Consider the following 72,089-nt stretch of genomic DNA (forward strand, 5'->3'; position numbering starts at 1 on the left):
TAATATTGTTGGGTTTTAATATTCCTCTTAACCCAAGCTGTCACACATTTTTTCTTATGAATAAAGGGTACAGGCTAAACAGCGCTAAGGTTAAACATATGAACATTTTTAATTGCTTGCTTATACTCAACTTAGAGAAGTTTGGGCACATTGAAACTTAAAAAGGTATCCAACTTTATATGAGGGTTGGGAGAATATATTAAACCAACAACCCTGATTTTCATTACCAGTAGAAATAAAGATAGTTAGTAACACCATTAGCTAAGAATTTAACCTGAAAACTCACCATTTCCAGGGCAAATAAAAAGGAAGGCTGAGGATGTGGGAAAATTTTCTGAATCTAAAACAGGGATATAAAATATATTTACAATGAAGACCATTGGGCACTGCACCATGACAAACTGTACTGCAGGAAATAGGGTACTGGTTTATATTATAATGCATTTCATTCCAGCAATATACTGAAAAATTCCACGGCTGCTTAGTGCTCCAACAGGGAACATTTATTATAATGGTATTCTACCTCCCACAAAATGCAATTCTTTTCCTACGGGTGCACTGACCTTTACTAGCCTATCCTACTATCTGAGAAGTGCCCTTTTAATCCATAGGATCTAGATTTTGTTCGTAAACTCTCTGGGCCTGATTCCCCTTTGACTTCCGAGGAGTCTTCTCTTTTGCTGGTGTAAATGACAACAGAATCAGGCTATATGTAATATATCTCTCTTAAACATCTATCTTTCAGTCTCTCCTCTATGGTATTGTTAGATCACTTAACCATCAAAAACAGTCATAAATAGTCACATCAAAATGTCCAGATGAATTTTCTTGTTCTTTGTGCAGCTTCTAGCACAGTGGTCCATGCCTGGGGCTCCTATATGCTATGATAAAAGTAACAACAACACTTGGGGGTTCTCGTCTTCTCCCCCAAGTGTTGTACCTTTCACATGGTGTTTTTATTAGTGGTTTTGTTATTGTATCTACTTATGAAAGTGGTGAATCTGACCTAAATTGTCTGAAATTATCTCTTTTTCAGAGTCACATATGCAAACTAAATTAGTTCAGCAGAAAGCAAGGCAATCCGAGTTATTTGTAAATGCTTGAATCAACCGAACTAAAACATACTGATCTATTTAATAAGAAAAGATTAAATTTATATGTTAATGCTTTCAAACTGCCACTGGATTAAAACATGATTTATTGTACCTCTTAACAATACATTAATGAAGGCATGTGCATACATGAACAAAGCTGAAGGTGTGTTCACTGAGGACTAGATTCTCACAGGCCTTACTCAGCTGCACAGGAAAGTAAGAGGGGAAAAAGTTGCCCCCTTACTCCTCTGCTCAGTCCTGTCCAAATTGTGACATTGTGGGGAGGAGAGCAGGAGCCACTCATCTGATATTCCTCAAACATGAGCAAGGAGAGAGAAAAAACAGGGGTGTGAAATGGGAGCTGCCCCAGATGGGAGCACAGAGAAGTGGACAAGTGCATAGGGGAAGCGGGAGAAGAAACTAATGAACTAAAAGACTGATGTAATTTACTCTTCTCCTAGGACAGTAGAAAAGCAGGAAGGAACTGTGAATGAGTCACAGTTTATTTTCTAGGCTGCTCCTGGGGTGGCGCAGCTACTCCCTGCCACTTACTCTGAATTCCAGTTTAATACATTCTATGATATGGCCTTCTGCTTAATTTTATTACTCCTAAATTGGAATCTTGAGGATGACTCTCTCTAGTAGACACCGCATCTAATAAAACATTTTTATAGCACAGTCCAATGGAGAGATCCTTTCTGTGCATATGCTATGGTGACCATCATACACTGATGGGAACTCTGGTTTGGATCATTAGTAAAGCGTGCTCCAGAATGAATCTCCCCAGTCCCATTCCCACTCCCCCATGACCTTCCTAAACTATTGTGCCCTGAACTGGCAGAATGGCTACAAGACTCGTCGTGTGGCAGCCTTTTCCCCTATATGTGACTTCTAGTAGGGGAAGGCCAGGATATTGCCATAATGGATTCGCTCACTTGGTTTAGATTATTACGCTTGACAATCATTTATAAATCCTTCAAATTACTGCTTTAATTTGTGATATTTCAGGTGGCATGATTAATCTCCTTCTGAAAAAAATGAAAACTGCTGTAGCTCTGTTTCCTTCATTCTTTGTTAACACAAGCCTGGCTGTCATAATGGCTTAGCAGTATTGTCATTCAGGAAATCTTGCATTTTGTCTTTCAGTCCCTTTTCTGGCAGGAAATGGGTGTATTATGGAAGTTTATAAAGCACTTTGGGAACATCTGAGTTGATATGTATTTTGAATTTGTAATGCTGTACACCATTTGTATGTACTTTTTGCAGAAAGTATGTGACCTTATTGGATAGATCTTCTGTTCTCCTCCTCTCTTCCCTGTGCAACCTCAATTGCTGGTTTATCCGCTATTACTGGTTGTACAAATTCCACTTGCATTTCTGCAGTGGCTAGCATCTTCTCATCAGACTGTTCCTAAATAAATATCAGCTTTCCTTCAGCTCCCAGTTTAAATAATACCCCTAAATATTCTTGATTCACTGTCCTTGAAAAGCAAATCGCTTGCCTTTGGGTTGTCCTCACAGTCTAAGGAAAAAAATACTGTTCACAAAGATCTTCTCCATTTTGAAAGTGGTATCTTTGGTTCAGGTGCAAAGGTGACTTAACTTTGATATCATTCACTAGTATGCTACATCATATGTGATATTTTTAATTCCCATTTATATTTATCACTGAGATAAATAAATTTGAAATATTTATTGGATTAAGAACAATTGTAAAGAAAAGCTCCCTTCCCTGAATGCTTCTGTCTAGTTCATTTGGACCAAGATGGTACTCTTTGTGGAATATTGTATGTCTGAACAGACCACAAGTGTCTCAGGGAAGCACCTGAACAGATAATAGCAATTCAAAGAAATCTATAAATGCATGTAAATTTAGAACTGATTCAGCCTACAAATATTACCTCTAATTTCCCCGGGAGCCCCCCTGGAGTTTTTTAAAAATGGATAATCTGGTTTTAAAAGCCATTATGGATAGTTCAATAGGTAAGCACATTTGGACTGGATTCACCTTTTGAGGTGCAAAGAGGTATCAGTTGCAATCTCCTGAATCCACAAGGCAGCTGCACCAAGGCCGACTCACCCGAATGTGGAGAACAGGTTGCAGTACTGCCAACGTTCCATAGGGGTCCAACCAGGGTGCTGCATTTTTAATTTATGTCTGAACCACCATCTGATGCTACCTAGAGTATGCACTAAATCATTATCACTTATGCTTACCCCTCTCCATAGCATGCCAGGTAGCTTTCACTACTGTCCCACTGCAAGGCAGATTTAGTTTCCTTCAGTGGAATGAATCATGTCCATTTGTGTGTAACAAAGTTATTTTTAAAATGGCTATTTCCCATTCTGTATGTGAACAGAATTCATGGCAAAGATAGAGCAAAGGGAGAATAGCTGCACAAGCATCCCATAATATTCATGATTCCAGAAAATGCTGAAGAGATAATGCAAAAGTCTTAATTAAGAAAAAATGACATGAAAAAACTATACATATGTTGAGATAATTTACCACGATGCCATTATGGATAAAATCTTATCTGTGCCATGCAGGTTTCAGATGTGGATACTCCTCTGTACTGGTGACTTTGATATCCCAAACTTTCTTCAAGGCCTTGTAAAGCTGAACATGTACAGAGTAGACCCTAGAATGATGTGGAGCAACTGTATAGCCCATATCAGTCGGAATACCATGCTCCTGAAAATATACAGCAAACTAACATTAAATTAGCTGAACTCTTTCAGGCTCCCTTGTTTGTTTCCACTATCAGCCAGTTCTGGGAAAATCATTGCTCAACGGTTACAGTTCTTGACAGTACCAAGGGCTCCAGGAATCCCTCAGAGCCTTAAGATCCACATCACATCCCTCTGTACAACTCCAGTCTTGTTCACTCTTTCTAAATCATCTTCAGAATGTCCATTTTCTTTCCTATGGGTCTGTATAAAACTTTAATCTGTGCCACACTCAGGCTGCATAGTTCCCAAGTGCTGTTTTGCAAAGGTCAAATAATGATTAGAAACTAATAAAACCATTAGCCCGTCCTTCATAACCTCTTCCTTCCTTCTTCTCCCCTACCTTGTCACCCTTCCAAGCCTCCCTTCAGTGTCTCTTTTTTTCCCTTGTTTTTCTGTTAATCTCTCCCCTCACAACAAAAAACAAACAAACAAACAAAACCAAAAAACCATGGCACTAACATGCTGTTTGGCATCCATCACATTGTTCACATTGCTTGTTTGTTATGCTCCTTTCTCCATCTTTTGCCTGCCTCTTTTGTAAGCTCTTCAGGGTCTACTTTTGTGTTTGTACAGTGCCTAGTACAATAGGGCTCCAGTCTTGTTTGGTCCTTAGGCACTATTGTAATAAATATAATTAATAATAATAATGGACATCGTCACATCAAAAAGTACAATTTGAATCCTGACTTTTTCTCAGGATCCACCGCACTGGAATCCTAAGGAGAGAGAAGAAACTGTAAATTTCAGATTAACTTCAATTAATTTACTGATATGGGCCAGATGCTCAGGCAGTGTAAATTGGGGTTAAATGGCTTTAATGGGGATGCAATTACTTAAAACAGCTGAGAATCTTTAAGCAAAGACTGAAAGCTTTGAGAAACAGTGGTGAGAATAGTTCCCCGACCCCAATGCAGAGTGTGAAAGGGACTGGGTATAGTGGGGCTCCAATCTGCAGCTGGCGGACACATACACCCAATAATTGGTTTAAAGCACTTCTTGCACCCCCAAGGTAGTTCTACGATGGAACACTTAGAATCCCAGCAATTAATTATTACGTATACAGCACCATAGGTGTGCATGGCACTTATGTGCTAGACAAGATAACACAAGCAAAACTCAATTTTCTTCAAGTCCCTTTTTAAATCATAACTTATGATTACTTGTAAACTACTGAATAATAGTGCCAAAACCCAAATCTCTGAAACCACCTAGAAAACTACCTTAATTGCCACTTTTGTGGAAGAACAGCATTTTGCTCTGATTCATCTTCAAAACTTAGAAATATTTTACTAGAATAATAAGGCCATTAGTAATAGAAGGTCTGAGTGAGCAACAGGGTATATTATTATGTCTATCAAACAGGAATGCCAATCATTCATTAGCTAAAGTTCTACAGTTAGCATATTTACAACCCCAACTCTTTTGTCAGTTTAGCAACTTCAGTTCCTAATATATGCATAACATTGTTTTCATCAGTAATATTACAGACACTTGAAGCTTCTATCTGAATAATTTATTTCAACATCTTGGGCCTGATTCTGCTTTTAGTTATCCCACTTTAAAGTCAGTGGAGTTATTACTGATTTTAACTGGTGTTAGAGCAGAATCAATCCCATCTTGTTCAGGTAGGGAGCTTCTGACAACAGAAGGAGTTGCCACTGTGAAGCTGAACATATAGACTATGAATTCTTTATTCCTTTGACGTCTTTACTAATAACATAAATATATTAGCATTCACAATAAAACGTGGATATTGCCTTCATATTATTGCATTTAGATAAAGAAAATAGGTCAATTTGTCCCCTTTACCTCTTCTGTTTAAACTCTCTTCTACCACACAAAATAGCATGTGAAAAAATCCTATTGCTGCTATTATTCCATTTTACCAGAAGCATTTCCTGTGTCCATGACCAAGAATACAACAATCCAGTCTATGATTTTTCTGTAAGCACTACAAGTGAAAAATATTACACAACCAGGCCTCCATTAGATTAATATAACTAGACAGATTCTTCACTTGAAATAATTTAATATTTTTCATTAACTTTTTCTCATGTGACAGTCACATATAAATTGTAGACTGAGTTTGTGTGCTTTCCAAAATATACACTACTAAAAACACTTTTTTTGTACTTTAACCAAAACAGGAATTAAAGGAGAGAAATGATACAATCAGGAACTTAGATGATTAAATAACCTGAACTGTTGGCACAAAACTTCACCAGTAATTATTTCCTCCTTCACTGTGTGTCCAGATAAGGGTGATCTAATAGTGGTATCCCTCAGGGTCCGTACTGCGACCAGTACTGTACAACATATTCATAAATGATCTAGAAAAAGGGGTAAATAGTGAGGTGCAAAAACTGCAGATGAGACAAAACTACTCAAGATAGTTATATCTAAAGCACACTGTGAAGAGTTACAAAGGGATCTCACAAAACTGAGTATCTGGGCAACAAAATGGCAGTAATGCACATTGGAAAACATAATCCCAACTGGTGGAATCTCCATTTTTAGAGGTTTTTAAACTGCGGCTTGACAAAACCCTCGCTGGGATTATTTAACTGAGGTTAGTCCTGCTATGAACAGGGGGTTGGACTAGATGACCTCCTGATGTCCCTTCCAACTCTATGATTCTATGAGTAGAAATAAAAGTGTTTTGCATCTTGAATAATGACATCACTGTGGCTTGCTTCAGAAGCTAGCACTGAGGTCAACGTTAATTAATATATTTATTAATAAGCTGAAGGATAAGCTTTGTAGTGAGGTGATGAAATGTGCTGGTGACTTTACTTTATTCAGGTTAGCGAAACTTTCAGGATTATGAGGAATCTTAAAAGGATTTAATAAAAAGCGCTGTCTGTATTAAAACTGCTGTAATTTTGTCCAGTGACAATAAGAACATATTAATTCATATTGGAAAAATAATTTGAACTTTTCACGCACATTACCTGAAACTTCTAGGTTACAGCTCTAGGAGTCGCTGCTGAAAACTTAGTGAGGTCATCTGCTCAATGTTAGGGAAGCAGGCTAATAGTGTGTTTCTGTGGGATAATAAAGGGTGAGACAGTATAAATTATTTTCTGCCTGCTTACCTTTGAAACAACATTCAATTTTGGTCATCACACCTGAAAGAACATTTTATTTTTCCATGTCTTACCTTTTTCTATTTCACCTATATCTGTATTGGGATATGGGCAAACAGTAGCCGAAATGGAAAAGATCCAGAGGTGGAAAAATAAAATGATTAAAGGCATGGGATAGGGGAGACATATAAAGGAGAAATGAAAAATGCTCCTATTAGTTATCATACTGCAAAAAGAGAGATGGGATATGAAAAAAGTATATAAAAAAAATAAATGACATAGGGAAAGCCAACTGAGCTCCCCTACGCAGCCTGTTCCAAAGCAATAACAAATGGGCAAATAAAAACATAAGAATGGCCATACTGGTTCAGACCAATGGTCCATCTAGCCCAGTATTTGTCTTCTGACAGTAGCCAATAGGAGGTACTTCAGAGGGAATGAACAAAGCAGGTAATCATCAAGTGATCCATCCTGTTGCTCATTCCCAGCTTCTGGCAAACAGCAATCCCTGCCCATCTGGCTAAAAGCCATTGATGGATCTACCCTCTATGAACTTACCTAGTTCTTTACTGAACCCTGTTATAATTTTGGCCTTCACAACATCCTCTGGCAAGGAGTTCCATAGGTTGATTGTGGGTTGTGTGAAGAAATATTTCCTTTTGTTCATTTTAAACCTGCTACCTATTAATTTTGTTTGGTGATCCCTAGTTCTTGTGTTGTGAAAAGGAGTAAAGAACACTTCCTCATTTACTTTCTCCACAGCAGTCATGATTTTATAGACCTCTATCATATCGTCCCTTACCTGTCTCTTTTCCAAACTGAAAAGTCACAATCTTATTAATCTCTCTTCACATGGAAGCTTTTCCATATCCCTAATCATTTTAGTTGCCCTTTACTATACCTTTTCCAATTACGATATATCTTTTTTTGAGGTGGGGCGAACAGATCTGCACACAGTATTCAAGATGTGGATGTACCATGGATTTATAAAGATTCAATGCGATATATTCTATTATATTGTATCAGATCCCTTTCCTAATGATTCGTAACATTCTGTTAGCTATTTTGACTGCCACTGTGCATTCAGCATCTGTTTTCAGAGAACGATCTGGAATGACTTCAAGATCTCTTTTTTCAGTGGTAACAGCTGATTTAGATCATAGAATCATACAGTTGGAAGGGACCTCAGGAGGTCATCTAGTCCAACCCCCTTCTCAGAGCAGGACTAACCTCAGCTAAATAATCCCAGTGAGGGTTTTGTCAAGCCGCAGTTTAAAAACCTCTAAAGATGGAGATTCCACCACCTCCCTAGGTAACCCATTCCAGTGCTTCACCACCCTCCTAGTGAAAAACTTTTTCCTAATGTCCAACCTAGACTTCCCCAACTGCAACTTGAGACCGTTGCTCCTTGCTCTGTCATCTGCCACCACTGAGAACAGCCTAGCTCCATCCTCCCTGGAACCCCCTTTCAGGTAGTTAAAGGCTGCTATCAAATCCCCCCTCATTCTTCTCTTCTGTAGACTAAACAAGCCTAGTTCTTTCCGCCTCTCCCCACAAGTCTTGTGCTCCCGCACCCTAATCATTTTTGTTGCCCTCCGCTGGACTCTCTCCAACTTGTCTACATCCTTTTTGTAGTGGGGGGCCCAAAACTGGACACAACACTCCAAATGCGGCCTCACCAATGCCGAATAGAGGGGAATAATCACTTCCCGCGACCTGCTGGCAATGTTCCCACTAATGGAGCCCAATATGTTATTAGCCTTCTTGGCAACCAGGGCACACTGCTGACCCATATCCATCTTCTTATCCACTGTTACCCCTAGGTCCTTTTCTGCAGAACTGCTGCCTAGCTCGTCGGTCCCCAGTCTGTAGCTGTGCATGGGATTCTTCTGTCCTAAGTGCAGGACTCTGCACTTGTCTTGTTGAACCTCATAAGATTTCTTTTGGCCCAATCCTCCAGTTTGTTTAGGTCCTTCTGTATCTATCCCTACCTTCCAGGGTATCTACCACTCCCCCTAGCTTAGTGTCACCTGCAAACCTGCTGAGGGTGCAATATACCCCATCCTCCAGATCATTAATAAAGATGTTGAACAAAACCGGCCCCAGGACCGACCCCTGGGGCACTCCACTTGTGACTGGCTGCCAGCTAGACATGGAGCCATTGATCACTACTCGTTGAGCCCATGCTCTTGCCAGCTCTCGATCCATTTTATAGTCAATTCATCCAACCTATATTTCTTTAACTTGATGATAAGAATACTGAGAGAGACCATATCAAAAGCTTTGCTAAAGTCAAGGTATATCATGTCCACCACTTTCCCCACATCCAAAGAGCCAGTCACCTCTTCATAGAAAGTAATCAGGTTGGTCAGGCATGACTTTCCCTTTGTGAATCCATGTTGACTGTTCCTGATCACCTTCCTCTCTTTCAAGTGCCTTAAAATGGATTCCTTGAGGACCTGCTCCATGATTTTTCCAGGGTTGAGGTGAGGTTGACCAGTCTGCCCTGGATCCTCTTTCCTCCCTTTCTTGAAGATGGGCACTATATTTGTTTTTTTTCAGTCATCAGGGACTTCCCCCAATTGCCACGAGCTTTCAAAGATAATAGCCAATGGCTCTGAAATCACATCAGCCAACTCCCTCAGCACCCTCGGGTGCATTGCATCCGGCCCCATGGACTTGTGTATGTCCAATCTTTCTAAATAGTCTCAGACCTGTTCCTTCAGCACTGCGGGATGTTCACCTCCTCCCCATTCTGTGCCGCCCAGTGCAGCAGTCTGGGAGCTGACCTTGTCTGAGAAGACAGAGGCAAAAAAGGCATTGAATACCTCAGCTTTCTCCACATCCTCTGTCACTAGGTTGCCTCCCTCATTCTGTAAGGGGCCCACACTTTCCCTAATCTTCCTCTTGTTGGTAACATATCTGTAGAAACCCTTCTTGTTCCCCTCCACTCCCTTGCTAGCTGCAACTCCAATTGTGCTTTGGCCTTCCTGATTTCATTCCTGCACATTCGAGCAGTATTTTTATAATCCTCCCTAGTCATCTGACCAAGCTGTCACTTCTTGTAAGCTTCTTTTTTGTGTTTAAGTTCACCAAAGACTTCTTTGTTAAGCCAAGCTGGACGTCTACCATATTTGCTATTCTTTCTGCACATCGGGTTCGTTTCTTCCTGAGCCCTCAATAAGGTTTCTTTAAAATACAGCCAGTTCTCTTGGATTCCTTTCCCCCTCATATTAGCCTCCCAAGGGATCCTGCCCATCAGCTCCCTGAGGGAGTCAAAGTCAGCTTTTTTGAAGTCCATGGTCTGTATCCTGCTGTTCTTCTTTCTTCCTTTTGTCAGGATCCTGAACTCGACCATCTCATGGTCACTGCTGCCTAGGTTGCCACCCACTTATACTTCCCCTACTAAATCTTCCCTGTTTGTGAGCAGCAGATCAAGAGAAGCATGGCCCCTAGTTGGTTGCTCCAGACTTGCACCAGGAAGTTGTCTGCAACACTCTCCAAAAACTTCCTGGATTTTTTGTGCTCTGCTGTATTGCTCTTCCAGCAGATGTCCGGGTGATTGAAGTCTCCCATGAGAATCAGGTCCTGTGAACTGGAAACTTTCCCTAGTTGACTGAAGAAAGCCTCATCTACCTCGTCCTCCTAGTCTGGTGGTCTATAACAGACACCCACCATGACATCACCCTTATTGTTCTTGCTTCTAAGCTTAACTCAGAGACACTCAACTGGCTTATCTCCAGTTTCATACTGGAGCTCAGAGCAATCATATTGCTCTCTTACATATAGTGCAACTCCTCCTCCCTTTCGCCCCTGCCTCTCCTTCCTAAACTGTTTATACCCATCCATGATAGTGCTCCAGTTGTGTGAGTTACTCCACCAAGTCTCAGTTATTCCAATCATGTCATAGTTTCTTGAATGTGCCAGGACTTCCAGTTCCTCCTGCTTGTTTCCCGGGCTTCTTGCATTTGTGTATAGGCACTTGAGATAGCTAACCGATTGCCCTACTTTCTCAGTATGGATTAGGAGGCCTCCCCTGTTGCACCCTCCTCCTTCTGCTTTCTTGTGGTGTCCCACTTCCCCACTTACGTTTGGGCTTAGGTCTCCATCCTCCATCGAACCTAGTTTAAAGCCCTCCTCACTAGGTTAGCCAGCCTGTCTGCGAAGATACTCTTCCCTCTCTTCATTAGGTGAATCCCGTCTCTTCCCAGTAATCCTTCTTCCTGTAACAACATCCCATGATCGAAGAATCCAAAGCCCTCTCTCCGACACCACCTGCGTAACCATGCATTTACTTCCACAATGCGACGGCCCCTACCTGGGCTGTTTCCTTCAACAGGGAGGATGGATGAGAACACCACTTACGCTTCAAAGTCCTTTATCCTCCTTCCCAGAGCCACATAGTCTGCAATGATCCGCTCAAGATCGTTCTTGGCAGTGTCGTTGGTGCCCACGTGGAGAAGTGGGAAGGGGTAGCGGTCTGAGGACTTGATGAGTCTTGGCAGTCTCTCCGTCATATCCTGAATCCTAGCTCCAGGCAAGCAGCACACTTCTCTAGTTTCCTGGTCCGGACGGCAGATGGATGACTCCGTCCCCCTTAGGAGGGAGTCCCCAACCACCACCACCCTTCTCTTCCTCTTGGGAGTGGTGGTCGTGGAACCCCCATCCCTAGGACAATGCATCCCTTGCCTTCTGATCGACAGGGTCTCCTTCTGATCCATTCCCTCAGATGAGTCTTCCATATTGTTCTCTGCTGTAGTACCTGTGCAGAGAGCCTGAAAACGATTCCTTACCTCTATCTGCATGGTGAGCATATAGGTTCTCGTTCTTCGGGAGGTCACATGCTGCCAATTTTCTTCCCCGTTCTTCAGTTTCCCCTGCCCTGCCTTCTCTGAATCTTGGATTCCTGCCTCCCTACTAGATTTTAATACATGGTAGGACTTTGTTTTCATTTCATGGTTATACAATGTACTCTAGTGGTTAGAACAGAAACACGGTAGTCAGAACTCCTGCTCTCGCTTTCTGTACAACCCTGGGTAAATCATTGTGGGCAAGACTATGCTATTTGCCTTAGACCAGGTTGGGAATAGTATGGAAGTGCCTTGCCCCAGGGGAAGCAGAGAATGACTCTGTTTACCTCAGAAACATGATGCATGGTCCATGGCTCATCCCAGAGCTCAGTTATCTTAGATAGTTTCTATAATTAGTGTGAAGCCACAATCTTCATCTACCAGAGAGTGAATTCTGTAAATTTCATTGTTTTGGTGAGTGTGTTTCAACATATTTTTCTTGTGTAATATTTGTTACATGATGCTTTATTATCATTAGCCAACTTATATATATGCTAGACCCTGACTGCTTTGTACTGCTCTTGATGTACAAAGCAGATGTAGAGTCATTTTAACCAGCTCCTTGTGGATTCCCTTGCTGTGGGTGACATGAACAATAGAGAACATCCTCTCTAAATGTCATACAGTGTTCAGAGTTGTTGTTGTTTGATGTATGTGATTTTTGTTTGTTTTTGTTTGATTGGTTTTGGGAGCTTTTGTATGTCTGCTAAGGTGTTGGAATTCAGTTTCAGAACTGATTATTATATCATAACTTTCTCTTAAAGTTCTTACATGAAGCAATCAATGAAAAGTTAGTATGAACTCCTCAGAAAAAAAAAGCACAACTTGAAGACCATATATAATTGTGTGATTACTCTTGCTTTTTGTCATAGTACTAATATGTTAAATATAGAAAGCAAATATGGTGGATGAGAAATCTTGGCTGAAAGGTAAAGAAAGGTTTACATGTGTGATGGAACTTTCCTGAAAATCCCAGAGTGAAAGTGGTGTTTCTAATTTGAGCTCTCAATGTATTTTGAGTTTCAAGCAATGCCTATAACATAAGAAATAAAGTTTACAACAGAATCCAGGTGAAAATTTATACTGTCCATGCAAAAATCTCCATGTTATAATATTTTTAATTTAATTCTTAATGTAGCTAAATACATACATTTATGTATTTCAAAAAAGAGGCTATATGGTGATAATTTTATTCATCTGCACCTCTTCTCATGTGAATAGTCCCATTAACTTCCGTTAAGCTACACAGGGAATAAGTGCTCACCACAGTGAGTAAAGGTTGCATAATGCACAGATTTCCAACCATCAAGCAATCCATCTCTTGATAATACTATTTTGATTTTAAGCTTTTCATTACAGCAATACCCTCCCATAAAAATAAAGATACTAGTTTTTAAGCAGCCTAAATTCTGTTTTCCTATGAAGGATTGGAAAGTATACAACATCAAGAATTAAGGCATAACATAAAGGTACATCATCTAGTAAATAATTAGATCATTCTGAATCTGAATGATTGACTGACAGAATCTGCCTGTGTTATTTACCATGTAATAACAGAAAATTAAATAGGTAGGATAAACTCCATACTTACTACTGAAAATTTACCAGTACCTGTATCTACTTCACAGAGAATAATTGGGATGTTCTAGGGCCATGTGATCAAACTTCCAAATTAAATGAACTGCTCTGAATTTGCAGAGTTCAAGAGTTCTAGTTTTCCTAGTCATTATCATCATCTTGCACCAAGGACCGCACCACCACCCCAGTGCCTTCCTGACCTCACCCCGCCACTCATAACTTGTGTAAAGCTGCAGGTGCCACTGGTCTTATACTGATGAAAGAAAGAGACCTTGTTCAGCTAAATCTTTCCATGACAATAAAACAGAAGCATATTTTTCTTAATAAATAAATGACAATGAAGAAATCAAAGGGAAAGGACTATATCCTGGCTAAGATTTTTTTATGACAATAGGATTTGCACCATCACATTACAATCGCCCAGAGCATTTTTATCCATACCTGTTTTCATCAAGATTAATCTACAGTTTTTTTCACCAGCTGATTCCAACACTGGTCTCAAAATAGAATATACAAAGTAATTTACATTAATGACCACAACCAGACATTTTACTCAGTAATGAAAGCAGGTAAATATCAAGTGTTGCCTTTCTGTTCAAAACTTTAGTAGAAATTGTTATCAAACTGTTTCCAAAACATCCAATTTAAAAAACTGTAAAAATAGCTTAACTGCACATGTTTAGAAATGTGCAAGCTACCTTGCTGACTTGATTGATACTAGGATATTCTACAACAAGGCTAAGGGAGATTGGGGGGGAGGCGAGAAAAAAAATAACAGAATTTCATTCCCCAAACCACACGTAACTAGGAATTGTGTGGAGGATTCTTTGAACTGGTGGAACAGGACAAATAAGGGCATATTTAATCACTTTTCAATTTTGACTGCTACATCATATTAGTATCCTGAGGCACTGCCTTGGAACCAGATTGTTACTGGTCCTAATGAAAGTGTGTAGGAATGGGGAGCACATAAGGACCAAGCATGACAGGAGACCCTCAGTCTGCCCCTCCTTATATTCCCCAGGAGTGCACACTATTCCATAGTCATGCTTCCCTTTCACACTGCCGCAAGTTGGTATTTGGCACCGATACAGCAATTTAGAAAAGGGATTCCAAAAAACCACACTCTGTTATGTAGAGTAGATGACAAAATTTTAAAGCCAGGTGGGACCGTTAGATCATATACAGCATAGGATATAGGATTATTGATTATTGATTATTATTGATTATTATTGATTATGTTTAACTACAAATTCATCTTCCAGAAAGACACCCAGTCTTTATCTTAAGAAAAAACTCTGATCAGTGTTTACAACATTTCAAATAGAGTCTCTCTCATATCATTAAAAATCACATATCCTCACCTCTTTACTAACCAACTGTCCTTTATTTAAACAAAATAATATTCCATAATATTTTCAACCATTCCTAATCCTACCTGTACTCTAGCTCTCCTCAAATTATGGGAGTGGGGGGAGGGGAGGGAAGGAGCACACCATGCAATTTGTTCAGCCTTGTTAGAAGCTGAATATGAGCTCTTTATCTGGAGTTAACCTAAGTGTCCAAAATTTGAGTTTATACTGTATAAATAGCATCTAAATTCAGCCCATAATGCTTGCTTCGAAATGAATTGCACATAGTGAATGACAACATTTCAGTGACAAACTAATCAACCAAGAAAACAGACACAATCAAAACATCACGCTTCTGAGAAGATCACGTTACAGATTAAGGACCAGATTGAGTTTACAGTCTGAACCATGTCTGCAGCAGGACAGTGAGGCATCAGCTCTCAATAAGGGAACACAGTCCTTCCCCAGTGCACAGAGGAAATGTGCATAATGCATCATCGTTATCAGGAGATGGTGTGGAGTTTGGTTCACTCTATATGTTGCTGCATCCTTCTTCCCATCTCACCTCTTTCTCAATGTTTTCTGATCCCAGAGGAGCTAGGACACAGACACTGAAACTGTTCATTTCCTTGCACGGAGGATGGGAAGGGTATGTGGGGGAGCAATCCCTCATTTCTTCCCTCTGCTCACCCACTCATGGGCCAAGGCCAATCTAGTCCTAAATGTGTGAGCTTGCTCCCCTTGCCTAAGCAGCACTATTTAAACTAGTGGTGATATTCCCATAAACAAGAGATGCAGGACTGGGCCTTGACAAAAAAAAATAAAAATCTAAAGACTGGATGCAAATTGAAAACATAGAAGAAGGGGAAAAATAGTGGATTCAGTCCGGGAAAGCTTTCAACATAAAAGAAACAAATGAAACAAGATTTAAAAAAAAAAAAAGTTTGGGTTTTTTTTTTTTTTTTTACAAAAAGTATGAGCTAATTACAATGATATTGGGTTAATTAAATTAAAGAACATCTGTTTTACATGTCCCTCTGAGATCTAATGTGAAGACTTTGTGTTGGTTAACTTTGAAGTTGTAATTTATTATTCAAGTCGTTCTGTGTATATATCCCAATAGAGATTTTAGATATCTTAGTATGAGAGAGACCCCTGGACCCATTGTACCCACTCTTAATTTCCTCATTTCCATTTGACTTGTACTTAGTCACATTGCATTCTTATTGCTTTGTTGCAAGATTCTCCAGTGGGCACAATTTCCCTCCATATTTAATGTTTTAAAAACTTTAAATGTTCTATATCTTAATCTGTTTTTTCCACAAACAGAGAATTTTTTTTCTCCTTCTACTTTATTTATTTTCCTAGACAGCCTGAAAAGCCTGGAGGAAATATATCAAATCAGTATTGTGTCTGATGCTTGCATGTTACAAATGAGTGTAGATATTCTAATATGTCACTGGACTGAATTTAAAAAAAAATAAATTGTAAATTCTGGTATATGCCAGTCTTGTTCTGATGCTTATACTTCCTTGGATTTAAGGGACTTTATAAATATAAAAACTTCTTCCTGGTCAGGGTACTGCAGCACATATCTCTTCAGCAGATAGCATTTCTTTAATTATTCCTTGATCATTATTCAACATTTATCTTTGTTTATCCAATGTTTATCTATTTTCAGTCTATTAACCCCAGGTACTTAAATGATCTAAATCTTTCTGTATGCCTTCTTCTAATTTGCTATTCCTCCTCATTTAATATTGTCTTCAAACAAATATCTTGCCTTTTGGCACCATCTTCCAAGTCACTCAAATAATAAAAATTTAGCACTCTAACATTACTCCTTATAATACCGCAGTAAGTGCATTTTTCCCCTTTGGAAAGTTTTCTAGTTATCTGGCTACCTTTTGTTTTCCACTTCTTTCTGAGTCTCACTTTCTTCCTTTTACTTTTGCATATTTAGCATCAATGTATTAATGAACCTGCTGTCCCCATTAGTGGGCATTGTGTTAACCCCTATTGCAACATCCAACTAGCAAAGGGCTGCAGACTATAATATCTCCAGCCGAGGGAAGATAACTATTGCCAGAGTTGAGGGGGACCTAGCACGGAAGGGAGTCACAGGCTGCAGTGGAGTAGGATGTGGAGACAGAAGCATGGAATACGGTAAGCAGGCAGTTGCTGGCAAAGTGGTCAGTTGTAGCTATGGCTGGTGGACAGCCAGCAGTGGCTTGTAATAGGGGGGCTGTATGGATAGGCCTGAATGAAACTGCAGGTTCTGGACAAAGGACTGCAGGCCAATGTACAGTTGCCTGTGGGAGAGGGGTGGCTTAGAGTCAGAATCCCAGGCACTAGATATGAGGATCCCCCCCTTTCATACTCCTGTACTGTATTGTGAAATATAGGTGCTACTAAAATAACATAAATGGGTACAGTAATTAATAATTCAGGTAAGCATAATCAAGGATTGCTGTGAGACTATTTCTTTCTATTTTTTAAACTGTTCATTATAACTCGTTTGAACCACATTGGGCTATATTGCTTTCTCAACACTAGAAATTTATAGGACTATGTTGCATCTAATTGTTTCACTGGTATGTTTATCCCCCTTGTCACAGGTTTATTTTAAAGGTGAATAGAATTTCTGTTTTACAAGCAGTAACTGTAAGATCCCCCCCAAAATAAGGAGGTGTGTGTAAACTTAACATTTACAAATAAAAGCCTTTTTAAAACAAAATATTTGAAAATGAGGAAGTGATAAGCTTAAGATATTGTTAATAAGACAGGGAACCTTTGTAGTGAAACCTTTGTTCATATTAACTTTAAAAGTGTATTAAGCTAAACTGCCTGATGGCATTCTAGGTGCATAGTAAGAGTGTACACATGGGGAGTTAGTGTAGAGTAGCTAGTGTGCTTCAAATCAATACTCCAGCACACTATGCACTAGCTTCCCTGGATAGGCCAGATCCCAATTGTCTACTGGGTACTAAAGAATTGCAAAGCACCCACCTGGAGTTCCTTAGCAAATCCTTTACTTTTATTTAAAAACTCAGAAACTCTGTGGATTTTAAGAGAGAAAATGTAGCAGTCTAACCAGCTCTTTGTTCAGCAAAAAATGTCTCCAGATTTTGATAGAGGCAGAGTAGAATATTACACGCAAAATGTATATATTTTGTCCATTTTAGATAACAGGAATACACAAAGCACACATGAGGTTTGAGCTAACTCATCTGCAACATACTCAAATATAGTTAGCCCTTGGTGGTAGATTACAATATTGGGCAAAGCACATGTCTAGTATTGTACATATCATAGAAAACCCCTTCTGGAAATAGCCTATAGGTAATATTTTTGGACCATCTGAAAAGTGGTACAGGATCCCTCAAAGCCCCTCCACACCCCAATGTCAGTCATATATACTGTCCTATCCCTCCAGTTCATAGCACAAGCCTTGCAGTCATATAAACAGACATAGGAAAGGTCCTTTCCTTCCCTTATGAGAGAGGGGAATCAGATCCAAATAAAGAAAGGAAAAGGTGGCCGTCTCACAGGCAGTCATTCTGGACTCAGCTCTGTGAGCTTGATCTATCAGGGTCTGTTGCCCCTTAGTGTGGTCTCCTTCCAGCCCCTCCTCTGGGGGCATACTGCTTTGCACCTGGTCCATGCAGCTTCAGGAGCAGTGAGACCTGCATGACTGTCTCCTTCGCAGCTGACCTATCTGTTGTCAGAAGTGTCTGAGGTAGAGCAGCCCTCCTCTTTTTTTTGGCTTGCTTCCCCCCCCGCCCAACTGGCCAGTTTTACCTTTTTAAGCTCCTCCACCTCCAGGAAGCACAAGCCTTGCAGGTGCACCTCATTAAAGCTGAGCAGGCCCAGAAATAAGGTAACAAAACTTCTTCTATTCAAACTTCTTCTATTCCCTAGCTGTAGCCTGCAATTGTACTGGGCTCCTTTTTTGTTTCTATTACGCAGCATGCACCGCCTCTCAGAAAGACAAATGGACTGCATAAAGAGTGGCATCTCTATACTTCCTAGAGGACTTACTTTGTGGCTCAAAAAATGCCGGTTGAAAAGACAACCACATGTTACAGGTGAAAAATAAAACACAGAACAGCTAAAAAGCATTTCTGTTTACCTACCCATATCTAGACATTCATCTGCTTCTATCTTGGTTCTCACGCAAAAAATAATTTCCTGGAACAGGCTTTGAGCTTGTTGACCGCTGAACAAATTGAGGAAGGAAATGTTTTTTTGTATTTTTAAACATCTAATTGATTCTGTGGTTCTGTGCTTCCTAGTCAATATAACGGTAATTGGAATCATCATGACTAATGCTCAGATCATTTTACAGGCCTTTTGTATTTGCATAAACATCTCATCTGCCTTCTCACCCTTTCTTCTTTTTTCACAATATTTTCCGTACTTATATCCAAATTAACTGTGATGTGCTAGATAAACTCCATATTCAGTATATTATCTGTTTCCCTAAATGTAAGATCTTCCTTCAGCCATACCTCCACTACTACTCAGACTGGTTTTATTATACTACATCTATGTGCTTATATTTTAATATTCCAGTTTATAGCCTTAATCTTACTTGGACTTTCATAATCTTGTTTGTTCATAATTATTATTATTAGCTCTCCTACTTCCTATGCAGTACTTCTTTGCTTTTGTTTTACCAAGTATGTTATTTAACCTACTGTGAAACCATTGTTTCAACTATATCTTCTTTAATCATCTGTATGCCTTTGTAGTTCAACAAATATATCCTGTTTTGTGTACATTTTAGTCTCGTTTGTGTACACTTTTATGTCCAATTATATCTACGGAACTACATTTTTTTCCTAAGTCACATGTGGGCAAGATTTTCATAACTAATGCTTTTGGGTGTCAAATCTGAGACACCCTGGGCCTGGTTCTCAGAGGGTGGGTGCTCAGCACTTTCAGACAATCAGGACCTTTTAAGTTATCAACGTGGACATCCAAAAACGGCAGCACAGCATTGCATCACCTAATTTCTAGGCACAGTGCCACCTTATGGAATCCACAGCCCTGAGTTAGGTTCCCAGCTCATGATATGATGCAAAGGGAGAATTAGATGCCTAAGAATGGGATCCACAAAGCCAGGAAGCTGACCAGGAAGCCATCTAAACTAATCAATAAGTAACATTGGAGACCAGGTTGTGGCCTAAGCTCCGCCCCCTCAGGGAGTTCGATGCCTATTTCTGCTTGCAATTCACAGTGGGGAATCCCTCTCCTGGTGTGGAGACACCTTACCGTTTCTTGCAAGAACAGTGCAAGCATCTGCCTCACTCTACACAAAATGGCTGAGGAGGAGGACAATTACAATTCCACCCTTATCATCTTTAACTCTGTGGGTTAGAGTACTCACTCAGGATATGTGAGACTGTGGTCCAATTTCCCCCTCTACCTATTGAGAAAAAGAGATTTGAACTGGGATTCCCCACCTATCAAGTGAGTGGCCTAAATACTGGACTCTACGGTATTCTGATGTGGGTCTCTCAGTCTCTTCTGTTGAGACCATTCCTCTGTGAATAAATAAAGCAATTAAATATGCATTAAAGCAGAGACAGAATGAGAATGATTCTATAGTCCAGTCGGAGATGAATTAAAACCCCTTCTCCCCATCAGCCAGAGGGAGGAAACTGATATTGAGTCTTCCACATCCTGGGTGAGTGCTCTAATTGCTGGGCTAAAAGTTATAAGGTGGGATGGGTACCACCAATACTTCCTCCTCCAATACTGGTGGCATTTTGTATGGGACCCAGTCTGTTAGGTGGCCTCAGTACACCTACAGGATGGGCACTTATGGGCAAAATGGGCAGAGCGACATCTAATTTGAGGATCCTGCCTGGGTTTATGCATCAGCTAGACACCTGGTTGTGAGGACTGTGCACATGCCCAGTGCCAGATTTTTAGGTACCTAAGGGATTTCATCGGTTGAAATTTAGGAAGCTAGGGGATTTAGGTGCCTGCAAATTAAGTGACACAAGGGGGGCTTCTGAGGATTTAAATTTTGGATTTAGGTGCCTAAAAGAGGCAAATAGACACCTAACTCCCTTTGTGGATCTAACTCCAAAATCACTCATCACTTTTGAAAATCTTGGCTATCATACCCAATGTTAAACTCTCTCCTGTTAAGAAATTGACTATATCTCATCTTTTGCAGCTATCCATAAAACATACATGTTCCTCCTAAAATGTCTGTTACTTTTGTATTGACCACAGAACCAATAACTATTCCTGAAAGCAGTTTGTGTTGGTTTCCTTGCCTTCAAGCTTATACCTCTAAAGCAATTGTGATTCAAGTTGTGTTACTGTTAAATATGCCATTAATAATTTCAGTAAGACATTATACCTTACCCAGTACAGACTGTAAACATTTTATGTCATTAGGTAATGCACAGGCTTTTTTACACCATAACAGCTTTATTTATCTTCTGTGTTTTGCATAATTAGAGCTGTTAATGAGGCACTGCTGTAAGGTCTAGATATCTATTCCTTTCTCAATGAATTCATTTTTGCTGTCTCATTAATGCACTCAAAAAACTGAAAATTGTATTTTAATTAAAGGCTAACCTACATCTAGCTGGAGTCATTAAATAGGCTGATAAAGAAAGTTCTCGTATTTTCCTTGGAAATTGTCAGTCAAGGGGAGAACATGAAAACTAAAATGGCCCTCTCTCATATGGTGAAAAAAGAGAATGGTATATTATTATTCTCATGTTTGTTTTTCCTTTCTAAAATTATTTATTTTGTTACTGCTTTGCATCCAGGAAAGAAACAGCCATGAAAACAGTAATTTTTCTAATACATTTTTTAAATTTCTTTTGTATCTATTGAAATAATTTCATTCAGTGTCTTCCACTTATAAGAACATATTTGGTGGCAATGAAAAAATGTCCTTATACCCAGGAAGTGCCAAAGAAACATCTCCAACTTCCGACTCCTTAAACTTCTCTTTGTGTCCTCAGCAGTTCTGACAAGCCCAAGAGTTAAGAAAATGAGTGATGCCCAAAAATCATAAGATTAGCTTAAAAATCATAAGATATTCAAAAATAATACATTTTGGGTCTTTTTATTTGCCTTCTCATTTTTAAGTCCTTAGGATCTGCATTTCCCAGCTTTTCTTTACAATCAAGAGGACTAAAAACATACTTTAGGTGATTGACCTTTTTTTTAAAATACATAACCCCAAAATACATGCAATAAAATCATAAACTGACAAGATTGCTCCCGTTCCTGATCTCTGCAAACTCTTTAAGAAATTAATCATGTTACACCCTTCATTTTATAAATTTGTGGTCAGAGAGCAAGCCATTTTGCAACACATACACAAGAAGAACGAAACCTCCACCTTAGTTTTACCAGAAAAAGATAAAGAATATTTTTTGCATTGTTTTCTGTGGGGAAAAATGATTACTTTGGCTGAATTAGTTTTAAAGTATGCCTGATAATAGGAAACTCACTAATAGGAAGTGATAAACAGACCATGAAGCCAAAATAAATAATGCATGTAAACAATCAAACAAATAAACAAAATGTACAAAATATAAATATTGTTTAATATTGAATATGCTTACTCATAGATGAAAGAATATATTTGTTTAGGGCTTGTCTACATAGTGGGGCAATGCAATCTATAGGAGTGTGATTTCTAAAACACATTAATGTGTTATGCATTAATTGGTCCTTGCTGGTGCACACTACAGTTTCCCTAGTGTTCTTTACTGTAGTACTGTGCATTACATTAAAACAATGGAACCATTAGTGTGCACCAGCAGGGTCTAAGTGGACCAATTAATGTGCACTACATTGCGCTATAGAAGTTGCACCCCCTCCAATGCACATTGCTACAGCGTGGAGCCCTTACTTTCCTTCTACCCTATTAATGTGATTTGGGACCTGCTCTTTTGAGAGACCAGCTGTCTCTCACTCTCTCTCTCACCCTTGCTATGCTGTAGCAGCTGTGATCAGCATAGCACCCAAGCTAGACCCCACTTAGTTTAAAAGAAAAGCTGTTGGTAGGATGCTATTTTGTAAGCCTTCCTAGATTTTGCTTATCTTTGTCCAACATGACCCAGAACTTTTACTTTCATGACATTCCCCATGGCCCATTTGCCCAATGACTGATGAGGTGTATCATGATCAGTGGAACTGGAGTCAGAAGACTCATGTTGCCTGGATGAACTGTTATTGAGGGGACACTAATGGAACAGGGAATACAGTGAATTAGTCTGGAAGCAATTCAGGCACATGGACAGAGAAGTCCACAGGGTTTAATTTAGTTCCACTTGCATAGTTTCATAGATTCCAAGGCCAGAAGGGATCATTGTGATAATCTAATCTGATCCTCTATATAACACAGACTATAGAGCTTCCCACAAAATGATTCCTAGAGCATATCTTTAAAAAAAAAAAATTAAATTAAATTAAAAAAATCCAATCTTGATTTTAAAAATTGCCAGTGATGGAGAATCCACTATGACCCTTGGTAAATTTTTCTAATGATTAATTATCACCACAGTTAAAAATGTACACCTTATTTCCTGTCTAAATTTGTCTAATATACTTCCAGCCATTGGATCACATTATACCTTTCTGGTAGACTGAAGAGCCTATTATTACATATTTATTCCCCATGTAGCTAACTGTAGACTAATCAAGTCACCCCTTAACCTTCTCTTCATTAAGCTAAATAGATAGAGCTCCTTGAGTCTCTCACTATAAGGCATATGTAATCCTCTAATCATTCTTATAGCTCTTCTCTAAATTTTCCTCAGTTTATCAATATCCTTCTTGAATTGTGGACACAAGAACTAGACATAGTAATCCAGCAGTGGTCACACCAGTGTCAAAAACAAAGGTAAAATAATCTCTCTACTCCTACTCAATATTACCCTATTTATGCATCCGAGGTTTGCAGTAGCCTTCTTGACCACAGTGTTGCACTGAGAGCTCATGATCAACTGATTATTAACCCCAACCCCCAAATCTTTTTCACAGTCACTGCTTCCTAGAATAGAATCTCCCACTCCCACCATGAAAGTATGGCCTACATTTTCTGGTCCTAGTTGTATATATTTATATTTAGCCATATTAAAACACATATTGTTTGCTTAAACCCTGATTAACAAGTGAGCCAGATTGCTCTGTATTAATGACCTGTTCTCTTCATTGTTTACCACTTCCACAGTTTGTGTCAGTTGCAAACTTTATCAGTGATGATTTTATGTTAAATAGCATAGAGCCGGGAACTGATCCCTGAACGACCTCACTAGAATCACCCCCCAATTGATGAAGATTATTTCCATTTACAATTACATTTTGGGACCTATCAGTTAGCCAGTTTTTAATCCACTTGTTCAACTTAATCTGCATTCAGCTTCACTCTTCTCAAATGACACGTGGTGACAGCATATGAGTGGTGAGTTCTCTGCAGTGCAGCTGCTGGCACAGAGCTCTATCTAAGCCTCCTGGAGCCCTGGACTTTGCAAGCACAAATCTAGCCGACAATGGAGCCAGTGGAAGGAGGAATTCCGGCCATGCACAGACCTGGCCACGCAGGAAGATGACAACAGCAGGAAATTAAAACTATTATTTTACCTTACTGCAGAACAAGGCAGACAGTTCTGCACCACACTAAAGCTCACCACTGCTTCAAACCTCACAACATTCCTAGGAGCCCTGGGGGCCTATTGTTTCTCAAAGCAGAACGAAACTGTGGAGCGACACCAGTTTTTCACGAGAGCCCAACCTGAATGGGAAGAGTTAGACTCCTATGTTACTGCATTATGTAGTGGCTGCTACACGTGATTTTGGGGACCTGACAGACTCCATAGTTCAGGACAGGGTAGGCAGCAGCACTTGGGATCGTCACCAGAGGGAACAGCTGCTCCAGGAAGGCAAATTTCCATTAGACAGATGCTTTGACCATGCAGGAGGAGCCTCAAGAGAAAAGATGAAAGCCCTAGGATATACAACAGCCCAAGAAGAACATGCAATGAGACAGCAGCAAAGAAAAATAGGAGGAGGGGTGAGGACCCATTCCCATAGTGAGGTGCATTAACTGTGGGAGACAGCATGAATGAGTAAAGGAGAAGTGCCCCCACACTAGGATAGAACTGCAAGCAATGTGGCAAGTTGAACCATTTTAGCAGTGTGAGCAAAACTAGAGGAAGGTCTCAAAAAGATTGTCAGACTTGTACAAGAGGGGGATAGCACATCAGACAGCGGCAATGACATCCTTGTGTCTGAGAACGTTTCAGGATCAGGCTGTCAGACAGGAAAGCAACAAGGGACAATACCAACCGTCATGTATGCAACAATGTTAATAGACTTATGTGATTTCAGTGGATAGTGGGGACTCCTGCAGTGGGATTCCTCAAGGTGAATTGAATTCAAACACAAAGAAGTTTGTGATGGTGGATGGTAAGCATCACAGACCCCTCTTACAGAATACAGCCACACAGACAAGGATCTGATCAGGGAGCAGCCTCAGAATTTTACAGCTGCAGTGCAAGAAGCAAAAGGGGGAGTCCCACGGACAAAGGGGAAAATTTTAAAAGCATATGGAGATGTTTTTGAAAGATGACAGGTGCATCAAAGGAAAGATTCAGCTGAAAATAGATTCCACAATAGAACCAGTGTGCTTATCACCAAGGAAAATCCTTATGGCACTACATAACCCAGTGTGCAAGGAGCTCAGAGGTCTGCAGAGGAGGGGTATCATAGCACCAGTAGAAGCCAGTACAGCCTGGGTAAGCAGCATTTTGGAGGTAAGGAAGCCATCAGGCAAATTATGCATGTACATAGACCCAAAGCCATTGAACTGGGCATTGCAAAGATGCCACTATCGACTGCCCACATACTTTACTACAGTGATCCAGGAAAAAGAATAAAACACTGAACCCAGAAAAAAATGCATCTTAAAGTGTGTGGGACGACATACATTGAAGATCTGCTCACAGCAGAGGGATTGAAAGCAGATCCCAACAATATCAAGACAGTCAGAGACATGCCAGCTCCAGTGGGTTTGAAAGGAGTACAGCGCTTCATAAGAACGATACATTTTCTGTCCAATTTCTGTCCACACCTGGCTGCAGTAGCAGAACCCACATGTCACCTCCCAAGGCATGATGTTGAGCAGGATTTGGAAGGTTCCCAAAAGCAAGTATTTGACACCTTCAAACAAATGATAATGGGTGCCCCTGACCTGAAGTTCTAACAGCCAGGAAAGTCACATACTCCTGTATGATGCATTAGAGAAAGGATTGGGGTGTAACAATTTTGAGGAACAGACTTTGCTTATGCCAGCAGAGTCCTGTCAGAGACTGAACAGGGTATGCCTAAACAGAATAAGAGCTACTTATTGGCTGTGGAATTGTGGAATGGAACATTTTCCTCAGTACACATTTGGCCACCCAGTAATAGTGCAATCAGACCACAAATTCCTAAGGACAATCATGGGAAAGCCCCTTCTTAGTGCACCAATGAGATTGCAGCACATGTTATATGCCTCTGGTGCTATCAGGCGGACATCAGATATTGTCTAGGATTATTACTAGCATTAGCTAACACTCAGAGCAGGGGGACATATAGACCCATCATCATTGAGTTGGAGGCAGTGGATCAGGACCTTGAAACCCAGTAATATGCTGCACTCTCTCACAGTTTCAACAGTCAAGTTGTTGGAATCAAAGAGACTATGGAAAATGAAAGGCAGTCAAGACAGCAATATTAGCAGGATGGCCCGAAAACAAAAGCCAAATACTAGTAGAAGCAGAATCATATTTTCAAATTAAATATGAGCTGAGCATGCAGGATGGAATCATAATTTTGAGAACAGAGAGCTGTTGTCCTTGCCTCATTACATAAGGATGTCATGTGAAAACAGGCCCAAAATTAGGCACTGACAGAAGTCTTAGATGGACTTGAGAAGATGTTTACTGTCCAGGAATGATTACACAACTCTGCTCCTTGATAGAAGGATGGGACAATCTGCTGTGGGGTGTGATAACCTCCAGCAGAAAGAGACTATTACCACATGAGCTGCCCACCCAAATATGGGGAAAGGTGGGAACAGACTTTTTTATCTTCAAGGAAAAGCAGTACTTGATTACAGTGGACTACTATCTCAACCTCCCAAAAATTTGAATAAGGCATTCCAGACACTATATTCACTGACAATATATCCCAATTTGTCTCAGAAGATTTCAAAGAATTTGCACCCAAATGGGAGTTAGACCACCACATCTCCTCACAGGCCTTAAGAGTTAGGACATAGCTTATGGAGATATATACTCAAGCATACTTTTATCATGGCTATGGAATTCATTATCCTGTAGATTCTTCCTTTTCTATTGAAACAGTGTTATAATAGTCAAGACTGAGTTTTACTTAGTATTGTATTATATTTGTATCTTACTCTTTGTCAACTTGAAAATAATGTGCTTAACTGAATCTCACTTCCTTAAATTCTGTAATTGGATTTTTTATTCTTCTCTGTTACTTGTTTTTAAAAAAGTGAATTTTCTTGCCTGAATACATTTGACAATATTAAATGTATCTGTGCTTGATAGTCATCCACTATTTCCCCAGTGTCTAAATGCTTAGCTACGGGGGTACATCCAAAAGTAGTTTCATATTAGTTCCAGTTTCCCCCATTTGTGGCTACATACCTAGTAAACATCCCTAAGCACCCACTTCCAAGCATTTTCCACAGAGATTTTTATCTTTGATTCTCCCTTCAATATGCTTAATGTCACCTCAACCTATTGAATGTAACAACAGGTAGCAACCTGTCCAATCTTTTAAACAAACCCAACAATGGACTTCAGTTTTAAATGTGCTGATTTAAACATCCGTGAACCACATACAACTATTCTGATTAGAATGTTATAAGCATAAGACATGTTCCCCCCCTCCTTTCTGCTCCCTATTTCATGGATTTCTTTAGCCAGCTCACTAGGAGGCACTATTGCCTGGAGCTTTTTCTGAATTAATTCACTCTTAAACCCACATACCCGTCTGATCCATCTCCTCAGAAGCACAAGAGACAGCACATTTTAAAATAAATAGAATGGATTGGCTTGTTACTTTTCCCATTTTAGTTCGAAAGCATACTGCCCATCAAAACATAGGTTGAATTTTTTTGCAAAAAGTTTTGTGAAAATTTTGTTTCCTTTTTTCATTGAAAGTTTGATTTTTTTTTTTTAAATTTTCAATGAGCACTTCTGAAGAGATTAGTTTCTTTCTTTTTTCTGTGATAGAAACAAAACTATAATTGTGCAGAATGATGATGATGATGATGAAGGGTCAGATTTGTAAAAAGCCTTGTGGGTATTAGGTGCCCCGGCACTCTTGAAAAACCCATTAAGCACCTATCTAAAACTTTAGGCACCTAAATACATTTAAAAATATGGCCCATAATGACACATCAAAACCTGTGTAAGGTCATGTCTACATTAGTGAACTTATGGTGGTTCAGCTGTACCGGGGCAGCTATACCACTGTAAGATCACTCGTGAAGCCACTTTATGCCTACAGAAGAGAGCTCTCTCGTCAGCATAAAAAAAACACCTCCATGAGTAGTGGTAGCTATGTCGATTGGAGAAGCTGTCTCGCAGACATAGTGCTGTCCATACTGGCGCTTATGTCAGTGTTACTTATGTCGCTCAACGGGGTGTTTTTTTTCAAACCCAGGTAAATTATACCGACAAAAGGAGTAATGGAGACAAGCCCTAAATCAGTCGATATACTTCTCTTTTTCACCTCATCTGATGCTGCTAGATTTTAGAAGTCTAGGTATTTATGACTTAATTTTTTTCAGAAATGTATCCTTATATAATGCTTCTATCATTTGAAATACATATGTAAATCTCCCTTCATGTTCATTTTTAGACATGTCTTTTTCCATGTTTATAGGTTGGGTTAAACCTCTTTGAAACAGGGATGGAACCACTGCCCTTCATTTAAGATAGTTCTAAGAAGCCATTAAGCTCCTTTGCGTAACTAGATAGCTGAAATAATAGCAGCCTCCACCCGTATACACCTCCCAAAAGAATGGCCCATGATACCTTCCAGAACAATGGCCCATTCTGGTACATGTGGGTGGAGGGGTTTTGCTGAAGATTTGTGTGTCTGTGAGGAGAAATGCCAGGAAGATAAGAGAAGCTGAGAAAGAATGAAGCATGGAACAGGAAGCACCAGATAGAGTCTGAATAAATACAGGGAGCATGGCCCTGAGAAAAGCCTGAATAAGTACAGGGAGCATGGCCCTGAGAAAAGCCTAGAGATAGAGCTTTTGGGGGGGGGGGAGGGGGGGTTAGTGCTGCCTAAGAGGAGCTTGGAGCTATGAGCAAAGGAACTGCCTCCTGCTGTTTGATTTCTTTTGTATTCAAGGAAACAGCATCTTGCACATTCTTTGTAAATAAATGTGATTGCATCAGAGATGCCCAACTCCATCATCGTCTCCTAAACAATCTGCAAGACTTCCATCTGGTCAAAGGGATACCACTGCAATCATTTCTGTGCTGTAAAGTAGGTCTAAAAATTAGCACAAATATCCATTTGTTTAACAAGTAACAGTGAAGAAGGATAAATCTGACTACAGAATTTATGGAAGTAAAACTTATCTGAGCAATATTTAAAGTGCCAGTAAAAAAAAGATTAATGTTAGACACTTGCATATTGTATTTTAAAGATGAAAATATATTTACACTTTCTGGAAATTCTTAATAGAAAATATATTAAGGAAAACACCAAAGGGCAGTTCTTCACACACAAGAACCTCTTTTGGACTAATTCACGACTTCCTTTACAAACAGACTTCTGGACTTCACATCTTTACCTCACTTCCCGGCATAATTTGAGATCAATCCAATCCATTGGTGATTCTATAATACTGAAAAGTGTAATATACTACATCCCTAAATGTCAACATGAATTCTGTTCCTGACCTTGGATTCAGATACTTCATCCTGATCAATTTAATGTGCAAAGTGCCTTAAATCTCTCATAAAAGCTTTTCCTAATATTAAATTAAGTGAAGATATCTCAAATGCTTAGTGGCTGATTTTCCCTAAAGATGAAAATCCAAAGTAAGCCAACTTAATTAAGAATTAATTCCCTTTAAACCACAACCTGAATTGTTCATTTCTACTTCCGTCCCTGATAAATTATTTGTGGCATGAAATGATCTACCAGACATGGGGGCAAATTAATTAAGATGAAAAAGTAATTTCATATAACTTGTCAGATTCCATCCTGTTTTTAAATTTCCATGTACTAATAAAATGGGTTAGCCTCTTTACAAGGCTATCTGTTATGACATCTCTATTCCTTTACATAGGACCCACTTTACCAACTTCTTTATTACAACACTTCTCTCTCACTATCTGACTCAAAGGATGAGGTGTTAAAAGACAGGCTCATCCTATGTAAGTCCTCCCACATGAGGCTGCTTAGCTAGCTGTTGAACAGGTGCAAAGAACCTTAGAGGACTCAACATCAACAATGTTGAAAAAAATCTCTGATCAAGTGATCTTTTTGCCCTTGAACAAAAAGAGAAGAAGCTTCTTCAACCAACTGCAAGTTATTTTCTTTTTGGAAAACTAACATGGTGTTTTGGCAGCTGAAAACACCAGGAAAGCTAGCAAACCATATTGGGAAATATTCACCATGGAAGGCTCTGGAACAGAACCTTAAGATCCCCACGTGGGAGTAGGAAAAGATCACAACAGTGATATGCTGCTAGTATTTTAATAAATGTTTTCCTCCTTAGCTCATTACAAACCAATGTAGCTGGATACATGTAGTTGTAGAGAAGAAGAGAGAGAGGTAGGGAATGTTTGTTTTTGTTGTAGTAGTTTTTTGTTCTCCTGTTTAAAAATGTAAATGTTTTCTCAACCAAGGAATGAGGCGATATTATTGGACAAATAAACATATTAAGCTGCTCTTTTTACTAGGAGTGTTTTTGCTGTGTTCTCAAAAAACATGCTGAAAATATTGACAATATGCATGTGTTTAACATATGTAACATAAAGAGAAGGAAAAGACCTTTTTAGGGGGATCTGGGGCTTTTCTCCTCCAGCAATTTTTTTTAAAGTATCTACCATCTGGCACAATCTGGTCCACTACAAAGGCAACAAAAACTGCCTTCCCCCCCCCCCCCCCTAAGTATTTTAATCTCTCTATTTATAAGATCCAGGATAATTTAACAGTCCAGAGAACAGGTTTCAACTCCATCACAGGCAAGAAAAACATCCTACCTTCTCTTCAGCATGGTGGCAGATATTTAACAAGAAATACATGGAAACCCAAAGAGTACCTTGAATGATTTTTCCATTCTTGCGTGGCTATCTATCATAAGCATATGCATCTAGTAACGAGTAATGAGAAATGACAGCACAGTCAAGATATTAGGGCATGAGTCAGACAGATTTGAAGAAAAAAGCCACAATTTTCAAAAGTCAGATCCTTAAATATGGGTTTAGGTGCTTACCTTAAGCAGCTAAAAATTAGGCTTTTAAAAGTGCCTAAATTATTTAGTAGCTCAAGTCCTACTGAAGTCAACCTGTGCTCCTAAATCATTTAGGTGCTTTGGACAATCCAATCTTTAGATGCCTGAATATGGACTTAGACCCCCAATTTTAGGCTACTATTCTTGAACATTTTGTCTGTTATCTCTGATTTTCATCGCTCATACGAATGCAGAGCTTACAGTAAAAATTGAGTTTCTAGGACTAGGTCATCAGTCTGTCTAAATATTGAACTTGTTAGGACTCCCAGTGTAGCCACCAGTGATATAGCGGAACCAGTACTCATACTGGTCAGCATATTTTTCTAAAATTGCACAGTGCAGACAAGGCCAAACATGCACACAAACATGGAAGGCTAATTAGAGGAACTGTCCTAGTGTTCACAAAACAAACAGATAGTAAAAATATTGATACAGAGTGTCTTAAACAATGTTTCGTTCTGATAATTGAATTCATTTTCATAGCTCAAATATCAGAATGTTGCTGTAGATATCGCTATGTGGTATAGCAACAACAATTCTTTAAAATAATGCTAACTGTTTAAAGAGACAAGCCAATGCAAAGAATATCTTTAGTGAATATGAAGGTTGACATCCTGGACCTACTGAAGTCAACGGGAGTTTTGCCATTGACTTTAGTGGAAGATGTCATTCCAGATGTCCAAACCTAACAGGCTATTCCTGGGTGTGGCTCATGACAAGAGGCTCTGCTAGGACATGTAACATTCTTAGGCCCCAAGACTGCAAGTCAGACCCTACCCTTGCATGCAGCCATAATAGAATCAAAGAGGTTCTGAAATGGTGCAGGTTTCTGTCCATTCAAGATAAGTTCCTTGGTCCTCAAACCCACATGTAGCAATGAGGTACATGGTAATTTTTAATAAGTTCTCTCCCTTACCATCACATCCTATCAGTGCTCCCTCCTTTCCAACAAAAATGTAATCTACGTTGACAAGAATGTGCCTGTCCAGGGACAGTGTGAGCTTTTTCCCTGACAAGAAAAAGATGGCATATGTGACCCATATGCCCTAGGCACGTACAGGTCACAGTACCTATAAAAATCAGTTTTTGCAGCCAAAACTTCAAGTTGTTGTCAGATAGAATGTGCTGAATCCCATTATGAAGTCCCAAATCTGAAACAACAATAGCATGTAAACTATCTCCAGAAATAAGCCGTGTGGAACTTGTCCCAGTGATTTTCTTCAAGCTAATAAACTAATAAGATTGATTGATCCTTCGAGCAACAGTCTAGTAGTTTTGGCTCTATCCAACCCAGAGCAGTGGTCCATACACGTTTACACTAACCTAGAGCTGGTTGAAAAATGGTGAAAATTTATGAAAAAATGTAATTTAAAATAAAAGTGACCAGCTCTATAAAGCAGGTCAAAAAATGGAAGAAATTTAACTCTCTCTGCCCCAAAACCATGAAAATGTTTTTTGACATTTGAAAAATTCAAATCATGTTGACCAACTCTACACTAATCAGCTCAAAGAGCCAAGGACTCCTGCTTGTAAGCTCTTTGGGGCAGGGATCCTCTCTATTTTATTTATACAGGGCCTGCCCCAGTCTCTAAGAGCTACCACAGTAGAAATAATAAAGTAGTTAATAATAATTTGTTAATAAAATCACATTAAGATATACATGGAGTAGCTCTGTGACGGCTTTGTAAAAAAATATAATAATGAATTCATCTAATGTAGTTCAAAGTTAACCTGTGGCACATCCCTTCACTCTTTCAGAAGAAGAAATCTCCTGGCTGGAGCAAGTAGGAACTGTGCTGAGACTTTTCTTTTCAAGCCTGTTTTCCCTTGGTTGAAGACTCCCTAAAGTTTACTGAACTAAGCTAAAGCCTTAGAGTTAGTGGGTCTTGCTCACACACTGAACCACCCTTCCACGCACGCTCATGCCCCTCTGGATGCATCTGGATAGAATCAGCACATGGTCACTGCTCTCTGTGCAGTCCAACAGCTACAGGCCCCCACCCTACAACAGCAAACTTCCCAGCATTGAGAGCTCAAAGAGTGAGATGCAAGCACGGCTGAGCCCTTTCAGGAATGATGGCACCTGCATGAAAAGGGATAGCACAAGAATGCAATCTAAACACTACTCCAATGTCATCTTGCTCTAACTCTGCATAGCCTCTCCCTCCTCCACCACGTGCAGAGTTCAAACATCCTGGGCATGGTGGGGAGACAGCCTGCTCCTGTGACAAAAGGACAGCTCTCTCCTGGCTCCCTCCATATCCTTGGGTCTCTGCTGTTCCCAAGGGCCTAGTTGCTTTTCAACAGTTTTAATCTGCTGATTTTATGGCTGCTTCCCTGCCATCATGAAATGCAGTAGCTGCCACCTCCCCAGTTCACACTGTGGCTTACAGCAGGCATCTTGCCCTCCTCCCCTACACAGCAGCACCTGTCCCTGACTCCATCCCCCCATTCACAATGAATCTTACACTTCCGCGAAGTAACCTTAGTCCCTGCAAGTGCTAGAGTGGAGTATGAGGCACCGAGGTGAACTACTTTCTAGACAGTGAAACGAAGAAGAAAATAAACCATCACCACCGTTTGATCTAGAAAGCAAACTCTGGGCAAGGCTCCTTGTCACCAACTGGACAGGAACTGCTCCCCTTTGCAGTGTCCCTACTTTTTGTACCAGATTGAGAGAGAGAGAGAGAGAGAGAGAGAGACTTTTGCATAGGATGACCAGATAGCCAGTGTGAAAGATCAGGATGGTGGTGGGAGGTAATAAGCACCAATATAAGACAAAGCCCCCAAAATCAGGACTGTCCCTATAAATTGGGACATCTGCTCACCCTACTTTGCATGCAGCAGCCATAATAACTGCACCCTTTCTAGTTTAAACCCTTTCTTCACAGAGCCCATTTAAAAAGACTCAGCCAGGTGGAATGATTCACAGTTTTCTATTCAGTGCGATTTGCAATGCAACTTCTCACCCTGAACCAATAATTATTCCAGGACACATGAATGGGGAAAGAGAAAAATATATCTCTGCTATTAAATCCTACAGTAGTTGCCCCCGCCGACTTTCAGACTTTGTTTTAGGCAGAGACACTTCATGTAACTCTTGAAAGTGCTGAAAAACACTAACCAAAAAGGACGTGGGACCAACCTTTTTAACAGAAAGTGAAGAGTATACATGTGTGTGTGCATGCACCCACACATATATAATAATTCACAGCAGTTAGACAGACAGATCCATCAGACTGGAAGGGTAATTCCCTGCTAGCTGTTTATTTGAGCCCTTGTGATGACAGTGTAGAATATCATGTGGAGATGCTGTGCCATAGTCTGATACCATTTACAGCAGTGTAAATCTGGACTAACTTCATCAAATTAAGTTGAGTTGTACTAGTGGTGTAAGTGACAGCAACATTTGGCCCAGGGGGATGTTACATATGAATGTATTTTGTTGGAAGCAAATTCAGATATCATCTGCATTCCTCTCACACCCAAGTGATTGATTAGATAGTCCCCAAGGATCTTCTATGTCTGTAATGGTGCTGTTGCACCATTTGCTTTCAGATTTAGACAGCTTCTTAGCAGAGACCTATAAATGTCACTTGCTGCTATCAACAGAGACAGCTAAAGATATCCCCTGAATAATGGAGAGCCTTCAGTCATCTGAAAGAGTGAAGTGGTGATTCAAGATGGATGTGTAACTAAGTGACATAGGGCCTGCAATTAATCCAATGCTTTGCCAATTCATGAAGGCTTTTAATTTGTTTCTGTGCTACTCAAGAATATGTAAATAGTCTCTAAAATTACACATTTTTCTTTAAATTACAGATAAAAATAGCAACACAATGGGACGTATATTTGTAAGGAAAAATACAAATGGAGCATTAAAGCTTTGGTAGCATCAGCTGCCAGTTTTACTGGATATTATTTGTTGATAGTGTAGCTGCTACTGAAACATATTTTAGCAGAAAACAGGTCTAACATGCACAGATTTCATCATTATTTATTTTTTAACAGAACCTGTCTTACATAGTTGTCAGTTTTTTGAACAGGTCTTTGGACTTGAGTAGTAAGATTTTTCTTTTAAGTGGAGTGTATGCTTGTTTTAGAGGGAAGAGTGCTCTTGAGAGTATGATGATAGAGGACTAGCAACAAAAGCACCTTAGCCACAAGCATCAGGATGTATGGGAGGAAAGGGCAGATCTCACATCAGAAAGAAAGCTCTAAACGCTGGAAAATGTTCATTGTATTAGATCAGAAGATTAGTAGGAACACTGTGTGATTCATTAACCTTATGAAAGATACAAGCTAATAAAGGGTTAATCCAAAAAAAAAAAAAAAAAAGAGATACAATGGCATGCATAATGGATGGATAATGGAAAGCAGTAATGATACAGACTTAGAGGTGACACTGGACAAGGAATGAGAGTAGAAGGCAGAAAAGCAACTGCGGTAGCTCCTAGAATTTTTATATTATAATATATATATAATCTTCAATGCAACATAAGACCTGGGAATATAATGGAGCATGCTGCTCTGGCCTCATTAGTCAATGATCTCTTCTTGTCCCTGGACCAGAATCAGGACCCCATGTGCTCTGCATCAAGCTGGACTTAAGTTTTGCACCAAGACTGAACATTCTATAATAGTTTCAGCTTTTTAAAAAATATTTCCATTAAATTAAAGAGGCGTATGAATAATATAATCAGGGTAGTATTCTTTGTGCTATTCGAATTGGAATAAAATAGTTTGTTGCACTCCTAAGTTTTTCATTTACAACTTGCTGCAGTGATTTGTATGCATGCATTTTATAAGTTATTGGGGGAAGTTAGAGAATTTGGTATCTAGATATGAGACAGCTGAGCATTTTGGAAAGGTATGAGAAGCAGTTTGCAGTTGTGGAACAGCACCTTAGTTGGATGGTAAAATGACAGCACTGAAAGAGTTAAAGCAGCAATGACATTAGCATCTTTATGTCTCAGACTCCATATCACATAAATAGGACAGTTCACATCTCAGAGCTATTGTTTCAGGGTCTATGAAGACATCATGTTAGTTGTTTATACTCCGCTTATTCTTTAACTTGAGTTCTATAACACCTTTCTGGGAAGTGTAGATACTTCAGTAAATTCTACAACCACAGAATGGCAGCATAGGTATGCCCTTCATCAAAATTAAGTGTCCGTGCTGATTGTAGACCACAATTGTTTTTGACATAGCTACTGAACTTAATAGAAATACAAGGACTCACTCTTCCTACCACAATGATTTTCTTGTTAGTCCTGGTCTACAAACATAGTTGTGGCAGTCTGACTAAAAGGTGCAACACTGCACTGATTAAATTAAACAGGTGCAACTTTGCATGTGGACAATTTAAACCTGGGTAAGAGGAGTTTAGTTTGTGAAATTGCTAACAGATCCAAGCCAAACTCATGCACATCAGATTTAAATATCCACACACAGATGTTGCACCAATTGAAATGGCTCAGTGCAACACCACTCCTTAAGTTAAATTGGTGCAACTGCTGTACGTCAGTGAAGCCCCAAGAGAAAACCAGAAGATATTTGATGATTGCCATGAAAGTGCTCTCATGTAGACTGCCATAGAGCTGTCTTCTTCAACATCTAAACACTCCTTATGGTTCTGTTACTGCCAGGGAAGGAGCAGTGCATACTTGGAAGAGTGAAGCCCTAAACACTGAATTTTTGTCTAAAGTGGCAGATTGCCTGGAGTGGCTTCCGTCCCTACCATGGATCATGACAAAAAGGTATTTATATACAGTAGTTACCTGGCTGTTGGCAAAAATAAATTTTGAGCTGTGCAGTCGTTTTAGTTAGAATACAAAGTAACCACTCTGAAAAATAGTGTTGCATGCCTCAATCTGACAGAACCAGTTTTTGGACTGCACATTCTGAAGTGGACTGGGAGCACACAGGACATCCTAGAAAATTAGGCAAGCTAGAATAAAATGTTTGCTCCATGGAATAGTTTTTACAGGCTGGAATCACTATATGGACACCTCCTGAGGAGCTGCAGCATATCTTGGTGAACAGAGTTTTCATATAACCCTAAAACTTAGACCATCCTACATTGCCCTGGGCTGTGAAAAATTTTTCAGCCAGTGAGCTTAGTTATGTCAACCTAACCCCTGATGCAGATAAATTGATTGAATAATTCTTGCATTGACTTACCTATCACCTCTGAAGGGGGTAGATTTATTACAGCAATGGAGTAAACTCTTCTGTTGCTGGAGTGTCTAAATTACAGTGCTCCGGCAGTGTAGTTCAAGTGCTGCAGTTTTGCCACTGTAGCATGTGTAGTGTAGACATACCTTTAGGTTAAGATACTGGACAATAATTTAAGGGATCTGGGTTTAATGTCTGGGTCTACTACAGACTTCCTGGGTGACCTTGGACAAAACCCCTAGAGTCTGCTCCAAAGCCCATTGAAATCAATGGCAAACTTTCTATTGGACTTCCATGGGCTGTGGAGCAGGCCCTTCAATTTCTCTATGCCTCACTTCTGCAGTTGTAAAATAGGGATAATAGTTCATCCCTATCTCCCAGAGGAGTTGTGAAAATAAATTCACTAATTGTGAAGTATTCATATCTGTGCTGAGAAATGCTATAGAAAAGCATAAACAAAACATTCTAGCATGAAAATGAGTCCCAAATTTTCTCTCATCAGAACAGGTAGAGTATAATTACCTAGGGAGGTGGTGGAATCTCCATCCTTAGATGTTTTTAAGACCTGGCTTGACAAAGCTCTGGCTGGGATGATTTCATTGGGGGTGGTTCTGCTTTGAGCTGGGGGTTGGACTAGATGACCTCCTGAGGTCCCTTCCAACCCTAATCTTCTATGATAATATGCTCATGTTGACCTTCAAGCAAAAGGGTTTCAAGGGCTGAGAGGGAGAGCACAGAAAGCATAACTAATTTCTGTAGATTATATATCCTCTTTCATATGAGAAAATTATTTCTTAATTGAGTCTCTCTCTAGCTGCAGAAATAGGAAAAGAGGAATTTCATACCATTCCTATTGGGGATTTAGAATCTTTTACTTCTTATCCTATCACCATCTCAAACCCATTTCCTCATTCAAAGTCTTACTATGCAATTACAATCCCTTAAAAATGGAATTAAGACAACAAAATGTTTATGATCAAACCTATTATAAATTTAATTGGATTTTTCAATGGCAGACTAGAGAACATCACTTTTCTCTACTATGTTATCAGTGTCTTATTTGAGTACATAAAATATACTGCAATAAATAAGTAGTTCTAAAAGAAAAATACATACAAATAATAAGGTCAGATCCACATCTGATAGAAAGTCACACAAGCCAAGAACATAGAACGATTTGCACCAACTGAGCTATTCAGATCAGTTCTGTCTCAAGATTTTGTACGGTCATCCATAATGTTCGCAAACCTTCCAGGTTGGTGCAGGGATAGGATTAACAGAGTTCCCTTATAACATTCCATGAACATGCAACATTCTTTCAGCGATACTCATTATTGGTACTACCAATAATATTAAATATTAACTAGCAATTGTGAGCTTATAGTAGAAACAAATGAATACAAGCTGATAATATTATTAATGCAAAGTGTTCAGCAGTATTCAAAATAAAAATGGAGGCAATTCCTGCTTCAAAGAGCTTATACCTTAAAAAAGACAGATATGGAAAAAACAGGTAACACTGCTAATTAATGGTATATTTATACTTGTTTAGTTGTTGTTGGATTTTGTTTTTATATGCATTGTGGCAGGAGCAAGTCTTCGTGTTTTTTACTAAAGCTTTAGGACTGGTCTACACAACCCCACAGTTTGCACTAAAGTGTTGTGCTGTAACTGCCTCATGTAGATCCTGCTAGCATGACCTAGGTACCTTTCTAGGTCTGAAAGATAGAGAACTCCTAAATATTTTGGGCAGTGAGCCTGATTCTGTAGTCACTATATATCAACAATTCCCACTGAAGTATATACAATTGAATTATAGGTAATGGTTGCCTAATCAATCCCCTGCAGTTTCCATTCAATATTGAATCCATGAAACACAGGATGGAGAATAATCAAAGAGGTTGCTTTGTCCACTTTATGCTATATACTGAAGAAGACTTAAGTTGTTTTTAATCAGTGAAGAGATGGTTGATATTTCAGTCATCCTGGTGATAAATAGACGCATCAGATACATACAAAATTTGTTTAGCATATCTTTAAATTTGACACATCTGTTGGTTCTTCTGTTGACCCATCCTTTTAGCAGGTGTTGGAATCCACAAAGAGCAATAACCAATCAGCATGACTCAGTGTGGCAACTGTAGCTCATTAAATCCATTGATGTAAGGGAGATAGTAATGGCTCTGACAAAAGCAACTGGTATCTAGGAATTAGGGGAGACTTTATAAAGATTTGTGACTTTGTTTTTAACCAAGTTACCCATATTGGTAAACTGCAGGAAAATCAATAGATGTTGAGGACACAAGAACCCTACCTACTAAATATGATCATCTAGTCTCAACTCCTGCATAATATAGGCCATACAATTTCCCACTAATAATTCCTGCTTCATCTTCTGGTTGTGGGTTCTTTCTTGTCTGGAGAAAATCCTAATTTCAATCTGGTTTTCTTGGATTGCAAATACTTGGCTAACATGCAATCTCAGATTTAATTTCTGCATAGTGTTTGTCTTGCAAGTAAGATGTAACCTTCTCTACTGCTAAGGCTGAAATTAATGTCATTTTTCATTGTATTATTTCCAGAGCTAAAAAAGGTATTCTCCAATTTGTTCTCATTTGTGCTTCTTCTAACAAATGTTTCTGCGCTATCAGCTATATAGTAATATGTTGACTCTGTGGTATGTGCCCTGCCTCTCTCGATCTATGAGATGCTCCTTTATGGAGACCTGTGGACATAGGCTTCCAGGGGAATTTGATGATAGGGATGGAAAGGAAAGTGCTGGGTGGGAAATAGCTGCTTTCTGCAGTATGCATCCTTATCTACTTAGCTATGCACAGGAAGTGCATCTTCCCTGCTCTACCACAGACTTCTTGTGTGCCCATGGGTGAATCATTTAGGCTGTATGTGTTTGTCTACACTACAATTAAAAACCCATTACTTGCCAGTGCCAGCTGAATTTAAGCTCAGGCTTGGGCTTGGACTGAAGCTAGGGGTGCCAACATTGTATTTCAAGAACAAGGGACTGTTTTCTTAGCACCCCCACCAGTCCCTCTCTTGATACATCATCAATAATTTAAATAAATAAAATAATAAGTGGTACTCACCTACATTCACCTAGGGTATTTCTTGCTGCTTTTTGTAGCACTCAGCAAGTCCCAATCTTGCTATACAGAGATGGAAAAAATAAAGGGCTGGCCCTTGTAAGAAGGGACTTTTGGCATCCCGAGCTAGAACCCAGATTCTAGGACCCTGCAAAGTGGGAGCATGCCAGAGCTCTGCTTGTAGCCTGAGCCTGAATGTCTACACTGCAATTAAACAGCTCCTTAGCCCGAGCCCCATGAGCCTGATTCAGTTGGCAAGGGCCAGCTGCAAGTTTTTAATTGCAGTGTAGACATACAAATGGGGAGCTGAGGCACTAAGGATAAAACGGGGATAATAGTATCCCTAATTTACAGGCCTATTGTGAAGATTAATATATTAAAGATGGTGAGGCACTCAGATGCTACAATAATGGAGGTCATACAAGTACAGTCAATAGGTATTTGAGCAGGTGGTGTTGGTTCTTTGTTGTTGATAGCAGCTGTGGCTTTCATAGCTGTGGGGGAATTAGCCAACAAGGGAGCCATCCATGCATTAGGAATGGGAAAAACAGGGCTGCTATGCAAGGTTTTAGAGATCAAGTTCCTGAGCCCTACTCATTCCATGGGGTAAAGGGTAGCCATCTCCCCCCAGGAAAGAGGAGATTAATATAATCTCATGGAGTTTCCTGCCCCACCACATATGAATCTCCCACAGGAGATTAAACAAAGCTGTGAATTACTATTTTTAAAAACAAAAATACACCAAATTATTTATATGTCCTACTTTGTGTTCTTAAAAGGCATCGAGGGCTGTGCTAAGTGATGTTTCCTAAATTAAGAGAATAAATCATGTAGGTATTTTTCTATTTTCTCAGGGAAAAATATACTTAATAAAAACATACCTTTATATTGTATTAGAGCAGAAACAAATTTCCAGTGCTGACTCATCTCTCTGGTTTCCATTAATTCAAATTTATATGCACACGTGAATAGTCAAATATCTTTATAAGATCTATGGAAGTAAATGTTATCCACATAGGGATCTTATTTGAAGTGAAAAAATTTAATTTGTTCTGAAATTAGCTCTATGGAGTTCAGCAGAAAAAAAAATTCAAGGGCCATATCAATCTCCAGCTGCCCAAGAATTAAAAGTATTTTTTGTAGATAATACTTAGTGCTTTTGAGGGGGCATATGTAATTTTAGATGTGATTTATTGTTACCTGTAGTAAAGTAAAATCTTCATTGAACAAATGAGGGGTCTGGGACCGCTGGTCCATGTCATTATATCAGGGGTTCTCAAACTGGGGGTTGTGACCCTTTAGGGGGTCATGAGGTTATTTGGGGGAGGGAGAGTCACAAGAGGTCAGCTTCTGTGCATGCCAGTAAGGATGGCATGTCATGGGGGGGAGGGGGTTCATCACAGCCTGAAATATTTTCAAAGGGGGGGTCCCAGCAAAAAAAAAGTTTTAGATAAAAGTTTTATAAAAAGTTATAGATCCAATGACTCCTCCTTTGGCCACCCATGGTCTGCCACCAAGTCTTATCTTTCAGGTCTCAAAGTTTCTTCAAGTATTTAATCAAGTTATTAATACACAAGGCAGTGTATAGAAGATTAACTGAAGAAAGAAAACCCTAAACCACTAAAAGCTTCAGCAAACCACTCTTCCCAGTGAGCATGTCAAACTTGAAATAAATAGCAAATTTCCTATTAGTAGTGCCAAAGCTTTTTGTCTATGTCCTCCAAAAAAGACAGCTAGACAAAGTGTTAAGTAAAATGGGGGGGGGGAGGGGGGAACAACACACTAACCTAGACATGGTGCCAGCTCAATCTGCATTCCCTCCCTTTACTCTATTGTGGCAATGGAGAAATTTCAATTTGTCAAAGTGGACTACTATACTGATTGTATAATTTCATTGAGATAATAACCTAGAGACTTTCTAGTTAAAGAATCCCATATCAAGTAACTTCTCAGCTTAAACTGTACCTTTCTCAGATATCTAATGATATCCTGAGCTTCCCAGTTAAAGAGGCATGAGCACATACTGCTTTTAGTGTTATTTTTAGGATACTGAGAGGGGTTTTAAATAAGTTGTATAGAAGGGATTGCTAGACAGGATTGATAGGAAATGACACTATAATGGGAAGCCTTTCTATGGCCAATTCCCTGTCAGATTCAAGCTCTAGTAATTTGTCGATCCTGTTTTCTGCAAAGTGAATTCCTTCCATGCCCTTAGCACCTTCTCTCAAACCCAAGATCCTGAGATGTTGCTAGAAAATACTGTCCTCAAGATCTTCTGTCTTTTTGAAACTCAATTAAATTAGCTTACAAAATGCCAATTTTTTCCCATTAGAAAATACCAAATCCAGAGCACTCACATCTCACCTGATTTTTCCTAGTTCTTTGATTTCAGTTGTAGACACACTGATGACACTTTTGAGATAGCAAAAACAACGAGAGACCTGTAGCACCTTAAAGACTAACAAGTTCCTGTGGGCATAGGTTGAGGTTGACGGTGGGGTGGAAATTATTGAAATCCCGGCAGAATTCTTCAAAGGACTACCATCAACATCAGCCTGGACCAGTCCACACAAGAAATCCACTTCCTGGACACTACAATACAAATAAAAGGATGGTCACATTAATGCCACCCTATACTGAAAACCAACTGAGCTCAATACATACCTTCATGCCTCCAGTTTCCACCCTGGACACATTACACGATCCATTGTCTATAGCCAAGCCTTAAAATACAATTGGATTTGCTCTGATCCCTCAGATAGAGAAACACCTACAGGATCTCCATAAAACATTGACAGAGCCAGACGGGTACCCAGAAGTTACCTACTACAGGACAGACCCAACAAAGAAAACAGAACACCACTGGCCAACACCTACAGCCCCTAGCTAAAATCTCTCCAACACATCATTAAGGATCTACAACCTATCCTAGCAGATGATCCCTCCCTCACTCAAGCAGTGGGAGGCAGACCTATCCTTGCTTACAGAAAGCCCCCCAACCTGAAGCAAATACTCACCAGCAACCGTACACTATACAACAAGAACACTAATCCAGAAACCTATCCCTGCAACAAACCCCGTTACCAGCTCTGCCTGCACATCGACTCTAGTGACACCATCGCAGGTCCTAACCACATTAGCCACACCATAAGGAATTCATTCACCTGCTCATCTACTAATGTAATGTATGCCATCATGTGCCAGCAATGCCCCTCTGCCATGTACATTTGCGTAGTGACAGTCTGCTTTGGCCAAAGAATTAATGGACACAAATCACACCTAAAAAATGGTAACATCCATAAACCAGTCGGAGAGTACTTCAATCTCCCAGGACTTGAAAGTTGCCATACTTCAACAAAAAAAACTTCAAAAACAGACTTCAGCGAGAAACTGCAGAGCTGGAACTCATATCAAACTTGACACAATGAGACTGGATCTGAATAGGGACTTGGAATGGTTATCTCATTACAAGAAGTAATTGTTCACACATTCTCACCTTCTAATCAACGGTTGTGAATAGGCCTCATCTACCCTAACTGAATTGGCTTTGTTAGCACTTGCCCTTCCCATTGTCGTTTCTTACCTTTGGATGTGTATGTGTATATACATATACACACCCCCCCCCTCCCATCCGTGATTTCCATTTCAAGCATCTGACGAAGTGGGTTGCAGCCCATGAAAGCTTACATCCGCAGAAATGTGTTAGTCTTAAGTTGCTACAGGAGTCTCGTTATTTTTGCTGTATACAGACTAACACAGATACCCCTCTTGAGCTTTTGAGATAAAGTATGTTCATTGTGGGTTATTGTGCTAAGTTTGGAATAAACCTTAAATAAACCTCTCACCCAATATATTTCAGGAGCAGGGATGCCATTTTCAGCTTTTAAATATTTGTTACTAGATTCCTTCTCCTAAATTTAGATGCTGAAATTCTCATTTGATTAATTTTTACTCAGGTTTTCAGGCTAAGCTGTTGTTGGGAATACACTTACAGGCTTCTCTGCTGTTATCATGGATGGGTATGTGATGTACATCACTTTAGTCACAACTGGTGAAAATAAATTCACGTCAAATGTCATTTGCTGGATTTTTCTATTTATAATAAAGAAGCATGAAGGAATCTGTAGCCATACAAGACATATGACAACCACATTTGTAGTTGTATAGAAAATAAGAGATAGGTGTCTTTGAGGAGTGACAACCAACTCCCAGTGCAAGATTCTTAGTGCTGCTACACATAGTAGGAATACTAGTGTAATCATATGAGCACAACATAAGTTAGTGCTGTAAATGTCTCAAATAGAGATACATACCTGTAGGTCAGGTGATTTGTACAGTGACATAGTAGGGACTCCTGGAAGCTCCACTTTCATTCCAGTTTTACAGAAAAATCATGCAAGAATACTGTTAACTCCTCAAAAAAACATAAAGGAAGGGGGAAGAATTTTTTAGAGGGAAACATGAAGATTTCTCACAGAAAAGTGCTTCAAGGGAAAGAAGCAAGGAGTGGATGACATGGTGGAAGCTTCTGCTGCTTACACAGCAGAGGTAGCTATCTCCAGAGAGCCACCATCAAGGAAAATACATATGCTTAACATACAGACTGTGAATAGTCCCTTTTATATCAATGCATACTGTTAAGCATATGCAAAGATCTTCTCAGGATTGAGGCACAAGGTGTCAACAAATAATAATATTGAACAATAATATTACTTCTAATTGAAATTCTGTCCTGAAGGCTAAATTTGAGAAGCTGGAGAGTGGATGGAAATGCTGAATAGCAAATTATTACAGTAGCAAAAGCTATTCAAGAATATGTAGAAATGGTCAGCAATAGGAAAACTAATATGCTTTTACTATTATGTTTGCATAATTAAATTCTTTATCAATGATGCTTCAGACAACAAAAACAAAAGTTTCATTTTAAAAAATGAAAAGTAATCCTGATACCTAGATTGTGCAAAACATATTCAATCACTTAAATTGTTTCAATGGCACACATACATCTGCATTGCTTTTTGCACCTTTTGTAACCTGTAAACTTTATATTTATTCTTCGATTTGAGCAAGGGGGTGGGAGAATCATCACCAAAGTTATATTTCCGTACCTGTCTGGTACCATGTTTTTGACAAATACTTCACTTTTACAAGCACTTCAGAACAGTTGGGAGAATTTCATCTTATTTCTGAAAGTCTCCTAGAATTAAAAAATTATCCATAGTTTTAGAATTTCTTGAGTGTCTATACAGGGCATCTGTGAAGTTTAACATTATCAAATGTTAAAGAGATAACTTACTGGCAAAGCTTCTATTCAACACAATCTAATAAGGATTTATCCAATGCAAAATAAAGCAAAGTAAGAAAAAGGAGAAGCTGGTCAAAATATGGAAAACAAATGCAAATCTGTAAAAAAAAAAAAAAAAAAAAAAAAAAAAAAAAAAAAAAACACCTGTTAATGAAATTGTTTTTGCCTTTTATGGGGAGGTGAAAATGTCAATTTTGACATTTTCCAAGCAGCTATACAACAGCCTTATATTCAGTAAATTATTCATTATACAACCGCTTGCCCTAGAGACAGAAATAAGAACCAGCCACAACAATCTGGCTTTGTATGTGGATGACACAGGAGAGGTAAATAGCCTTCCTCCTATCCAACTTGCATAAGCACACATCACAATTGCCATCTGAGTGTACTGTTGTGTGCAGGCTGCACCACCCTAAAGACAAATCTATGGTCTGGGTTTAACTAACCCATTACTTCTATTTTGAAGACCATTTCTGCCCTTCAATCTGATTTAGGTGACTAGAAGAGCCCTCTGGGCATAGATCTTCCTTTGCAACATGGAAAGCTTATCGCTGTCATTATGGCAGCTTGCCTGACCCTGCAAAGATGAAATTTAGTAGGTGCTCCATACAGAAGGTGATTCAGAGTTCAAGAGGGTGGGCCTGGTTGATCTGCTCTGTGGCTAGATTTCAATGTGGAAATCCAGGCAGAAAATACAGCTGAGATCTCTTACCTCCCTGAGGGTCCCCTCTGCAGCTACACTTGAATGGTTGCAGGTGGACCCATCAGCTACCATGGAAAGGAAGCCTAGCAAGGCAGAGGCCATACCTATGGATGGCTTCTGGCTCTGTGTGAAGGTTGGGAAGGGATGCGGTCTCCAAAACCCACAGCCCACTAAGCCATTCCATTTGAGGAAGGCTGTGACAAAAGCCTTTAAAAAATTTTCCTCCCCCTCTTAGTGGCCGCCTGCATTTTTTCCTCCATGGGAGGGAGCAATAGGGAGGAAGTGATGTAGCCCTGGGTTGATATTTTCATTTTCACCAACTGACTCATTCAATAATGAATGGCATTCTTTAATGAGGAGAATATCTTTTAGGCAGAATGTTAGTCTTCTTTCCTCTCTGTGTGCAAACAGTATTTTAAAAAGAAAATCTTCCCTACCTCTACTGCTCTGTTACTGATGGTCCTGTGCTAGTGACTTGGGGCATCTTGAGTGCTTGTAGTCACACTGGTCGAATGAGAGTCTGTGAAGCTATGAATTCTCAGCTGATTTCACACATTGTTTTTAGATATAGCCAGCTTCTCTGTACTAACTGCAAATGAATTATTTTCTTAGAAGACAGGCTCAAGGCTTGCTTGAAGGAAGCAGAGGAAGGTTAGGGTGTATTGTTTTGTCTCTCTTTTCAACTACGTTTTTCCATTTGGATTGTCTCTATGCACCACAAACACATTGAAACTGACACTGAACTGTCACTTTCAGATAGTGCTTCACAGAGAGAGCCTTGTCCTCCATCAGATGTTTTCATTTCCATTTCCCTGTAGCACCGCTTGTAACACAAATTGCTTTTTTCAAAGAAAGTTAGTTCTCAATTACTAGGAGCTCCTTTTCTTCAAAAGGTCTAGAGAGGCTGCAACTACACTAACACATTACATGATCAGATCCTTATCGGTAGCCCAGATAGACTTAGAGCCAACTTTGTTTCCCTCAACCCCATCTGCTCTAAGCCTCCTTTACATTGCACCACAGTTTGGTTTGGCAAGGGTCACTTTGGGGAGTCTAACTTAAAGCAGCCTTGGGGCTGCTCTGAATTGTATTTGGCTGTCCACAACTCCAAAGGAATGTTTTGGCTACTGTAGTTCACCATATTTTCCCCAGACATGTCTTGTTAGGACTGGGAAGAGGGTGTTTAGTTGCTGCAATGGTGGTGTACATTACCCAGGAGATTTCTTCATACACAAAGGAAATCCTCAGAGTCAAGTGAGATGGCTTGCCGAGGCCTTACACAGTTAGAGTAGTTCAAAGAAACCAGAATGGATTCAAGAACTAAGCCCATAATGTGACTCAGCACTCATAAAACTCTTCATTTAAGATGCTCACAGAGAATTCAATATAACACTGTTAGGTAGGTAATTAACATCATCAGGATTCATATGCAGTGTAACTCATTTATTTCTATGTAGCTTATGTAAGAGCTCCCCTCAATTACAATCTGAAGACTTCATCATTAAGTTTGTTCAATTTGCAAGTAAAAATTGCTTTTTCTAACAGTCATAAAATGACCCTGGAATCGGACAGTCAGACTGGGTTCTTTCTAGCTCATTCAGTATCACTAGCAAGAGAGGCTCTACAGGCCCAATCATGCCTTCAAAGACAGCTGTGCAACAACACTCTCTCCAGATTATGCTTTCAGCAACATTTTTTCCAACTACACTGAAGGCTAATGCAGTTGACAGGTGTCACTGAAGGCATAATCTGAAGACAATGATGTTTAGATGTTGTTGATGGAATAATTTGGCCTGCAAATGCTCTATTACTGGTGATGAGACAGGAGATGGAAAGAACCAAGGTTGACTGTCAGAGCCTGTGGTGAGTCTTTTGGGCAAGAAGTTAAAAAAATAGAAAGAAACCTATCTTTTTATTTGCAAACTGAGCAAGTTTCACATAGAAATCAGTGCGCTATATTGAACATGGAAACCCCAGCCCAGTGTCATTTCCACAGAGTCACTTTTCAGGGTAGAACAGAATTTTCGGTAATTCCAACATTGCAAAACTTCTATGCCAGTCTGCATGTTTCAGTAAAATACACATTATATATTGATCATATGCATTTAATTCTGTGCATTCAATTTGATATAGTCAAGCCCACAAAAGTCTTGGGGGGAGGGGGAAAGTTTTGATGTTTGAATACCAAAACTGGATGTTCTGTATATAATCTACAGACTGCAATTTATTTGTTTGTATTTATTGAATTGTATTTGAATGCTGAATAAATTTGAAAACAGGACTGGTTCTTCATTAGTCTGTTGCAAAGCCAACTAGAAAGAGAAATATGAATTTTGATTTAGCAACTACTACTTGACCTTCCATAGTTAAAACACAGCAGACTTCAGAAGCTTGTTAACTCCTAGAGTCTTTATTGCAGGTGCTATTATTAAATGGCAATAGCCACTTTCAACTGACTACTGTTGTAAGAGTTATAACTTCTTTGCTACTTCCTTTTCTTTTTTTATCCTGCCCCCTCAGACCCAAATGCAGAAACATAATTTCAGTGTATTGCTTTTGACCAGGATTTTACTCATTAAAAGAAAAAACCAACAAAAAAACCCCCAAAAAACCCAAACCCCAAACAAACAAGTCAATGTCATTTGCACGTTGATTAAACTCACTCTGGCAATAAATGTGGCATATGGCAATCAATGTGATGCCAAACAGAGAAATAAAATTCTATTTATTGCAGAAAGTACATATTGACTTGTGTGTTTTTAAAACTGCAAGCATAAAGTGATTTAATGTATATTTTCATTTAAAATTATCTAGATTTTCTTAAGGTTGCTCATCAGTGTGATAGTGAGTGACTATTGTTTCTACATGGCCACTACTTGATTTCTAAAAGATGAAGGATTTTTTTGTTTATTGTTTTGGAGTATGTTCTGATCAAGTTTTCTCTTCAGTATAACTGCAATATACTACATTTATAACAGCAATATGACTGCAAATGTTATCATAATGTACTATAGTGACTATACAATCAATAAGACTATTGTAAGGTGACTGCTATGTAACAATTATATTCCAATAATGTTAATGCCAGTTCAGCTTCTCTTTGCTAGCACTACAATGCCACGGTAAATCTTTGTCTGCTGTTTATGCATAAACAAGTGCAATATAAGCAATAATGAATGTCCAGATGCATAAAGCAAAGCAATCATTTTATCAAGAAGCCCTGCTGACACAGTAAATCAAAATGAGCTATGCCCATTCACAATTCCAATACTAATTTGTTTCTTGCAGAAGACACTTACCTAAAAGTGAATGAGTATAAGCTTTGTTCTATAGATGCTAGTCTTTTGCTATAGCAATGGGAAAGATGAGGTAGCCAGGGACAAGCTGCAGTGGTGTGCACCAGGATGGCTGGCGGTGCCTTTCTCAGGGTTGTGGCCTGAGCAAAGGGCTGACTCCCTCTTTGGCCACAAGTCTCTTACATATGTCTCTTCCTCAGTTTTCCCCATCTGTAAAACAGAAAACAACTTCAAAATTCAGGGGTGTTTTGAGCAATATTAGTTAATATCTGTAAAATTTTCTGTGGATGCTAAACAGAGATAGGTCTGATCCAAACATCATGTCTGTCAAAGAGGCACAATTGAAATCCAGAATCCAAACAATCCTAAACTTGTAAATTGAAATATTCCAAACTTTCCCACTCTTTGGGGATGTTGAGACTGAGGCTATTATAAAGGTAGATTTGAGTAAACTATTACCCAAACCCAAGCCAGGAGCTCAGAGCTAGAGCTGTGGCTCAGGCCCATCTATACTGTTAAGGGATGCACTGTACTTGCAAAAAGAACCAGGATCAGAATATCAGACAAAATAGGTTCTAGTGAGATAGTTAATAACCCACTGGTATTCCATTAACCTAGTATTTGAAATTTAAAGTTGGAATCTCAGGACAAGCTGCTGATGCAGTCTAAAAAATTTTAGGAGCAGAGCTTCAGCTAGTGTAAATTGTAATAGTGTTAGGTGCCAAGATGTGGACAATCTTGTGTACTGGTCAGAGCAGGCATTCAGAGGAGGGAAACCAGTGTCAGAGGTCCTATGCAGAGTCACGAACCCGAGACAAGGATCAGAACCAGGTTACCTGGATTCAGGGAAGGCAGAAGCAGGGCTGCATCCAAGGCAAAAGTCGGTCTAGGACAGCACTGGAACGCAGCAGGAGCAAACACAGCTTCAGGCAAATGCTGTTAGCAGCCAGGGTTCTGCTGCAGCTGCTGGTCTTAAGAGCAGATCTGCTGATCTCTTCAGCCAGTCAAGTAGGTGGGCCAATCAGACAACTCAACTGGAGCCCAGCTGCACTCATTAGACTGTCTAGGGGTTAAGCAGTCTAGCTGTAGGCCCTTACTCCTGACATATAGTCCCATTTGTTATATATTGGTGACAAAGTAGTTGGGAATGATATAAAACAACATGGCTTTTAACTGTCAGAACAATTAGCTTGGTTATCTAACCACTTGAGCTTTACACTGAACCATAGCACATTATTATGACATTTCATTTATGGTTTATATCCTTACCTATCAAAATATACATAGTGCTACTGTGTATGGCAAATAAAACAGTGTAGACAATCACTGATAAACAGTACTAGGCTAAAATTCTTAATATTCTCTTTACGTTCCTGTCATGAACTTTAAAGTATTCCATGAACAGGCCCTTTTGCTATTCATTTTCAAGGTGTATTATGGTGTTGTTTGTTGTATTGTTGTTCTGTTTAGTTTTAATATAATTGGAAACATTTTATTTTCAAAATGTAAGACTTATCTGCAGTTCCTGATTTGACATGTGATCCCTGAAATCATGCCTTCACACAGAAATCATAGTAGCTTTGCCAAAATCACTGTATCAGTGATACAATAATGAAAGTCAGGCAAATGATATAATTAAGAGAGGATGAAATATACCACATAATGTAATCTATTGAGTTTCTGTGCTAAAATTAAATCTGGTAATACATATCTTGGGTAGTTAGATAATGGAGGATACCTAAATTAGTCATAAAACAACTCCTGGGGAATAGGAACAGTTTACGAACAGGACATTCTAATTTACTATAGTTTTCTGAATATCCTTGACTAAATATTACATATTGTAATTTAGAGATCCTCAAATATTTGCTTTTAATATGAACAACAGAGCTCTACACATGAGAAAAAATGTGTTAGTTCAAGTTATCGTCCATTACAAAAATCATAATACGCAATACATCTCAAATTTGAAATGATTACAAGAAGAGAGGTTTTGAATGTGGTGGTTGTGTATGTATGTGTACATGTACATATGTGCACTAGGTGTTTTGGTAATGGGCACTTTCCAAATACCTATGATGGACAGGCATACAAACAGATAAAGATAAACAGTGAAAAACTAGCATTAATTCAGTATTGAAGCTCAGTTCTCTTCTAAAATATTCTGATACCTCCTTACTCAACTGATTTGCTACCCATGTGCATTCAGAATCATACCTGATTAATTTAGTAACTAAAATAAACAGCTACTTCTTATACTTTGTTTTAGCACTGCAGAGCTAATAGAGTAGTAAAGTGAAGTGGATTCTATTCTGGCTTAACTGAATTATTGTTAACTGAGTTCTTATTGCAGAATCTTCATGCTCAGTGATGCATAAGCCAGAAGAAAAAACATAGCTTTGGTTTTCAGATTCCTGGCTGAGTTTGTAAGGCAGTTCTTAGAATCTTTTCAATTTATTATTAAAAAGATTTATATCAATCTGAGGTCATTGAGAGCAATAAATATAAAAGCCTTGAATGCCATTTCTACACAGTAAAAAATGATAGAATAACAACTTAGTTGAAGAAATAAAGCACAAGAAAGGGAAGAAATTCCAGATAATTACACTGCTTTCACAGTGTTAATATAGCCACCTTACACACACTATAAATTTTATTTAATACCATCTGCTTACCTGATCACAGATGAGACTCCTGACATGGTATGAATTACCAGGACCTGATTCCATGATTCCACCATTGCTACTGGTGTTCATGGGATATCAGAGACCCAAAGTGGGAAGTAAGACTATGCATACATAGTTTTCCCATGTGACTTAAAATGCAAAAAAGTCTCCATCACAAAAATAAAGATTGGGGGGAAGCCAGAAAAGGAGAGGAATCAGGCAGAAGACTGAAATCCTGGCTCCATTGAAGTCAATGGAAAAACTCCCTTTTACTTCAATAGGGAAAGGTTTAACTCTCATTCTTTTCAACAGGGATTCTTTTTAACTGTCTCCTCTTTGTGTGTGCGCATAATTATGTGTAACCCTGAAATTCCCCTTAGTCTTTGGGGCTTGAACTGTCATTATTGATCTGCTTTGGAAATTAGATTTCTCCTTTACTTTCAGTCTACAAAACTGACCAGTATCCCTTTAAGTAATAATCATTTGATTATTTCTCTTAATTGCTTTAGCTTGTCATTGCTGCATTGACAATCATTACCAAGTTAAAAAAAACAAACCCCACAAAATAAGGAATTATTCTCAACCTGGGAGACAGTCAGCAAATTGTAATTAGCAGTGACAGACAGGAGACTCTAGAAAAGTGGTATTTTATGTTATATATTACATGTTGAAGTACAGCAATAAAATTAATCACCCTGAAACTGATGTGTGTATATCTATATAGATATCTATATATAAATGCACACTTTAACATAAAAACATATTGTCAAGCATTATTCATGTAAAAACAACAATCAGGGTATCCAGTTGTCATAAAAATTATTGTGATTAACAAAAGTAATAAGCAAGACCAGCTTACCTGACATCCCATTATAACAAAAAAAGAAGATACAGAGAGAGATAAAATATGGGCTAGACAAGAAAATTCTTTCACAAGCTTGTAAACACTTAGTAGCTCCGGTAATCTGAGTTCACTGTCAAACAATAACTAATGAAATATTATATACTGTAAATGAAGAAGTAGCAGTTAATTGCTTGAAGTGTGAATGATCTACTCAAGAGTAAGCACACAAAACTAGTTGTTTTGTTTTTGTAAACTCGGAATGAACTCTATATTACCACAAGTAGAGGGAATCCCCCCACTCTGGAATGTGTGTGTGTTATATAATAAAAATATGGACATGCTTGCTACACAGGATTATGTTCCCAACCCTACTGGGGCCCTTCACAAGCTCTTTATTTGGAGCATTACTGAATAGCTTCCATGGTTTTGGAGGTGGGGCAGGGTGTGAGAGTGGGGGAGCTCTCTATGCCTGTGTCCCCTCATGAAATTAACCATTTTCAAGGAGAAGTGCCATTGGAATGGATCAGGGAGAAAAGGTATGATATGAGAAATACTATGTGACTGTGTCATTAAATAGTAGCATAATGTATTCTCACCCTGGGGCATGCATAACCTTAACTTTGTTATTTCTTAATTTATGAGTGCTTAGTTGTGTGGTCTAAATAGCATAACATAGGGTTTTTGTTTGCAATAAATTCTGCTTTAAGGTGAGTGAAGACTGGACTGATTAGGTATCTTTACTATACTTAGTGATCTCTAGTTAGCGCATGTCAAATTTAATATAAAAGACGTGTATGTGTAGGTTTGGATCTGGGTATTTCAGAGGGATATTCCTGCACACTTGCAAGGATTTTGTATATGAGGCCTCTTTTTTATGAAACTAATGCTTTTCAAAACTTTCCATTTGCCTTAAGATATCCTGCAATCCAGCCATGACATGTGACATCGGTGGAGGTCCTAAAATTTGCAGCTTTAAACATTCCCAAGTGAAATAGTTAGGTACTATTTTGTATTCCTGTTACTATGTTTTGTACATGAATTACTTTAAGACCATTCTGATCTTCAAATAGGAATTTGAAATGGTACAAAACGTAGTTATTCTCATGAGTAATTTAGGCATGTCATAAACATATATTGTTACCTTATTATTTTCTTTTTATGATTTATGACATTAGAAAGGATTACATGTGACATTAGAATGGATTACATCTGTACTGTTTTCTGCTTTGGTGATGATTTTTGTCATATGAATGAAGATGAGAACAAGAATGAAAATCAGTTCTCATTCTTCAATGTAAGCCATTTGCATGACAGTCTTAAAATTGAAATGAGTGGAGAAAATACAAAACACATTCAATTCTAGTAACAAGAATTGCAGCCTTAATGCAAAAATCATATAAAATTAACTAATTTATATGATAACTTCAGTATTATCTTTTAATTCCATCCTACAACATCCGAAGGCAAGCAAAAGATTATGACCTTGAAGTTCTCAAAATAATGACTGAGATTTATACCTTTTTTCCCCTTTGTTACAGTCTGTGTCATTACAATAAATTATTTTGGTGCCATTTTCTTTTCTAGTTATAATCCTTGACTGAAGAATCTAAAGATTTATGGGTCATTTTTAACATTCTGCATTTGGCTCTGCTGGCAATTCCTTACACCTACACCTGTTTATTGGCACAATTTCAAAAATATGCAGGTACAGGTTCACAGAGCCAGCCAGCTGCAATGTGGAATATTAAGATAATCAAACCTCCTCCTCTTCTTTGTTTTCCAGTATGTTATAATATTTCACAGAATATAGCAGCTATACCAATTCTGATAATTCATGTTGTGATACATATAGTAAAGGAAGTAGAAAATAGCGCAAACATAATAAATCCTTACTGTTGTCATTTTTAGATTTCTACAACTGATTCCTGTAACTGATAAATGCTCAAACTGTGATTAGAATCCAACATTTATGTATTCAATAGCTGAGTAAGAGAATAACTTGATGCATTACATTTTAAATAGTAGAAGAGTATATTCTAGCCAATACCACACCCCCAATATACTTGGATCTCCCAACAGTGCCAAAGTGCAAGAAGAACTGTAAGGGCCAGGAAAGTGCACAGAGGCAAAGCACCTGTGCGCTGATAGCCCTGAAATCCATCATAATTTCAAGGTAACCATACCTCTTAACCCTCTGCAGTCTGCACAAGGCTCCACAGACAGAGGTAAAATATGATCCTGAAGTTATAAGACACTGACGATAGAATCCACAGCAGAAATTTCTTCTGGAATTTGGCAGCTTGTCTAATAAAGGTCTACAGCCAATTACTATTTTGTTATTTCACCTTTTAAAGGAGGAGTTCTCACATAGGGGGTCAGGACCCCTCAAGAGGTCGCAAGGTTATTATGTGGGGGGGGGGGGGTCGCGAGCTGTCAGCCCCCATGAATGTCGGGACTGCAGCTGTCAGTCCTGTGCATGGCTGACACAATGGATGCCCCTTAGGTCTCAGACCTCTAGCCTCTACTTCTCTATGCAGGGAGCTGTGTTCCTCTCTCTCCAGATCAGGGACTTAGGGTTTGCCCCCTCCATCTTCCAATTCACTGTGATTTTCCTAGCAGATCTGACTTAGCTCAGCACCTGCAGGTTTGTTTTTTTCCTCCCAGGGGCTATGACTGTTACCAGAGACCAGCCAGCTTTCCCAAAGCAAAGCACATTTATTTTAGGAAATAAGCATTACAGAGAAAACATATTATAAAACAACAAAAGGTCTACATATATGCTAAACTACCAGAGGTCACCCATCTTCTACATAGGGAATCTGGTAGGTTTCAAGATTCTTCAAACCCATCCAGCAGTGCTTGCCCTTCTGGTTAGAACCTCAGGACAGTTTGAGCTGGTCCTTTATAACACAAGCTCTTTCTTTGTCGCCTGGGCCTCTTTAACCAGGTCTGATCCAGTATATGCAATTCACCCCATGGGCAGGAATTCTCTGGAGTTATTTACCTCTTCCAGCTCCGCACTAATTACCCCCTACTGATTTTAGTTCCTGGAAGGAGTTCAGTAGCCCTCTCCCATGGAGCCAGTATAGAATTCCTTGTTCACAGAGGTACAGACAACATTTATGAAGTTGATACTATAGTCTCAAATATATTACATGTGTTTGTAATATCTGTCACAAGAACAGTGGGCATGTTAAGTGAATCTTCAGAGTTTCTGGCTTGAACCTTTTGGTTTTTTCCCCCAAAGGGGAGTTACCTGACTCCACTGATGGAAGAAATAAGAACTCCTTAACTGTTTGGAGAAAAAAATTCATTGTGACGAAGTGATTTGTATACACAGTGTATGGTATTCAGTCCCACAAGACCTCCAGATACTGAGATCCAAATGACTTGAATTGCAAAGAGGAGCAAACACTGCACTGTAGATCAGGCCCCTCATTTGTAAAGCAGTTGGATCCTTAGATCTGAAAACCACAACAAAAATGTCAGATTATTATTATAGATCTTTTCTCACTTGTTAGTATGCTTGAGGAATGCAGATTGTTGAAGAGAATGCCATGAGAGAACCAAGTCATTTTATACAGACAAACTTAGTTCCTTCATAGAAAATATGCACACAATACAGCAAAATAATCATTTTAATAAAAAGATCTAAAGAATGATAATTAAGTATTTTTTTCCAAATATTGATCTGAATTTGGAAAATACAATAGAGAACAGATACAACACAGATAAAATAATATGATAAGAAGATGAGAATTAGACCATGGGTCAAGAGACATTTTATGAATGACAGAAAGAAGGACTGCCTTGGAGCAAATTTCCGCAGGAAGAATTCTGACATACTCAGACAGAAGGCCCACAGGGAATCCTATAGAGTACGTTCTGCAGCAGTAAATTCCGCCATCCTGGGAGAGAATGCAGTGTCTGCTACTCTTTGCACCTCCTTTTTTGGGTGGCTATCCAACCCCTGTGTTCCACAGCCAGGTTGTGGCTGGCCTTTATAGAGGGAAGTTATGGGGGAGGGTAGGCTCCTTGTGTCCTCTCTCCCTTTATAGGTTGTGAAGGGTCAGTCTCCCACTAAATACAGAATCAATCTCCCACTAAATACAGAATAGAAAGTAATACAATATTATATGCACACACAAAAATACCACATTAAAAGAATGCTAAGGTTGCAAAGTCAGGCACTCAAACATTAGGAAATGCTAGAATTAAGGATGTCTGTGCAACCTTAATTCAGCCCTCATGTGTGTATGCATGATAAAGTCTTTAATTACATGATCACATGCTATTTTTTCTACAGGATCTCTGCCACATGAATACATGGAATGGCTGGGGCTCAATTAATTACTGTTAATTAACTATTCATTTTTTGTTTGTTGTTTTATCCTCATTATTCAGTGTGTGCCCTATGCCTTACTTACTACACACTGTTCAAACTTTCTCTGAACACAGCATTATTACTTTCCTCTGTGATGTTTATTACTATAGTATCTGAGTGTTTCACAAACATTTGTTAATGTAAATGAATGATGAACTACAGACAGATGTTTGGGAGACCTGGATGTTTGTTATAATTTACATTTTTAAAGCTCTCTGAAATGCATATTTTCATCACAAAAAAGGGGTTATGCAAAAGCTCTGCCTTTACTCCTGTGGAAAGAGGTGATGGTTTAATCTCCTTACATTAATAAGAATGGTCTTTTAGGTTACTTATTTCTTGGCATTGGCCACTGTGACCTATGCAGCTGCATATCATTCCACAACAGGTAGGAACACCACCCAGGAAGCCTGAAAGTCATGGCAGAGATGAAATCCCCTCACTACCTTCTTGGATTCTTGATTGGATACTTGTACAAACATTAAGTGGTGATCAAGTGTATTTAAAAAAACCACAAAAAGCCCAATCAGGTAAAAATGGACTGGTATTTTCAATTTGCATAAAAAAACTGGATTTTTAGACATGAAACTGAATATATTTTTCCAGTATTTCCACACTTTCACTTAAAATGTTCTTTTATTTGTTAGTCAACTTTTGCTGTACATTGAATGTTACCAATGAGTCAGAGAGGCCTCTGCAATTTCTCTGCTACATTATGAATGTGTTGTGTGTATGTATGTATGTACACACACACACACAGTAACATGGGGGCCTGTCTGGCACCGCAGTTGTGGCCCTTCTTCGGGCCCTTGCTCGGAGGAAGGCCACTACAGCTTCCAAAAAGGGGAATGTTTGCTGCAAAATAAGTCTGGTGCCCCAGCCCTCAGGCAGGGTGGGTGAGCAAGGCAGTCTGTAGCCCCGGCCCTCAGGCAGGGCGGGCGAGCAAGGCAGTGGTTTCAATTCAAGAGTGCTGGGGACGGTGCTCACTCTCTGGGTGGCAAGGGGAGGAGGACGCAGGCCCACCCAACTCCACTGCGTCCCAGCCCAGGGCCCTAGCAGTGGCAAAGGCGTGCCACTAAGTCAGAGGGGCTCCTGCCGCAACACGCTGACTGGGGCTTGCCACTGTCTCAGCCAAAGTTATGGCCACCCCTGGGCTACTTCCTCCCCGTATCCCCAGATACCTGCATCTGTAGGTTCCTCAGAGTCACTGGGGTAGACCGCCCGCGGCAGACTCACCAGTCCCTCGGCATCCACAGGAGGCAAGGCGGGAAGCTCCTCGGCTAGGGCAGTTCCTCCAGGTCCCAGGGCTCGGGGAATGGCTCGGCCTCCGGCAGCTCCTCTAAGTCTTGTCCCATCTGGGGGAATGGCTCGGTCTCAGGCAGCTCCTCTAGGTCAGGTCCGGCCTCGGGAGGGGTCTCCCAGCCTTCCGGCTTAGGGAACTCAGTCCAATTACTGGGGCCTACAGGCTTGGCCCAGTCCAGGAGGCCTGTAGGCCTTGGCCAGTCTAGTGGGCCCAGGGGCCCTACCCAACCCTTAGCGGTTGGTCTCTGGAGCTGCTCCTGGGATCTCCGCCCTGGAGGGCGCTCGCTCCTGTCAGCGGCCCGGCCTAGTTCAGGCTGTAGCCAGCAGGGCCGCACATCTGCCTCCAGCAGCAGCTTCCTCCACTCTGAGCTGTGGGGCCTGCTTTTTGTAGTCTCAGCCTTGGCCAGCAGGCCCTATTGCGAGCCAGCTTCCCGGTTGCTGGGCAGACTGGGCTGCCGGCTCTTTCACTGTCTGCCCCCGCAGGTGTGGCCCTTCTTCGGGCCCTGGCTCGGAGGAAGGCCACAGCACCTTTCTACAATACACAAAGCTATGACTTAGGAGAAACAGCTATCTACACAAATGTTTATTATTTTTCATTGCTTAAGAAGTTCGTGACTTATCCAAAACTTCTCTGTAAAAACTTTGTCCACTCCCTGCTCCTATCAAAATCATATCCATTGAGGGCAAAGAAACCTAGTGTAACTTTTTCTCTGTCAAGAAAGCACATTTAGTAGGGCTCCTTGTTAGAAAACAGAAAAATAAACTTGCTGCTGTATGTGAGTTAGATTTTATGCCATTTTTCTTGTTTGCAGGAATAAAACAGAGAATCATAGCTTGGAAAGGTAATCTTTCTTTTCCTCTCCTGCATATTATCTTTGCAGTTCAAATAATAGTCTGGTGGTTAAAAATAAAACAGAATAGCTGTACCATATAGTATTGCATTTGGATGCTATCCATTTCCCATGTGTTCCATCTGCACTATTCAATTTGGATGTAGCTCAGGGATAAGCTAGGGTATGTCCATCATAATAAATTTTAAACTTGAAGTTCACTGCATGCTTATCTCTTCTTGAATTTATACGCATATGGATGTATGACAAGAAAAATCCATTCTGAATAGAATGTGTTTATAATCAACAAGATGGTCTACAGAGGGTTTGATTATTAGACATTTGGGGCTGAATTTCAGCTGCCTCTCAAACTGCTCAATAATTAATTAACATCACTAAATTCATTCTGCTTTTGTCCCGGGTTTATCAGAACAGAAAATTTCACACACTTTAAAAACTGAATTATTTTAGCTATCGGGGCAGATGAACGAATGAATCTAGCTTGCTGGAAAACTAATGTTCCTTATATTTTTGGGAGAAAATAACATGCTCTTTTGCATCTTTTAAAACAGCCAGGGTGCTGAGCCTATTTAGAAAATGTGGGCTCTTGTGCTTTGTTTAATGGCATTTATCACTTTGAATTATGACTTTTCAAAACAACCAATCCTGACTCTTGCTATTTGTTAATTGTGCACGTTCATTGCCACATCACTAAGTGCAGCCTGCTATGCTCCAGGCTGTTAGGCCAGGATACTACCCAGAGCATTACTGAGTGGAGTTTTGGCCCTGCCTTCATCTTTAGGGTGTTCTGTGCCTCTGCAAGACTGGAATTCGTTTAGTCCCTTCCATGAGTCATGGAAAGGGGAACCAGGACATAGGGACTCTTTATGCCCTCTGCCTTGCAGGGACCCATGTGCCTTAAAGGCCAGGCAGAATTTGGCCCAAATTTAGCTGTGGCCAGTAACACGCACACACATGCACTTATAATCTCTTCCAATATATCCATCTTTAGGCAACATCTGTGCGCCTTTAAAAATCTACTCTCTCTGCTGGTTCCAGGAATCTATCATCATATGTTATAATCTATGTCTATATCTTCATTGACAAATAAATTGTTTTCACTGTGGAATAACTAGCACCTGTTAGCTATCTTGCTGTAAAATCCTAGTGACTACAAAGCACTTTAGTTTTACAGTGAAGTAAACTAAGCAAAATCAACCATGGGCAGGTGGTTTAGCTGACCTCATCTAGTTACTTCAGGGTAAACATTATGGGGGCCAAGGATTCACCAGTGAGCTGTTATGGGATGTTAGTTAGCTCGCTGTAAATAAAACAACTTTCCATCAATGAGGACAAAGCTATCTTTATCATAGAACCATAGAATATTAGAGTTGGAAGGGACCTCAGGAGGTCATCTAGTCCAACCCCCTGCTCAAAGTAGGACTAACCTCAGCTAAATCATCCCAACGAGGGCTTTGTCAAGCTGCAGCTTAAAAACCTCTAAAGATGGAGATTCCACTACCTCCCTAGGCAACCCATTACAGTGCTTCACCACCCTCCTAGTGAAAAACTTTTTTCTAATATCCAAACTAGACCTCCAGCCCCCTCCAGCCCCCTAATCATTTTTGTTGCCCTCCGGTGGACTCTCTCCAACTTCTCCACATCCTCCAGTTTGTTTAGGTCCTTCTGTATCCTGTTGTTCTGTTCACCAACCGAACTGCACAGACACAAGAGATTTGCATAAGCATCCCAACATCCAGGTGCTTTCCTGATCAGACTCTCCAAAACTTCTGAGGTGAACATATTAAAATGATCGGTAATCATATAGACTCTGATCTCATAACAGTATCCATTAGAGCAGACACTTATGCTCACATACAATTCCATTAACTCTAGTAGGATTTACACCAGCATAGGGGTCACTTTAGCAGGTTGTCTTTCTTGGAGCACAGTGAATATTATGTTAAACCCTACAGACAAGACCAAACTTGGTGTCACTAAAATTCAATTAAACAAATTTTAATTTATGTTTTATATGGTAAACAGCTATACATCTTATAATTGTTTCTACTAACAACAAGTTTCTGTTATGCCTTTAGCACCAAGTCCTGCTCACAAGTGGTTTGATTTTTCAGTGGCATGAGTAAACTGAGCAGGATTTGGCCCTATGTTTATTTTACTGGTTTTTGCTACTGTTAACTAATTCATCTCACATCAACCGCATATGGCAATTTGCAGCAGATAAAAGAAACCTGACTGAACTATGATGAATGCTTCTTGGATTTGTTGAAATGGGATAGACAGTCTGGTCTGCTTCCCAGAAAGATCTCCCCATTAGCAATATTGTGATAATTTCCATGATTATAAAGACTTCATTTTGCTATGGCACTAAAATTGCCCTCCTGTAGTTTTATTTATTGTCCACTATAATTTTGTTATTGTAGTCTAACACATTTATGTTCAAAGTGTAATGGTGGTTTTGAATTCATGCCCATCTTATTATCAAATTTCTTTTAATAGGAAGGTTCTCTTTTTAATATCTAATATTTTCTCAAAGACAAAACTAGTTCTGACCTTTTACGTCTAATAACATGACACAAAACCATATATAAGGCACTACAGTGATTAACAACTTAGTTTAAAGGAAGTCAAAAAGAAAAGAAGAAAAAAAAGATCCATTATCTTAACTGTAAAATAATAATAATAATGAAGAAGAAGATAAGACTAATGGCCTGTTGAACACTCAGAGAGTCTTCAAGAAATAAGTTTTGGGCTTTTTAAAAAAAAATTTAGGTACAGCCTGATATGCTGAACAAAGAATGAATATATGGCAGATTCTTGAAACTTAATTAATAGTTGGCAGTTATGTTACCTCTCATTTTGAGGAACTCACAGCACTTTATATCTCCCAGACAGAGATGGTAATGAATGAATGCAATTATTGCACCCATAATTACATCCAGTGTAAATTGAGCAACAGAGAGGTTAAGTGGTTGGCCCAAAACCACTCAGTATATATTAGTGGCAAAACCTTTGAATTTCAGGCTCTCGTTCTAACTACTAAACACAAACTTCTTCCAATCATTTAAAATGAAGATATCGGTATTTAGTTATACTGTTGTTTGTAAGACATGGGAAGTAATTGTTCTTCACTAATCAATGCTGGTGAGACTTCTGCTGGAATACTGTGTCTCATTCATTTTCATTCTTAGGGAAGATATGGACAAATTGAAGAGAGTCCAGAGTAAAGCTAAATAATGATCAAAGGTTTAGAAACCTATGAGGTTAAACTGGATACGATAATTTTTGAGAAAAGATGACTAAGGAAGGGACCTGATAACAGTCTTCAAATATTAAGGGCTGCTACAGAAGACAGTGATCAATTGTTCTGTATGTCCACTGAAGATAGGACAAGAAGTAATTGGCTTAATCTGCAGCAAGGGATTTAGGCTAGATATAGGAAAATGCTTTAGCTATAAGAGTAGTTAAGTAGTCGAAAAGGCTTCAAAGGGAGGTTGTGGAATCCCTGTCATCAGTGAGTTTTTAGAACAGGTTAGACAAACACCTGTCATGAATGGTCTAGGTATATGTGGTCCTGCCTCATTGCAGTATCTGAACTAGATGGCTTCTTGAGGTCTCTTCCAGACCTGTATTTCTATGATTCTATAAATAGCATAGACTTTGTGTGTGTGTGTGTGTGTGTGTGATTAGTTTATTTATTTTTATAAAGAAACAATAAAAACTACAAAACAGTAAATAACTTACAGCTTGTATATGTCACATAATACTGCAAATTTCACAAGATATCCAATAAAATGACACAATTACTTTCCAACTTATCAAAGCTGCAAGACCAGATAATACAAAGTCAGACAATATTACATGGATATAACATGTTAGGGTGGGATAACAATTGTTTAAAAAGACACACAAATAGGCGAAAAGTGGAAGCGGGTACAAAGCAAAGAGATCAGGTGGAAAGAAATCTGTCATTTTTGGGAGCTGTCTTGCCATTTTTATCCACATTTTTAAGGATGCATATAACTTCTCCTAATGTCAATAAGTTGTTCTTTCTTTCATTGATAACTCAGAAAGGTCAAAATACCACTAATATTTTATATTTTATTTTTTTTAGGTTAGCAGCAGACAGCCAAGCAGAAGTTTACTAAACTAGTAAAGTGAGACTGACCTTAAATGCATATCAAAAATATTTTGAACAGCTAGGACATTCATTTAGTAAAAAACAAATATATTTCAGATAGAAATATTTACATGCTGTATAAGTTCTTCCTGTACAACATCATTTTTGCAACTGTCAAATTCATTTAATTGTAATTCATGCACTAAAGTAGTACCTTTCATTCAACAATCTGAATATGCTTTGCAAACAATTAATTTATCTCTAGGAGGATAGGGAAGTTTTATCATCTCCATTCTACAGATGAAAAAATAGAAGCATACAGGGTAACTGACTGATCTTTATGTCACACGAATATTGTGGCAGATCTGGGAATAGAGCCCAGATCTCTAGATTTCCATTCCTATGTTACAACCACATGGTGACCATCTGCTTAAATTACCTCAAACTAAAGTACTGAACAACTTCTTAGAATAAGAATCCTTGCCCAAATCCTTACCCTGACTTGTGTGTTTTAGCAAGGCTTTGTGGAAGCTAAGGGAATCCAAATGGTGGCTATGAAGTGGGGCTGCCCATGGCCAAATTCTGTGACTTCACCCCAACTGGGTAACAGAATAACACAGGAGAGGTAATGACCTAGTATAAAGCATCCCAGCTTCTAGGAGATTGGTGTCCCCTCACACACCCCCTTGCAACATGTCCCCTTCTCAGTTGAATGTTAGACAGATGTTAGGTGAATCTTTAAGTGGCAATATCACAGCACTGCCAACTGATAGCTCTAAGATGGAGCTAAGTTTTCAAAACCAATGCATTGATAATATGGGAAGTGTATGTAAGAAGTCAAACTTCCGCTTGAACCAGGTTTCCCCCACCACTTTAAGGACTTTATGGTATTCAGATATTCCTGTGATGTACTTTTAAAAAGATCACAGCAACCATCTTATTATCCCCATCAGCTCTACTTGGAACAAAAACACCATATTTTATTGGTGCACTTTTTACCATGGCTAAATTAATCCTTTGACAGGCAAATATCAGAACTATATAAACATGTGAAATCTCTTCCATAGCATGTCGAAAAGAAGTTCCCAGGAAGGCCTAGAGATCATATAGCTGTATCTGTTTTTTAGATATATTTCGATCTATTTTCGTTAGATTTTTACATCTATTATGTACAATAGTTTAGAAAGTGAAACTATTTGTGAGACATAACTATGAGATTGTGCCAGAGTATTTATTGTTGAGTTAGATGAAGATTACTAAGGAGGAGTCCTGTAGCACTTTAAATACTAACAAATTTCTGCGGGCATAAGCTTTCATGGGCTGCAACCCACTTCGTCAGATGCTTGAAATGGAAACCACAGATAGAAGGTATGTGTGTATATATATATATACATTCAAGGGTGAGAAACTTAACAATGGGGAGGGCAAGTGCTAACAAAGTCAATTCAGTTAGGGTAGATGAGGCCTATTCACAAACGTTGATTAGAAGGTGAGAATGTGTGAACAGTAACAATTACTTCTTGTAATGAGATAACCATTCCAAGTCCTTATTCAGACCTAGTCTGATTGTGTCAAGTTTGCATATGAGTTCCAGCTCTGCAGTTTCTCACTGAAGTCTGTTTTTGAAGTTTTTTTTGTTGAAGTATGGCAACTGTCAAGTCAGTTACAGAGTATCCTGGGAAATTGAAGTGCTCTCCTACTGGCTTATAGATGTTACCATTTTGTATGTCTGATTTGTGTCCATTAATTCTTTTGCGTAGTCCGTTTTGGCCAATGTACATGGCAGAGGAGCATTGCTGGCACATGATGTCATATTTGCAGGTGAATGAGCTCCTTATGGTGTAGCTGATGTGGTTAGGACCTGTGATGGTGTCATTAGAGTCGATGTGCGGGCAGAGTTGGCAACAGGGTTTGTTGCAATGATAGGTTCCTAAGTTAGTGTTCTTGTTGTATGGTGTATGGTTGCTGGTGAGTATTTGCTTCAGGTTGGGGGGCTGTCTGTAAGCAAGGATAGGCCTGCCTCCTACAGCTTGAGTGAGTGAGGGATCATCTTCTAGGATAGGTTGTAGATCCTTAATGATGTGTTGGAGAGATTTTAGCTGGGGGCTGTAGGTGATGGCCAGTGATGTTCTGTTGTTTTCTTTGTTGGGTCTGACCTGTAGTAGGTGACTTCTGGGTACCCGTCTGGCTCTGTCAATTTGTTTCTTCACCTCCCCAGGTGGGTATTGTAGTTTTAAGAATCTTTTATGGAGATTGTGGACGTGCCCCTAGAGCCGGGGAGCAGCGTCCGGGTTTTCCCCTCTCTGGGTCCTCCTCAGAGGGGGGACCACCCCTCCCGGCTACCTCTCACCAGGAGCAGTCTTGTGCCCTTCTCAGGGTAAGCAGCCTAGTGCCGGGCCCTTAGGCCGGGCGGGCAAAGCAAGGGGTCTAAGGCCAGGCCCTCAGGCAGGGCTGGCAAGGCAGGCAGTCTTAAGGCCAGGCCCTCAGGCAGGGCTGGCAAGGCAGGCAGTCTTAAGGACAGGCCCTCAGGCAGGGCTGGCAAGGCAGGCAGTCTTAAGGCCAGGCCCTCAGGCAGGGCTGGCAAGGCAGGCAGTCTTAAGGCCAGGCCCTCAGGCAGGGATGGCAAAGCAAATAGTCTTTGTCCAGGCCCTCAGGCAGGGCTGGCAGGTGAGCAAGCCGCTCTCTGGAATGGCACGGCGGGGAAGGCTTTCTCATGGAGGATAGGGAAGAGGGGAGGGGGACGCAGGCCCACCCGTCTCCACTGCGTCCCAGCCTAGGGCCCTGTCAGTGGCAACGGCGGTTGCCACGGGGTCGGCGGGGCTCCGGCCGTAACACACCGCCCGGGTTGCCCCTGACTCAGCCACTAACATGCGGCTATCCCTGGGCTTCTTCCTCCCCGAAACCCCCAGTACCTGCCTCCTCTGGGTCGCTGAGGTGTGGTAGGCCTGCTAGGCCCTCCTCGTCCACAGGCGGCAGCTCGGGCAGCTCCATGGGCTCATCTTCGGAGGGTAGCTCTTCCAGGTCCTGCAGTCCCCAGGCCTCGGGCAGGGCCGGTAAGTTCTCGGGGTCCCAGGCTCTGTACTGCTCTGGCAGGTCTGCTTCCGTCTCCCAGGCCCCGGGTGTCTCAGGGGGGTTCTCCTCAGGCTCGTCGTCAGCAGGGAGCCCCGATGGGTCTTCTTCCAGCTCCCAGGCCGTGGGGGCCTCTGGTGGGCCCTCCTCCAAGTCCCAGGTTGTGGGGTACCTGGGGGAGGCCTCTGCCGATCCCCAGGCTGGGGTTAAGGCCGGCCGCTCCCTTTTAGCGTGGCTCCCCGGCCCGGCCTTAGCTAGGAGCTCAGGAGGAGCCGCGTCCTTCCCCTTCGGCCGTCTTCCCCCGACTGAGCTGACCGGCCTGGCTCTTAAAGGCCTAGCTCCGCCCCCCCTGCTTCCGGTCAGGTGGGGCCACTGGGGCCTTTAAAGGTCTAGACCCGCCCACCTGCTTCCGGTTGGGGCTTCCCCTGGGGGAGGCCTCTGTCAGCCAGGGTGGGTCTGGCTCCCTCTCTGGGTCCTCCTCAGAGCGGGACCACCCCTCCCGGCTACAGAGATCTTGTAGGTGTTTGTCTCTGTCTGAGGGATCGGAGCAAATCCGGTTGTATTTTAGGGCTTGGCTGTAGACAATGGATCGTGTAATGTGTCCAGGAGAAGTAACGTTCAATTTTATATAATATAAATCGTGATGAGTGGTGATAATTGTTTAATATATTTTATTGTCTTTGATTTTATTGTGTCTTATTTTAAAGATCCTAGCTTGTTTTCCAGGATATTTTGTGATTTTGCACAATATTTAACATTATAATGTTAGATTTTGTAGACACACACATGCACAAACACAAAGTGTTTTAGTCTATACTTGTGCTGTAATTGTTTCCTGTAAGATGATGATGGTAGCAGTTTGTCAGCTTCCTTTTCTGTACAGAAATAAAAACACTAAATTACACTAAACACCATTTTTGTACATTGAAAAAATTGCAAATAAATTGGTAAGAGGAATATTCTGATATTACATACTTCCTTGCAATTTTCTAAGATTTCTGTAGATTTTCTTTACTGAAACTACAGTGATGGTTTAAAGAGAAATCTAGTTGCATTATGCCCTGAGACAGCCTGGGAGGCATTGGTGAGGCCGCATTTAGAATACTGTGTCCAGTTTTGGGCCCCCCACTACAAAAAAGATGTGGACAATTTGGAGAGAGTGCAGCGGAGGGCAACCAAAATGATTAGGGGGCTGGAGCACAGGACTTATGAGGAGAGGCTGAGGGAACTGGGCTTGTTTAGTCTGCAAAAGAGAAGAGTGAGGGGGGATTTGATAGCGGCTTTTAACTACCTGAAAGGGGGTTCCAGGGAGGATGGGGCTAGGCTGTTCTCGGTGGTGGCAGATGACAGAACAAGGAGCAACGGTCTCAAGTTGCAGGGGGAGGTCTAGGTTGGACATTAGGAAAAAGTTTTTTACTAGGAGGGTGGTGAAGCATTGGAATGGGTTACCTAGGGAGGTGGTGGAATCTCCATCCTTACAGGTTTTTAAGCTGAGGCTTGACAAAGCCCTGGTTGGGATGATATAGCTGAGGTTAGTCCTGCTTTGAGCAGGGGGTTGGACTAGATGACCTCCTGAGGTCCCTTCCAACTCTAATATTCTATGATTCTATGATTCTATATTACATTCATTATTATAAAGACAACAAAATTTAAAAAACCCTGTTATATATATGGTTGTCACTATGGATGATATTTTCAAAGCCTCCCTGGTGATTCGGATGTCCAGTTGGAAAATCTCACTCTAAGCTTATATCCAGTGAAGACCAAATGATTGAACTCTGCCTTCATTAGGAAAAAAAGTGTATTCTCACCTCCAATTAGGTAACTTGAGGTAAAATCTTATTGAAGACAAGGAGTTTTTAGTTTTCACACAAGTTCGCAGGTCAAATCAAGTCTTTGGTGGATTCTTCATCACTAGAAATTTTTGAAAATAGGAATGAATTGAGCACATCTTTTAGAAAAACATCCAAACAAGAATAGAGGATATCAGACTCGATGATCATAATGTTTTCCAGCCTCATAATATATGAACTTAAGTTCAGAATGTACCTTTTCTTTCTGGTGAAAACAAAACTGCAGAGAAAAGATGTTCTTGTGAGTATGGCACTGAACTGGAACTCAGGAGACCTGTATTCTATTCCCAGTTCTACCAAGGATTTCTATGTGATCTTGAGTAACTTCTCCAGGGGAAAGTAGGTTCTAAGAATAAGATCTATTTTCTTGGCTACATTCTTATTATACTTGAGTAGGCATCACCTTTCATGAGCACACCAAAACTGTCAATTTAATTTTTTTTTTGAAAAAGTTGAAAAGATAACTTCCTTTCTCTGTTGCAAGTATGAACAATGAACTCCCAAGTGTAGTAGAAAAAGTATACATACACATTAGCATAACCTTAGCTCAGCCTACATAACGCAATGATGGAGTAAATAAATCTTATAACTGCCCTGAATGTATCTCCAAGTGTCTAGGGTATCAGAATATGAAACCAAGGGAGCTTCCCTCAGAAATATTTCCTGCTGGAAAAAGAGGGTTTTGTTAGTAAAGTAGGGTTGGTTTTGCAGGTGTGGGGGCCTTAAAGGACTTGAGAGTTCAGAGCGACAGAAAAGCATTTCAAACTTCTAACCTTTTAATGCTTGCCCATTCTTCATTCAGTATCCAAATCTAATTTCCACAATACTCCCAATAGTATAGCTTATTTTCCTAAGCATTTATTTATTTATCTATGTTGATGGTTGGCCTGATCTTAAATCCATGTAGTTTCTGATGCAACATTGAAATTAAAGTTTGGATGCTTCTAATGCCAACTTCACAGAGAAAATATTTTTTGAAGTTACAGTACCATGTTTTCTCTAAGAAATGATCAATTATTTTTAATAAAAAAAATTTAAAAACTCCTGCAGCATTAACTTAAGTTATTTGCTTACCACGTGATAAAGAGTATGAAGGTGAAGAGGCAGTTGCCACAGCCAAAGAAGTCTTGTTCTCTTGCACTCCTGCATCCACGTGATTTTATTTGCTGTTCTACCAGTAGTGTTGTATGATCTATGCCCGATAGAGAAAAATAAAAGTAAATGACCTGGATGTATTATGCGACCCTCCGTGCTGCTGCCACTAATGAGATCTTAAATGTTTTAGTAGGGATCAGAAATATCCATGTCCCAAGCTCCAAAGAGCCACTTCCTAAAAGGCAGAAATTCTTATTTCATTCTTCCTTTGACTTATACAAACATAGACCCCAATTATGAAAGGCCCGTAAGCACTAGAGCAGGATGGAAAATGGAATTTTCGTGTTGCAAAAAATTTCAAGATTTCACATTTTTATTTCATCTCTAATCAGGATAAAAAGTAAAAATTTCAAGATTTTTCCCCACAAAACAAGATTCCAGAAATGTTCCATTTTGGGTCAATCAGAATGTTTAATTTTTATTTTGACCAAGTTAGAAAAAAATAAAAAACTTCCCATACCAAAAATGTCAAAGCAGGATGTTCTGATGTTTTTGAAACGTCTTTTCCAGTTTGATTTCAAAACAAAGTTGCTAAAAATTCACAAGATTTCACACACACAAAAACTGGTTTAATTGAAATGGCATTTTCTGACAGAAAACTGTTTCAACCAGCTCTACTAAGAACATACTTAAGTCTACTCATATTCAGAGCAATGACGTAGAGAGTTTTCCTAAATCTGACAATTTCAGTTGTTTTAAACTTAATTCTTCAGGTAAACCAGAAAAAAAGATGCATGTCTAACAGCAGAATACCTCTAATTAAATTTACCTCAAATAAAATGTTGTTTTAGTTAACCATTTTCTCCCCATAAAGAGTCTTTGGTTATAATTATTATATAATAATATACATTACAATAATATTTTAAAATATGTACTGCATAAAGACTCTGAAGTGATCCAATCTCACAGTTTCTCTTGTTTCTTTTTTATCTTAAAAAGAGTTACTCAATGTGAACTTTTCTAAGGGAATAATCCCTCCTAGTGCCAACCTCTATAAAGATCATTACATTAAAATGGAATCTCATCACTATCTTCAAATTTAGGAATGAGTTATATATATTTTTCCACTGTTGCTTGCCATAATTGTGAATGTCAATTAGCCAGTGTGTAATACATCATCTTAAGTACCATTTTACATTTGTAATTTGCAGATCACAGAGCACAAACATTAATTTCATTGCTCCTAATATTAATTTCCAAAACAAATTACTCTTTACATTAAACACTCTTCATTTCTTTGTTTTGCTATAAGCCATTCATCCGTCCCCAAAACATTGAGCCACTCTGCATACCAATGAACTGTATGATTTATCCACTGATTAATTCTAAAGATTACTTATGGTGATTTCAACTGGCTGACTGTTATTACAAACCAAAGAGTATACAATAATAAAAATGCAGCACTGCAGAGCAAATCAGACTTATTTGTCAACTTTGGACAAATGCACCAAACTGAGTCATTTAACTGCAATATTTTGTCATCACATCAATTGATGTTGGACTCAAAACACTCTTTAACTGATTACACAGAACTACATGGTGCTCTAACAAAGTAAAGTATAAATCTATGAGAATGAAAAAAAGATGACAGGCATGAGAAAAAAAATCACACATTAAAAAGTCTTAAGGATAATTCTATCATTTCCTCTGTTTGAGATGGAAGGCTAAAACCAGATCTTGCCCTGACAGCAGCTTCACTGAAAAGAGTCAAGGATTGTAAAGAGACAAAGGCAAAAACCAGAACTGAAAGGGTCGTTTCTATTACTGGCTGTTTTTTAGTTGGAAAACTAAGATACAACAGTCACAAGAGGAGCAGTGAAGAAGAGTTCAACCATATTTAAAGGCATCTCTAATCTTCTCCACTTTTCTGGGATTATCAAGCAACAAGCAGCTAGTCAACTACTTTAATAAGCCAAACACCGGGCCAACAAATCAGCTAACGTTTAAAAGATCTGAGCTTTCCCTCCCCTACCAATCACAATTAACATTCATTCCAAATATTGCTTAATGTTCAGAGTAGGTAG

General features: G+C 39.6%; 2 long non-coding RNA genes across 3 annotated transcripts; both read right to left on the reverse strand.

Moving 5' to 3' along the window:
- Positions 1–5,821: 5,821 nt before the first annotated feature.
- Positions 5,822–50,762, reverse strand: LOC137160204 (uncharacterized). 2 transcript variants are annotated; one of them, XR_010921804.1, is made up of 4 exons: positions 50,658–50,762; positions 49,825–50,031; positions 6,779–6,871; positions 5,822–6,157 (listed from the first exon to the last, which is right to left on the reverse strand). It is a non-coding gene; the product is annotated as an uncharacterized lncRNA (long non-coding RNA). The 2 variants fall into 2 exon arrangements; XR_010921805.1 differs by lacking the exons at positions 5,822–6,157; positions 6,779–6,871 and adding an exon at positions 48,716–48,837.
- Positions 50,763–67,741: 16,979 nt separating this feature from the next.
- LOC137160205 (uncharacterized) lies at positions 67,742–70,055 on the reverse strand. Its single transcript, XR_010921806.1, has 3 exons — positions 69,985–70,055; positions 68,869–68,971; positions 67,742–67,932 (listed from the first exon to the last, which is right to left on the reverse strand). It is a non-coding gene; the product is annotated as an uncharacterized lncRNA (long non-coding RNA).
- Between the last annotated feature and the right edge of the window lie 2,034 nt (positions 70,056–72,089).

This window comes from Emydura macquarii, unplaced genomic scaffold (genome assembly GCF_026122565.2).
Source record: "Emydura macquarii macquarii isolate MOO-44397 ecotype Brisbane River unplaced genomic scaffold, CSIRO-AGI_Emac_v2 contig_2171, whole genome shotgun sequence".
Lineage (NCBI taxonomy): Eukaryota > Metazoa > Chordata > Testudines > Chelidae > Emydura > Emydura macquarii.